This window comes from Dermacentor andersoni, chromosome 2 (genome assembly GCF_023375885.2).
Source record: "Dermacentor andersoni chromosome 2, qqDerAnde1_hic_scaffold, whole genome shotgun sequence".
NCBI classification, from domain to species: domain Eukaryota; kingdom Metazoa; phylum Arthropoda; class Arachnida; order Ixodida; family Ixodidae; genus Dermacentor; species Dermacentor andersoni.
In genome coordinates this window covers 204666995-204739083 of record NC_092815.1, presented here as the reverse complement: position 1 = coordinate 204739083, position 72089 = coordinate 204666995, and the positions used below count along the sequence as shown (strand labels likewise).

The window sequence follows — 72089 nt, the reverse complement described above, 5'->3', positions numbered from 1 at the left end:
TAAAGATGGGTTTAGTTCACTGAAGACTGACAATGCTGCATTCGAATGGAACCAAACTGTTCTCGGAAAGTTCTTGAAACCTGTCAAGCAGGTTTTTAAGAAGTTTTAATCTGGCAAAATGACAAAATGAAAGTTATTTGAAATAAGTGATGCAATGCTGATGAGGTTTGGGCCTGCATTTTAAGGTGCTTGGCCTTCATTATCTCTAATAATAGTGAACCTGCTAAATTGGCAAAGATATTGAATGAATTCATCACTAGGCCCAACTATTTTGTTGCTGCCCTATATTGTCTCTATAGGAAGAGTGCACAACAAAAATCTTGTGGCTTCCTTTAAAGATGTGTCCCTCATGCTTACATGTAAAGGAGCACTGACATTAAAGTTTTGGACTGAATTTTTTTTATAATAATCTGGTTCAAAATGGCAGCTTTTATGACCACACCATGCCACTGAAAGCTGCATGTGCTTTGAGCGATTCTTAAGGTGTGCCAAGACTTGCTTCACTAAATAAATTTTCTTATGACTCTTCTCAAACATCTAAATTAAAATTAATTTAATTCTAGTGTTCTATAAGTCACAACCACGATACGATTACGAGGCATGCCATAGTTGCGGACTCCGGCTTAACTTAAATCGCCTGAGGTTTTTAACATGTACCCACTCCACAGTGTGCACCAAGACAGAAAGACCAATGTTGTGCTGCATAGTGGTCCTAACATGCTCAGTTTTCAATGACCTAATAATGGCGTGGCTTACTCATGAACAACTGCAGCATGCATCATTTGTTTGTGACCTACCATGCAATGTTGTCACCAGATTATGGGGCCACACTGCCTTTGGCACATGTTTAAATGTTTGCGTTAAGGATATATTTGTTGCGCATAGAAGGAATTTGAAGTTTTGTAGTGTAGTTAACTGAATGACAGCTACACACGCATAAGAAAAAAATTGTGCCAGGACTACTTAAACTCTGCAGTGTTTGAGTTTGACCAATTCTTGCGATTTTACACATTTCGCATGACTGCAGGTCATTCATTACAGTTATACCAGCTTTCGTACTTTTTAGACACGCTGTTTGCCCCAGTTTTATACAGTGATCATAGATAGCCACACGACACCATGTTGGTAGAAGAATTCAGAATTTTAGTAAAATGGGGTTGCTCCATGTTGAGGTGCACCAGCATGTCATAGTATATGGAAGCCAGAAGCAGCAGCATTTTAAGGTATTGTGCCGCACCATGTAAAGTCAAATTATTGTGCCCCCCTCCACTCTCGCTGGCAAAACCTGCTGGTGAAGCATTGTGAGGAAGCTTTCGAGGTACGCTGTGCTCTTTCCAAAACAGCGTCCGAGGCAGCCATCTATTTTGCCTACAGGACGAAAAGTCCCTGGCCAGGAGTGTATCGAACATACGGAAATAGCTGTCAATTGTGCTGCTGAACTTCTAGAGATTTATAGTTTTGACCTCAGGTTGCAGAACACAGCGATGCTATAGCAAGCAGTGTGGTGAAAGCTGTTTCAGGGCTCTACCACGGCATAGCCAGCACTGCATGCACATACTATACACAAGCATGAGGTTTTAGCAGCAATACCTAACAGTAAATTGTATTTGTACAACTTCACTCTGTCTTTAACACTACCAGGCTTTAAAACACATGAGAAGAGGTCACTGTATTTCATTTGATGTGTTTATACAAAAAAAGTGTGCATGGAAGGGGTTAAGGCTCCTTTGTCAAGCCAAAATGCTTCCTGGCATGATAAAGTGAAGCCTTGTGCATTTCAGTCTGCAGTTGCTCACTGCACTTTCAAAAGTGCAATCAGCACAGAGAGCACAGGAAAACACACAAGCAATAGTTCAGCAATTTATTTGAAAGAAATCCAACTTTATTTTACAGAAAGACCACATTCCAAAAAAGCAACCACATGCTATGCAGACAATACAGCCAACTTATGTTAATTGTACAGATGTTAACATGCCCTGCCTTTATATGTGGAAATGTTTCAAGTCTCAAAGTGTGTCCCTACTTTGTAGCTTGTCCTTGGAACAATGGATGATTCAAACAAATGCTAAATTTAGCACCATTGCCACACTGATAGAAGAAAACTACATATTAAAAAGGCAACTTCTTGGAGAACAGAAAAGGGTGTATAGTAAACTTCCAATATTCTGACTCCGGTTAGTTTAATTTTTTCAGTTAATTCGATCCTGGCCGACACCCATGCATTTCTATGGGATTAAGCATTCATTATTTCGATCCTAAAACTGGCATTCGCCGGATAATGCGAACTTGACCAGACCCCAATAATGACCCCTTTTAGTGGCAGCGTATGTCTCAGTAGAGCTTAGGGGACAGTGAATGCGTTAAACAAATGCCATCTCCTCTCTGAAATGCCTATTTTTGACCCACCCGAGAAAGATTTTCAAGCAGTAACGGTAGCTGACAATGTCCGATTGTGGTACTTATCTGATTCTAACGAACACTTTTTGTTTTCGAAGGACATTGAGACAAAAATTGCCTAGCTGTGCAATCGATTGCAAAACTAAAACCGTGGTTGTAGCATTCATACGCTTTACCGCATATCATGGCTGTAAAACGGCGAAGCTGGCTTTAGAAAATCAGCTGCCATTCTAAAAAATCAGCTACGCGTAGGTTTCTACTTTGGTTTGGAGTTAAGTCATTTCTACTTTAGTTTTATACTGTGGACAAATAGAAATATGATGCACGTTCGTTTCAGAGGCGTGTTACTCAAGCACATATTGCCAAATGAATCAACGGTGCTTCAGCAGGTTTTTGCGTCTTAATTCGACCCATCAGTCTCGTGAGGGTAGAATTAATGGAAGTTGACTGTAGAAATCGCGTGATGAAGCACCAAGAAAGTTACCTTGCTCAGGTAGTGAAAAAGCATGGAAAAAGTGCTTCACACAACATCCACCGATGTTCTGTTGCAGATGCAAAAGCTGGCTCCCTTATCTGGAACAGAATAAATTCCTTTCGAAGGCAAAATCAAAAACAGAAAGAGAAGTCATCAAGGTATCCCACATCCATCTTATTCAGTCTTTACAGTGTTGCTACATCTCCATTTGCTAAGCCTCCTATGCCAAAAAAGGTTGACAAAAATAAAATGACCTGATTCCCATGTTTTTCACCACCCAAGCAGTGTTTACTGTCAATTATTAGTACTTTCTGTAACCTCACCTGTAAATACTGTATGTTAACCTGTATGTTTACACTGAGCTATATGATAAGCTTAGTTAAAGTTAAAAAAGAATACTGGATGTTCATTTATGTTTCTTTTTAAACATAAGAAGGGGTGCTTAAAAGCGAGCCGCATTTGCAAAATGCTTGAATAAACAGCAACTACCCCGGTCATGCGCTAACTGTGGCCATGCTGTCCCTGCAAACTTCTTAATCTCATCCACCCACCTAACTTTCTGCCGCCCCCTGCTACGCTTCCCCTCTCTTGGAATCCAGTCCATAACCCTTAATGACCATCGGTTATCTTCCCTCCTCATTACATGCCCTGCCCATGCCCATTTTTCTTGATTTCAAGTAAGATATCATTAACTCGCGTTTGTTCCCTCACCCAATCTGCTCTCATCTTATCCCCTTAACGTTACACCCATCATTCTTCTTTCCATAGCTCGATGTGTCGTCCTCAGTTTAAGTAGAACCCTTTTTGTAAGCCTCCAGGTTTCTGCCCCGTAGGTGAGTACTGGTAAGACACACCAGTTATACGCTTTTCTCTTCAGGGATAATGGCAACCTGGTGTTGATCTGCGAATGCCTGCCAAACGCACCCCAGCTCATTCTTATTCTTCTGATTATTTCGGTCTCATGATCTGGATCCGCAGTCACTGCCTGCCCTAAGTAGATGTATTCCCTTACCACTTCCAGTGCCTCGTTACCTATCGTAAACTGCTGTTCTATTCTGAGACTGTTAAGAATTACTTCAGTTTTCTGCAGATTAATTTTCAGACCTACCATTCTGCTTTGCCTCTGCGGGTCAGTGAGCATGCATTGCAATTGGTCCCCTGAGTTACTAAGCAAGGCAATATCATCAGCGAATCTCAAGTTACTAAGGTATTCTCCATTAACTCTTATCCCCAATTCTTCCCAATCCAGGTCTCTGAATACCTCCCGTAAACATGCTGTGAATAGCATTGGAGAGTTCGTATCTTCCTGCCTGACGCCCTTCTTCATTGGGATTTCGTTGCTTTCTTTATGGAGGACTGCGGTGGCTGTGGAGCCGCTATAGATATCTTTCAGTATTTTTACATACGGCTCGTCTACACCCTGATTCCATAATGCCAATTCCATAATGAAAGCTATGTATAAGGGTTGGTTTATTAATTAGATCTTTCGTCTCCTGCGATAGCTTACTGGTATCTTGTCTAACGAAGTTACAACCGACTTCTATTGCACACTCCTTAATGATGCCCATAAGATTTTCGTTCTTTGCTTCAACACTAAGGTTCTCTTCCCGAGTTAAAGACGCATACCTCTTCTGTAGCTTGATCCGAAATTCCTCTATTTTCCCTCTTACTGCTAACTCATTGATCGGCTTCTAATGTACCAGTTTTTCGATTCCCTCCTCAAGTCTAGGCTAATTCGAGATCTTGCCATCCTATGGTCACTGCAGCGCACCTTGCCGAGTACGTCCATATCTTGTATGATGCCAGGGTTAGCGCAGGGTATGAGGTGTATTTCATTTCTAGTCTCGCCATTCGGGCTCCTCCATGTCCTCTTTCGGTTATCCCGCTTGCGGAAGAAGGTATTCATTGTCCGCAAATTATTCCATTCTGCAAACTCTACTAATAACTCTCCCCTACTATTCCTACAACCTTTGCCATATTCCCCCACTGACTTTTCTCCAACCTGCTTCTTGCCTACCCTGGCATTGAAGTCGTCCATCAGTATAGTGTATGTTGTTTTGACTTTACCTATCACCAATTCCACATCTTCATAGAAGCTTTCGACTTCCTGGTTATCATGACTAGATGTAGGGGCGTAGACCTGTACGACCTTCAATTTGTACCTCTTATTAAGTTTCACAACAAGACCTGCCACCCTCTCTTTAATGATATACAATTCCTGTATGTTACCAGTTATATCCTTATTAAACAGGAATCCGACTGGTAGTTCTCGTCTCTCCGCTAAGCCCTGGTGGCACAGGATATGCCCGCTTTTTAGCACTGTATATGCTTCATTTGTCCTCCCAACCTCACTGAGCTCTATTATATCCCATTTAATGCCCACTAATTCCTCCAATAGCACTGTTAGACTCTCCTCACTAGAAAACGTTTTAGCGTTAAACATTGCCAGGTTCAGATTCCAATGGCGGCCTGTCTGGATCCAGAGATTCTTAGCACCCTCTGCTGCGTCACAGGTCTGACCGCCGCAATGGTCAGTTGCTTTGTAGCTGCTGGGGACTGAGGGCCGGGGTTTGATTGCTCTATTCATATAGAAGGTTGTGGCCAAGTACTGCACCAAGGTGGCCAATCCTGCTCTGGTGAGGGAGTGAATTACCGGTTCTGGTCACCGGGGTCAGGCCACCAGGTCTGTTTATACAGCTGTATCAGCATGTGGATTTTTTTATCCAGTGGAAAATTGCGTGGCACCGGGATTTGAACCACAGTCCTTTTGCAGGTGAGGCAGATGCTCTACCTCTACGCTATTGCTGCATCGGGGCGCAGGTAGTAATTAATTATACAGAAAGCGTTTTATTTAGTGTAATTGGAGGATTGGAGTAGATTAGTTCGACCACTCAAGGAGTGGGAATGGTTCAACTGTCAGAACTCCGACGAATTAAAAGGACTGGAATCACATAAATCACAACTCTGAAGGAATGAAGTGGGAATAGAATGGAGCGCCCCCACTCTGCAATTCTGCACCATGCTGATATATCCTGTTCTTGGGCAATGCCAGCGCAGCTCTAGAACCACAAAGACGACCGCACTACCAGGGCGAAACACATCGAAGGCCCGTCAGCTGCTGCATGAGCACGTGCTGCCAACGAGCAATCCTGCACAACATATATATATATATATATATATATATAAATATATACACGCAGTGCACAGACTGGTACCCTAGGACTCGCAAAAACTATAGCGTTCTCCACAAATGTGACGAGTACCAGGCCACCGAACTCTTTGCCCTGTGCACGTTGCTGTCTATCTTCATGAGCCTAGATCCTGATGCAACCACTGGTGCCACGCTGCTATTTTCAAAGGCCACCACTAGGTGAAGCGCCAGGAACCGCCCAGGCCAGGGGACATCGGCTGGGTCCGATACACAAACGACAGTAAACTTCAAATTGACAGGACTACGAATTGGATTAGTAAGTTCTTAACTAACCGGTACCAATTTGTAACTACTAATTAACTTTCTTCGCGATCGCTAGTAAGATCTAATGTGCCACAAAGCTCTGTATTCGGCTCAATTTTATTCCACCACAAACATGGCTTCACACAATAGTTTTGTTTGAAACCATATGTGAGTGCATATGCTTGTATCGGACAGCGAGAATAATTAAGAGTCAGTAAGCAATGTCAAATACATGCAATCTGGCTTACAAAACAAAAGAAACTGGTCACTATTTAGTAATAGTTTTCCTTTGTGTGAAACAACTTCCCCCTTGAAAAGTTCATTATTCTACAAAGGTTTATATAGTGAAATATAGAAATATTTGGATGTATTTGAGTTATCACCTGGCGCAAGGAACTTCTAGTGGCAGCCTGTCTCGATATCGCAATTCCTGGCACTCCCCAATATACAGCATGCCTGACTGCTGCAGTGGTCAAGTGCTCTGCAGCTGTAGGAAACCGAGGGACAAGGGTTGATTGCACAATTTATGACATTTCCAAATTTTTAACTTGGTACCATCTCTGTACTATGTCGACACTATGCCACTAGACCATTGCTGTGCTGCAGTCATCATAATATTAATTACTCATCGTATACACAAGCTATACAACTGTTTATGCAAAATTTTAAACTGCGCGAGGAAGACAGGACATGAACTGAAACATAGACGCACACAAAGCACAGGCTTCCAACTGGTTTTGTTTCGTGAAAGCAAAGAATATATAAGGTACTTGAATATAGCAAAACAAGGAGCACTTGCAAATTATTTGTGCACGAGGCATTGACGAAAAATATCAAGGCCATGTATGCATTAAGAGTGCAGAAGAGTCTTAATGTGCCTCATCTAAGACTTTAATTCTTTCCTTGAGAATTTCCTCTTGCAGTGCAGGAGCTGCGACAGCAAAAGCTGCCTGCCTTATGAGGAACAGAATAAATTCCTTTCAAAGGCAAACTCAAGAACAGAAAGAGAAGTCATCAAGGCATTCCACATCGCTAAAAGGTGTGACAACTAAGTTAGCTCACCTTCTTGATCCCTATCAAGGAAAGAAATAGAATTCTTAGATGGGCACATTGGGACTCTACTGCGCTCTTAATGCACAGGTGGCCTTGCTATTTTTTGTCACTGCCTCGTGCACAATTTCTTTGTGAATGTTCTTTATTTTGCCATTTTGAAGAACCTTATAAACTCTCTGCCTTCACCAAACAAAGCCAGTCGGAAGTCTACATTTTGTGCATGCATCTATGTTTTTGTTCATGTCCTGTCTTCCTCGCAGAGTTTAAAATTTTGCTGAAGCTACGAGCTGACTAGACCAAAACATGCCTTACTTCAGTGTACGGCTGGGCTTGTTGGTAAAGCTACAGAATGCCAGCTCAAGTGACCACCGTGTGTGTCTGCTCTTCCGTGTTCTCATGATGTGGCTCAGCCTTGAGTCCATGTGTAGTTTCAATACTGGCTACTATATTTTAACGACTAATATAATTTCTATCATCAACTTCCAGCCAGACAGAGTACCCCATATTACATTCTGAACATTGCTGCAGTCTAGCAGGATTTCTGTCTAATGCACTGGCTTCTACCACCAAATGCCTGAGAAATTAAAAAAAATTATGTAGATTCCAAGCACAGTGGGGATTTATGTTACAGGAGGCATACTGCAGGTAAATGGCTTCATAGTGTTGGTTCGGGTTCTTCCAAACATTGCAGTGTTGACCAATGTGTTTGTGTATGGTGAGTGATTGCATATATGACACAAGCTTTGTGAGGAGAGTACGAATGCAAAGGCATGGTTTCTTTGCCCCTTTCCTAACACTTTGTGGCAGCTGCTGTTTTGACGAGTGGAAAACTTGGCTTATGCAGTATGCGCAAATGGGTTTGAGACTTTCAAGACCAATTTCCTTGAGGCAAAGTTTAGCATGGAGCCAGTTTTGTCACAAGGAAGTTATTCCTACTCACACATGCCTGTTTTGTTTTTTGTTTCTTTTTTCATTTAGTTTCAGGTCCACCTAAATTATTGCCGTCATGACAGCCGTCACATATAATATGGTAGCATCAATCTTTGTATTAATCATTCGAGTATCGAAATATAAAAGTTTGCAGAGGACAAGGGAAGAGAGGAGAAGTATCACGTTTTAACATTAGTGGGTTGCAGTGTAATAGAAATAGGCAAGCACTAATTGAGCGACAAGACCACTGGACACAGGAAAAGCAGATTTAGCTGAAACACAGCAGCCTGTAAGGAAGAGACGGGACATTAATTCTTTGTGAAACTTAGTCTGCATCACTGTTTTATATACCATCGGAGATCATGAACATGCCAGAGGCAAAGCATACTGTTACGGGGATGTTGGGAGTATAGAAAGACTGTAATTACAATATATATACAAGATGAGGCAGAGTAGTTAGGATGGCTGACCACCAACAGCACGCAGCAGCCAGCGTCCTGCGGTCTTCTTCCTCTCTTTTTTCATCCTTCCGTAACAGGACCCCCGGGTGGTGAAGCGCCGTCTCGGCTCATGGTAGGCAAAGAATCGCGAGCGAAGTATGGCTTCAGCCGCGAAACATGCACGACGTCAACAGGCGTCAGACTTGAGGATGCATCAAACTGAAGTGGCGAAATCTCGTAATTTACGTCGTTAACTTGACTTAGGACTTCATAAGGCCCTGTGTAGCGAGAGAGAAGCTTCTGGGACAGGCCAACCCGACGACATGGTGACCAAAGGAGCATCCAAGCACTTGGTGCAAACTTAACATCGCGATGGCATCAGTCATAACTCTTTTGGTATATGCTGCGGGGCTAATAAACGAGATCGGGCGACTTGACATCCCCTGTGAGCGCGATCGATGACTTCATGAGTATGGTTAGTTGCAACATGTGGCACAGAAGGGATGATGATGTCAAAGGGCAAAGTGGGGTTGCAACCATACAAAAGATAAAATGGTGAATATCCTGCAGTGTCACGTCGGGACAAGTTATACACAAACGGCACGTAGGCCAGCGTGGTGTCCCAGTCGCGGTGATCGCTGGAGACCTACATCGACAGCATCTGTGTGATTGTTCGGTTGAGACATTCCATAAGACCGTTTGTTTGTGGGTGGTAGGCGGTGGACAGCTTGTGCTCAGTGGCACAAGAGCGGACGAGGTCGTCGACAACTAGAAACAAGAATGAGCAGCTGCGGTCTGTAATAACTGTCGAGGTGCACCATGGTGGAGAATGACGTCGTGGAGGAGAAAATCGACGACGTCTGTTGCACAACTAGTCGGCAACGCCTTTGTTATCGCATAGCGTGTCATGTAATCAGTAGCGACGGCAATCGACTTGTTAGCTCTAGTCGTCGTCGGAAAAGTGCCAGGTAAGTCAAGGCCTAAGCGAGAGAACAGTTCACAGGGAACTTCAACTGGATGAGTCATCCGACAGGTGGTTGGGGAGGTTTCTTCCGGCACTGACACAATTCGCAAGTTGCGACATAACAGTGCACAAAGCAGTAGAGACCTGGCCAGAAGAACCAGCGTTGTACGTGATCGTATGTACGCAAAACTCCAAGGTGTCCCACCGTCGGTGCATCATGAAGTTGTTCAAGAGCAACGGATTGCAGATGACGAGGAAGGCCAAGGAGCAACTCAGGGCCATCAGTGTTCATATTGCGGTGGTAGAGGATGCCGTTGTGCGGCAAGAACATGCGGCATGTGCCGTCAGTGCTGCCGGAGTGATTGCACTCCGGCAATGATAGACTGTAAAGACTCGTCGCGTTGTTGTTCGGTGCGCATGTCAGTCATGTCAGTGAAAGCCATCACGCAGGTCACCGGATCATGCACTGAAGGATCAAGTGGATCCACGGGGTGACGAGAGGCAGTTAGTGTCCTTGTGGAGGCATCCAGTCTTGTAACTGACAATAAATGAAAATTCCTGGAGCCACAAAGCCCAGCGACCAAGCCGTCCTGTCGGGTCCTGGAGGGAAGACAGCCGGCAGAGTGCGTGGTGATCTGTAACGACCGAAAATGTACGGCCGTACAAATATGGCCGGAACTTGACGACAGCCCAAACTAAAGCGAAGCACTCCCACTCGGTGATAGGGTAATTTCTCTCGGCAGGTGACAGCAGGCGGCTGGCGTAAGCTATCATGCACTCCGTACCATTCTGTTGTTGATCGAGAACAGCGCTGATGCCATGGCCGCTTGCGCCAGTGTGGACTTCGGTTGATGCAGATGGATCAAAGTGGGCAAGTATGGGAGGGCTGGTCAGAAACCTGATGAGAGCGGCGAACGCATGAGCCTGCCCCGGGCCCCATGAGAATGGCGTGTTCTTCTTTTTGATCTGTCAAAGGCCGAGCAATGTTGGCAAGGTTTTTGATGAAACAATGAAAGTAAGAGCACAGGCCGACCAAGCAGCGCACGTCAGAAGCAGAATGTGGCACAGGGAAACTGCGTATGGCACGAACTTTTTCCGAATCTGGTTGGACACCGGATGCGTCAATGAGGTGCCCCAACACGGTAATCTGACGGCGTCCAAATTGACACGTCGTGGAGTTGGAGGCCGGCTTTTCAGAAGACCGCAATAATGGCAGTGAGTCGGGTAAGGTGGCTGCCGAACATGGGAGAAAAAACAGCTTCGTCAAGGTAACAAAGACAGGTGGTCCATTTGTAGCATCGCAGAAGGGAGTCCATCACAAGTTCAAATGTCGCAGGAGCATTGCATAGGCAAAAGGGCATGACTTTGAATTGATATAAGCCATCCGGTGTGATGAAGGCTGTCTTCTCCAACCATTTCATCAACCGAAATCTGCCAGTAGCTGGATCGAAGGTCGATGGACGATAAGTATTTAGCTCTGTGCAAGCAGTCCAAGGCGTCATCGATGCATGGTAGTGGGTAGACGTCCTTGCGCGTGATCTTGTTTAAGTGGCGATAATGGACGCAAAAATGCCAGGTACCACCTTTGTTTTTCACAAGGACGACAGGCGAAGCCCAAGGGCTGGCTGATGGCTCGATGACCCCTTTGCGGAAAGTTTTGCCCACCTCTGATTGGATGACTCGACAAATAGGATTTGTGTCTCCTGTGTTTATAAGGTAGTGAACAACAGATGTTCAGCCTAAAGGCCGGTTGCCGAAATCAAAGATTCCACTGTACGATTCAAGCAGGAGACGTATGTCTCTGGCGTGTGCAAAGGCGAGGTTAAGTGCAGTCATTTTCGCAAGGTCGTCCGTTAAGGAACCAGAATTGGGAGCTGCGATTGGCACTAATAAACCACTCTCAGAATTCAGACTCTCAATATCAAATCCAGAACCACTAGAAACGCTGTCGAAGAACATGCTGGCCGGAATCACTTGAGGGCACAGGCTGAAATTCAGAAGCGGTAAAATGATGTCATTATTAGTAACCGTGACCGGTTCAAAGCGCATCGATGATGGGACGAAGCACATATTCACCATCAGGAACCTGTGGCTGGGCGGTCAAAGTGACGTAAGTAACTGCTGCGAGTGACAGACGCACATCACGAAGCGAGCACAAGTGCGGTGGGGCGGTGCTCAGAGCATCGGCGAGTTGAGGCAGTTATAACTGAAGAACGCCGGCCGTGCAGTCGAGGAGAGCAAAGGCAGTGGATAAAAAGTCAAACCATAGGATAACGTTGTGAGGGAAGATGTTGCTCACAGCAAAGAGAACAGAAGTAGGGCGGCCAGCTATACTTGCAGTACACATTCCAAAAACCAGCATTCCACCGTCAGCCATATGAAGCACTCGGGCAGCTGCTGGGGTGAGGACCTTCTTTAAACGACTACGCAGGCTAGCACTCATCACAGGTATGTGGGCTCCACTGTCGATGAGTGCTTGGACAGCTATCATCATCATCATCAGCCTGGTTACGCCCACTGCAGGGCAAAGGCCTCTCCCATACTTCTCCAACGGCCCCGGTCATGTACTAATTGTGGCCATGTTGACCCTCCAAACTTCCTAATCTCATCTGCCCACCTAACTTTCGTCGCCCCCTGCTACGCTTCCCTTCCCTCGGAATCCAGTCCGTAACCCTTAATGACCATCGGTTATCTTCCCTCCTCATTACATGTCCTGCCCATGCCCATTTCTTTTTCTTGATTTCAACTAAGATGTCATTAACGCGCATTTGTTCCCTCACCCATTCTGCTCTTTTCTTATCCCTTAATGTTACACCTATCATTCTTCTTTCCATAGCTCGTTGCGTCGTCCTCAATATAAGTAGAACCCTTTTCGTAAGCCTCCAGGTTTCTGCCCCGTACGTGAGTACTGGTAAGACACAGCTGTTATAAACTTTTCTCTTGAGGGATAATGGCAACCTGCTGTTCATGATCTCAGAATGCCTGCCAAACGCACCCCAGCCCATTCTTATTCTTCTGATTATTTCACTCTCATGATCCGGATCAGCACTCACTACCTGTTCTAAGTAGATGTATTCCCTTACCACTTCCAGTGCCTCGCTACCTATCGTAAACTGCTGTTCCCTTCCGAGACTGTTAAACATTACTTTAGTTTTTTGTAGATTAATTTTTAGTCCCACCCTTCTGCTCTGCCTCTCCAGGTCAGTGAGCATGCATTGCAGTTGGTCCCCTGAGTTACTAAGCAAGGCAATATCATCAGCGAATCGCAAGTTACTAAGCTATTCTCCATTTACTCTTATCCCCAATTCTTCCCAATCCAGGTCTCTGAATACCTGCTGTAAACATGCTGTGAATAGCATTGGAGAGATCGTATCTCCGTGCCTGACGCCTTTCTTTATAGGGATTTTGTTGCTTTCTTTATGGAGGACTACAGTGGCTGTGGAGCCGCTATAGATATCTTTCAGTATTTTTACGTACGGCTCGTCTACACCCTGATTCCGCAGTGCCTCCATGACTGCTGAGGTTTCGACTGAATCAAACGCTTTCTCATAATCAATGAAAGCTATATATAATGGTTGGTTATATTCCGCACATTTCTCTATCACCTGATTGATAGTGTGAATATGATCTATTGTTGAGTAGCCTTTACGGAATCCTGCCTGGTCCTTTGGTTGACGGAAGTCTAAGGTGTTCCTGATTCTATTTGCAATTACCTTAGTAAATACTTTGTAGGAAACGGACAGTAAGCTGATCGGTCTATAATTTTTCAAGTCTTTGGCGTCCCCTTTCTTATGGATTAGGATTATGTTAGCGTTCTTCCAAGATTCCGGTACGCTCGAGGTCATGAGGCATTGTGTATACAGGGTGGCCAGTTTTTCTAGAACAATCTGCCCACCGTCCTTCAACAAATCTGCTGTTACCTGATCCTCCCCAGCTGCCTTCCCCCTTTGCATAGCTCCCAAGGCTTTCCTTACTTCTTCCGGCGTTACTTGTGGGATTTCGAATTCCTCTAGACTATTCTCTCTTCCATTATCATTGTGGGTTCCACTCGTACTGTATAAATCTCTATAGAACTCCTCAGCCACTTGAACTATCTCATCCATATTAGTAATGATATTGCTGGCTTTGTCTCTTAACGCATACATCTGATTCTTGCCAATTCCTAGTTTCTTCTTCTCTGCTTTTAGGCTTCCTCCGTTCCTGAGAGCTTGTTCAATTCTATCCAATTATCCATATAAGTATAATATGGAAGAAGGAAGAAGAAGTATAATATGGACAGCTATGCTGTCTATTTTAACACCAATTACACTTCTGCTTGTGTGCATAGACAGAGGATTTGCTGCAGCATCAGGCAATGCAGCACCACCTCCGAGGGCTGCATTTCTTAGTTTTACGAACGGGTGCGGCCAAACGCCACAGGGGACGAAAGGCGACGTGGCTGTGCCGAACGCGAAGATGGGCGACGTGTTTGCGGTGAACGAGACTGGTGTCTGTGCGGCGATGGTGAGCGACTGTACCACATGTTCCTAGCAGAGTTGGCGTGTTTAGATTCGGCGGTGGGCGAAACATTGTGGGCATTTTCATCAAAACGGCTCAGGTTGGTAGGCATGCAAAGTGTTAAGGGCCACGAGTTGTGACAGTATCAGGCGACATGACCAATGCGGCGGCAGGTGAAACATCTCGGCTGGTCGTCCGCAGTTCTCTACTCAGTCGGGTTGCGATAAAGTGGAGAGAAGCATCGGGATGGAGCAAAAATAGTAGAAGGGCGTTTGTTAGCTCTGGGATTGGCAACAGCACAGACAGAACGTAAGCCAATGTTTTCAAGTTCCTGTTGAATGATGGCTTGTAAGAAGGGGACTGAAAATGTTGTAGCATCAGGGATAGGCGAACAGAAATGCAGGCGCCATCGCACCCAGTTCACGTCAACGATTCGCACCACATCCTCCGATGGCAACGCATGCTGCTGTGTGGGTTGATCTTCACACGTCAGCGTTGCAGCAGTAGTGGGAAGTCTGGCGAATGGTTGCAAGGCGCATCGGCTTTTGGCGTGCTCCAATTGTCGGCACTCTTTAAAGATAACATCAACTGTAGAGCAGCTTTTGCACATGAGCAGATTAAAGGCGTCGTCAGCAATGCCCTTAAGCACATGCCCGACCTTCTCAGCTTCTGTCATGTCGGGATCGGGTTTGCTTTACGACAAAGTGCCAGCATGTCCTGGATGTACAAGAGATAGGACTCCGTGGGGGATTGGGCACAGAAGGCCTGTTCCTGTCTTGCGTCAATTTTACGGCCGGCTGGTTTGCCAAACAACTCTGTCAACTTCTCTTTGCATTGGTCTCAGCTGGTTAGCTCCTCTTCGTGGTTTTCATACCAAACCTTTGCAGTGCCTCTTAGGTAGAACAACAGGTTAACTAGCACACGCGTGGGGTCCCATCTGTTGATTCCACTCACACGTTCGTACATAGCGACCCACTTTTCAACATCGGTGCCATTGGTCCCACAGAAAGTTCCAGGATCCTTGGGTTGCACAACCACAACCTTGGCTATGCCCGATGACAAGGTACAGCAAGATGCTACTTTACCCCCAGATGTCACCTCTTATGACATTTCAAGGCAGCGAGACTGAGACTGCACTGTATTCAGCGGCACTGACAACCATGATGTAGAGGATTGAGTTTCCCCCTATGTACAACACATCAGAAGAATAAGAACAAGGAAATGCCCCACACAGGTGCATGGCACTAAACTGGACGCACTACCTGCTGTATGCAAGAGAGAATGAGGAAGAATGAGCTTCCCGTTACTCCTGAGCACCTACTACACCCACCTACTGGCAGCAGCGGCGGTGGCCAGAGCGCATCGTAAATCTGCTTGCTGCTTTACGCAGGGAAAAAAGAAGAAAGGTCGCTGTTATCTCGCCACGGAACGCCGACCACGAGGACCATATCTACAAGCTGAACTACTGCATCGTACTTCGGCGCAACGTCACGGCACTGCAGCGACATCTGGACACTGCTTGGCCGGATATATACCCAGCGATGTCTGCATGGCCTTCCACTGGCAGCAGCGGCAGTGACCAGAGCGCATCGTAAATCTGCTTACTGCTTTACGCAGGTCAGTTAACCATAGCTTTGTACTATTGGTGCCCTTAATCTGTCTCGCCTGCCGCTCCTGCCATTGAACCCTTGCGGTTATGTCTAGTACAGAGTGCTCTGTCTGTGAAAAGCCTACCACACGCGATGAATTGACTCTTGCTTGTATTGGGTGCAACAACATTTTCCATGCTGGAAGCTGTTGCGATGTAACACAAAAGGTACTCCGCTCGAAAAGTGATACCTATCGGAAAACATGGAAGTGCGAATCTTGTCGGGAAGCAAAATCCGCTGGCATATCGGCAAAACGTTCCAGTTCAGCATACGAAGCAACCGATGTTGCCTTACAGCTAGCGATGATAGGAGAAAAGCTAGAGAACCTATTACTGCTAAGGAAATCTGTTCTCGGAATAGAAGACTCGATTCACCATATGTCACAAACGTTTGACGACATCATGAAACGTCTAGTTAAACAGGACAAGGATATACAGTCGCTCAAGAAAAGAGTGGACAAGATTGACGAATCGCGATTGAGCGAAACACAGATGCAGTTACAGGAGGCCATCAATGAACTCGAATGGCGCAGCAGGCGCCTAAATTTAGAGTTCCATTGTATTCCTGTGACACCTGGTGAAGATTTGCTCGGTAAAGTAAATGAAGTAAATGCTCGGTAAAGTAAATAAAGTACCTTGCCTGAAAGATAATGATATTACTGCCATACACCGACTTCCCGCAACGCCAGACAAAACCCCCGGTATAATTGTTCGTTTCATTCGTCAAAGAGAGAGAGAACTGTGGTACGCTAAACATAAGAGGCTAAGAGACATCGGGAACCGCGCTTCAATCCTAGCAAATATAACGAAACAGAACCAAGAACTTCTACGCTCAACAAAAGACTGGGCAGCGGCGAACAACTTCCGTTTTGTCTGGCATGCGAACGGCAAAATTCTTATGCGGAAGGCCACTGGGGATCGAGCGACTGTTGTCAAGACACGCGGTTGCAATCGTTGACTTAGTAGCATTGCTTGTGTGATTATCCGATATGGTTGTCTTACCCCACCAGTTCTCTGAAAAAGTAAAACCACGAAATTCTTCTTTGTCTTTTCTTACTCTCAATTGTCGGTCTGCAAAATAAAAAATAGATGACCTCGAACTTTTTTTTCATCGCGTAAGCTTCCCCTTCTCTGTGATTATATTAACAGAAACCTGGTACGAGAATGACTCGGAAATGTATGCGTCACCACCGTATGCTCATTTCTTCATGACGCGAAACAACAAAAGAGGGGGCGGTGTATCTATCCTTACGCAAAAATGCATCGATTGCCACCTTGAAAGAGAGTGCACACGTGTAACTGATGACTATGAAGCTGTAGCGGTCCGTGCAAATGAAAACATGTTTGTTGGCTTGTATAGGCCGCCCGCTGGGCGCTCTGACAATTTCTTTGGTTTTTTGGAACGTTTATTATGTTTTTCAACTGAGAAGAATCTGAAACTTGTTGTAGGAGGTGATTTTAATATTAATTTACTTCAACGTGATTCCAAGCAAATGACTGTTATCGACTGTTAGTATGTATGTCTATGATATTGTTCCGACAAGCGCAACGAGAATAACAGACACATCAGACACTTTGTTAGATTTATTCATAACGAATACCATGCTTGAAAAAACTACCGCTGGCACCATAGCTTGTGATATCAGTGATCATTTACTCGTTTTTCTTCTTTTAGACACAGTTTGCGTTTGTCAAGATATTTCAGAATTCCTGCAGAATTCCTGCAGGATGTTACATGGGAGTGCATATATGAAATCAAAGATGCAGATAAGGCATATGACGAATTTCTTAATGTAGTGAAAAATGCTTATCACGCAAGTTTTCCCACAAAAACTGCTAAACGGACACACAAAATAAGAAAACCTTGGGTAAGCAAGGATATATACGATAAAATTAAAACCAAAGAACAACTCTACGCTACCTTCCTTAAAACCAAGGACCTAAATGTATTTGCTGAATTTAAGTGGCTTAGAAACAACATTGTGAAGTTGCTCCGGAAAGCGAGGTCGGCGTATTACTCTAATCTATTTTCACATGACACTAAGCGTACCGACCTGACCTGGAATAAAATAAACACTGTTCTCGGGCGTAACCAAGAATCCAATGAAATTGACTCAATATGTTACGGTAACGATTATGTTTCTGGTTCTGCTTTAGCCAATCTGTTCAACAATTTTTTCGTTAACCAATTCACAAGTAATGCAGTACAACAACACAAAAGTATACACAGACCTTGCACAAGCCCAAACACCATATTTTTTTACCCAACAGACGCTCAAGATGTAGCTTCCGCAATTATAAACCTTAAAAACAGTAGCGTTTGCGACGTAGACAACCTGCAACTAGGACCACTAAAGTATGTAGTGCATGAGATAGCGCTTCCATTAACGCACATTTTTAATCTTATCCTCTCCACTGGTATATTTACAAAAAACATGCAGATTGCAAAAGTAACTTTAATTTTTAAGAGCGGTGACAGAAATGTATTGAAGAACTATAGACCCATATCGATTTTACCCGTTTTTTCCAAAGCGATAGAAAAGCTCTTGTATATCAGATTGTCTAACTATTCTTCTAAGCAATCATTACTACACAATTTTCAGCATGGATTTCGTCAGCATTGTTCGACAGAAACTGCACTGCTAAAGCAAAAAGAAATAATCTTAAAAAATTTTTCAATTTAACACTGGCAGTATACGTAGATTTATCGAAAGCCTTTGATTCACTACAGCATGAAATACTACTTGATAAAATGCAGTCATACGGTGTACACGGCATTGCGTATGACCTCCTAGCTTCTTACTTAAGGCATCGTAAGCAGTACGTATCAATAGGAACATCCTCTTCAGATATTAAATGCATAAAGATGGGAGTACCCCAGGGCAGTATATTGGGGCCACTTTTATTTTGTGTTTACGTTAACGACCTACACTCCTTTACCTTAAATCCACATGTAACATCAATTTGCTATGCTGATGACACTACATTATTAATCACCGGTAAAACAACTGACGATATACAAAAGATATCTGATGAAACAGTGCCGCTGTTACTGGAATGGACAAAGTGGAAGTCCTTACTTATTAGTACCGCAAAAACAAAAGCAATACTCTTCAGACCAAAAAATAAGGTTATAAGCTTGCCGCTGATTACACTTGGTCACAATGTAATTGAAATAGTAGAATGCATGAAAGTGCTGGGCGTATATTTTTCAAGTACTTTAACTTGGGATGACCATATCCGAGAAACTCATAAAAAATTGTGCAAAACTGCGGGTATGGTAAACAAATGTAGACATATCATTTCTCAACGTATAAAACTACTACTATATAACTCGTTAGCCCTTTCTCAGTTATCCTACGCCCACCTAGTATGGGGCACAACAACAAAAACGAATCTAAACCGACTGTTCCTACTTCAAAAGAAGTTTATGCGAATAATTGCAAACGTCCCATATGGTTTTCACACGCAGCTACTCTTTAAACAATTTAATGTTATGAATGTCCATGATTTTTATAATTATCGTTTACTCCAGACATACTGCTCGGCCACAAAAAAGAACAACTCTTTTTACAGCGAAATTTCAGAGTTAAGATAAAATATTGCCGTATACACTACGCGTCACCACAATATTTGGCACATACCTACTCCTCAAAACAACTATGCGATACAATCAATCGCTTTTACTCTTCCAGCTCTGCTCAATAATCTTGCCAACAAATCTGTAGATGTGTCACAGTTGTCTAAAAAAGCAATGCGAGATCAGTTCCTGTGAATTATGATGTATTTATTTATCTATTTTCATATATATTGCTCATAAATGTGAAGCTCACTTTTGTATTTTGCAAAATGCTTATGTTCCGTTGTGCAATCATTGTCCGTGCATCTGTATGAAAGCAGTCATTTGTATGAAAATTGTTTAATAACTGCTGCTGCTGTGTAAAGGGGCAGCCACCTCGTCAAGCTACTAATCTCAGTAGCTTTTTGTGGCTACTCCTTCCTTGTGTATTTGTTCAAGGAGAATAAAAATTCAATTCAATTCAACTGTTCTTATGGGCACAGCATTGAAGCTGCAATTGAGGTAATGCCTAACATCACATGAAATACAAAGCACAATAAACACAGAGAAACCAAAACAACTGCACACACTTCTCAGCGAAATAGACACGACACCTGCTTTGTTGCATCTGAGCTGAAACGGGTGAATCCCAAACTCTGTGTCACATAACATCTGAAAGAATTAGCTGCTACGAGAGAACCAATGAGATTAATCTGGCGCGCTATGCATGCATGTTTAGCCTAATGGGTAAAGAATTGGGCTGCTGCACTAAGGACCCAGATTAACGACCCACCATCAGGCACATTACTAACTATTATTGAGCCTATCTGACTGGTTGTACGAAGAAGCCAGGAGACAGCTCATGATAATGCTTTGCATAAGAGACAACGAAGCTGAATCCACGTTTTCTGCCTTGTGCTTGCAATGCTCTACCAAGTGAGCTTCAACGGCAGTTGTCCCAATGTCAATTTTCTTGGATAGCTGCGCATATGTACTAAGCATAGCCCTGGGAGTGCTAGGCAGCAGCACTCACAGTTATGATGGCAAATGTGTAGTATCCTTTAAAACACCCACATTACAAAGCACATGATCTTAGAAGCTGGCAACTGGCTAATAAACACTCGTTTTCTACCATGAGGCCCCAAGGCAGCCGAAATCAAAACATTTGTATCTTATGAGCGAGAAAAATCAGGGGAACCATGCAGCTCAATTTTTTGTTTATAACAAGCATGTGATGCAACAGACAATGAAGCAACAGTGACTATATAGAAAAATGGGTTAGAGCTGACGACAATCATTGGCAGCTCACACTATAATGTTTTCTCTACAATTTATTGTCTCAAGGCATCTGGCAGCAAATCCTCTGGATTCTTCTTCTACTATGGCTTTTGCAACTGAAATTTTAAATGTGTGTAATACGCCATGGCAACTTAGAACACTTAAATGGTTAAGCATCTCCATACCTTAAATTTGTGGGCCAGCTTTGTCACCTTTCTAGAACAATAACTCTCTAGTGTCATACATCACTCAAACCAACTAATTCTCACTCAAACCACTACTAATTAAACCTACCTTTAGATGAGCAGTACCTGCATTAGACACAGCAGCATACCCTTTTAGCGAAGGGATATACATACCACGCTCAGACTGAGCAAACCAACAGCAACCAGTACTTGTGTCCATTTGTCTTCAACGAGGCAGAGACAGGCCAGGTCTCAATAAACACAACAAATATAAGGTGCAGGCAGAGGAAATAAGCAGAAGCTGTAAAGACAGCAGCAAAGTGAAACAAATTAGACAAGGTTGCACACATTCAGCGATCTGGGCCGAGGACAATTCACAACGTTACTGCCACAATTAGAAGCAAATGCTCCTCATGCAACAAGAAAAAACACGTTCTAGCTGTAAACAGCACGACTGCGCGGAGTTGGTTGATATTCTAAAAACAGCACAGACAACAATTAAAGCAGACACATTACTTGTGTCATCTGTCTTCTTGCTGTTTTTACAATATCGGTCACGGTTGCAGAGCTACGCACATGATCTATGAACGAAAGCAACGGACGTGCATATAAAGCTTGGTGAGCCGATTCATACTAATATATGTTTAATTTTGGAAGTTCTCGTAAAAGCGATAGTAGCAGCAGCAGTAAAGTAGGTTCGTTTACCAGCTCGCTCACAACGTACGCATTGTATGATTTAACTCCACGGCTCGCAAAGGAGCTACTAAGAAGCTTTAAGTGAAGGAAATACGCTTTAATTATCTCACTGCAACGAATGAAAGCCTCTGACGCCCATACCGCGGTCAGCTGTGAGAAAGGTAATTAAATGCAGCCATGCGCTGCATGGGTAAATAAGAAGGGCATAGCGTAGTCATCCTATAGAGATGGAGAAAAATAGACTTAAGAACGCGATATAAACATCACAGGACGACATCCACGCTAGTTGAGTGCATGCATTTCTGGCGCGTGGAAGATGTCGCTGTTTTTTTGTTCTTTTTTTACATCGGTGCAACGCGTAGGAACTGCAGTGTTGAACGCACGAACGAATAAATTATTCTGCGATCACTGCGGGACCTGCGACAACCGTTTCGTGTTCCTTCGGATTTCGAGATCACATCGACCACAGCTCGAATGCGCAACAGGTTTTTTACATCGCACGACACTCACCGTTGCTCCAAGTACGTCGCGGTAGCACCAGCAGCTGGGCAACAAATGTCATCAAGCCCTTGCCCACCGCAGTGTCCACAACTTGAAGCTTCTAAGCATTCGCCAAAAACAAAAGGCGGACCACATCCATACGTACGCGCGCGAACGAGACGCGAGTCTGAGTTCGAGAGTAGTTATTTCATAAAAACAAAAACAAACAACAATGTGACGTCACATCCGGTAAAGCCAACTTTTCCTCCTTTCTCACCTTCTCTCAGCTAACGCATGCGCAGCGACCACGGAGCCCTCGGGGGCGATGTTCAGGTCCCCTGTCAGCGTTAGGGTGCCTCGATGCCAGCGCCGCCTTTCAGGGTGGTGCCATCCTTTGACCACCCCCACGCCGCCTCTTTCCCGCTGTGACACCATTTTTAATCATGGCGGGCGGTCAGAGTGGTCGCAGTTGATCGACGCTAACAGCTGAGCTTGCGTTGTTCGAGGCACTCGCTGGTGGTTCAACTTGATTGACAGTGTTCGACTGCATGACTGACAAGCTTGTCAAATCCACTGAGCCATCATGACGGGCTGTTGTGTGCTGTGAGCGGAGGAAGCGGGCGGAAAGGGTGGAAAACGTTTAACTGGGCAGATTTACAAAGCACGATCACATTGTACAAGGCTGAAAAACCCCGGCTCCCCGCTCTTCTTCAGAAAAATGTCCAATGGCTCTCAGGGTTGCTTGACCTGCTTCCCGAATACAGCTATGTTTAGAGCTGAAGCTCACATCCCAACCCACCTAGAAGTCCAAGTCCACTTGGAAAAGAAAAAACATTCGAGTCCATTTGAAAGTACCCTGGTGCGTGATGAATGTGGTTTTCTCTTGGTCTTCCTCTTTCACTCTGATTTGCCAGTATGCACAACACAAATACAAGACCGCAAGCAGGGAGTTTCTAGCAAGGTCATCAAAAATGTCATCAGCCCGGGGAAGTGGCTGCAAGACATTCACTGTCATTTGGTTCAGAGGTATATAATTCACACACAGCCTCTTTTTGTCGTTTTGCGTCACTACCACGGCTGGGAAGCCCCATGGGCCATGGTATGGTCACATGATGTCACTCTCAAGTAGAGTCGCTGTCTGACGCTCGAGAAATTGTCTATCACTGGCTGTGTTACGGTACGGCTGTCGACCGTAGGGTTTATGGTCAGGCAGCAGCTTGACCTCGTGTTCGATGCCTTCATAGAGACCGATGTCTTCAGGGCTGGTGCTGAAAATACCAGCATGTCGTTGTGCAATGTGCTTCACGGCTGCTTGTTCTTCGGGATTGAGCTGAGCTCCGAGGCAGATGTCAGTCAGGGGATTGTCAGGGACGTTACCTGGTGGGTCTGAAGGCAACGGGCTGGAGGAGCTTGTCTGGAGTGGGCTTGTAGGGCATGTGGTTTCCAGCTGAACTAGGGCTGCCTTGTTGAGCTGGCTCCACAAGGGTTCATTCTCGTCCGGCTCATGCTCGAATTGAAGCGGCTCTGCCGTGGGCTGCGAGGGATCAAAACGTGACAATGCAGATGTTGTCAAAATTACTGCATTCGACATTCTTGGCAATAGTTCCTCTTTGCACTGTACGACAACGTTGGTAGATGGTTGGCAGACCACAAGCAGCTTTGGAGGTTTGAAGTGGAGTTCAGCTTGAGCTGCGTAAAACCAATCATCTCCTAGAATGAGGGGAAGGGCGTTACGTTCAAGGACGGCTGCTTCGACAACTGCAGATAGAGGTCCAATGGTGATCTTCAAAAAGACAGCAAAGGTGGCTTGGTCCATGGTTTGATGTTGAGGTTTGATGCTAAGCTTGCTGCAAGAATGATGACATTTGAGCCGCTGTCTGGGAAAGCACTGATCTCTCCCAGTCCAATGCGTTGGCGGGCTAGTTGGTGCGAATCCATGAATACTTTGTTTAGCGCAAAACAACAGACACAAGAAAGACGACCAGGACAAGGCGCTACCCTCAACTTGTTGATGGTAGCGCCTTGTCGCAACAACAAATTGTAGCGCAACAACAAACTGTAGTTTTCGCTAAACAAAGTATTCATGGACTCTCCCAATCCCTTGACTTGAGCGGTAGCGACGGCACATCTGAACTTGGATCCATACAGGGTGTCATCGACACGGCCAACACAGGCTGTTGGTGCTTTGGGGACTGTCGGCTTGTTGTCGCCAGAAGGTTGCTTTGGTGAAGTACATTTACTTGCAAGGTGACCCTTCTCTTGACAGTTGTAGCACACCGCATCTGTCAAGTCTTGTCCTCTTCTGTATGCTGGGGAACCATACTTAGCTGAAATGGCTTCGTACCTCGACTCTTGGTCCGCAGGTGGTAGGCTGTTAATACGAGGAGGCTGCGTCATGCGTGTGGTGTACTGGAACGTAGATGGTCGAGCAGTCTATGAGTTCACAGTACTGTCAGTTATGGCAGTAGCACTCTGGAGCTGGGGGCGTCCCGGCTGTCTTGCGAATTGCTCTGCTGGCTGCGGAGATCGGATCAGGCGGGCGTGGTCCAATGCTCTGTCCGATTCAGACACAATGCTGAGGAAGTCGTCCACGGTACGAGGTCGCTGAACAGCGATAGATGTGGCTACCTGTTCGTCACGAATGCCTTGAACGAGGTATTCGATGCGTTCCTTGTCAGTAATGGGAGCTGGACAGCGTGACAAGGTCTTCAGCTTTGCAAAGGTGTACTGCTGCAGGCTCTCTCCGGCTTTTTGTGGGAGGGCTGTGACCTTTTATTGCCACTGTATGATCAAAAGTTGCTCGCCGAATTGTTCTTGGAGTCCGGCCTTCCAGATGGACCATGTGGTAAGCTGTCGCCCTGTTGAGGCATGCCAGTCTGCTGCGACTCCACGTAGCTTTCCTTGCGCTATGGCGAGGAGAGTTGGGTCTTCCCATCGTGCAAGTCGTTGGAGCGCTCGAGCTCTTTTATCCAGTGCTTGAAAGTAGGGGTACCACTTCCATTGAAGGTAGGCAGCGAAGCTGAGAGGTCTGGTAGCGTTGTCACGTGCACTGGCTTCGCGTGAGTTGCTATCGTGGTCATGATAATGGCCATGTTTTGGTGAAGAAAAGCTGCCATGCGCTGCATGTTCTCTACAGGGTCTGACGTGAAGGTTGGCATGGCTGGGAATGGCGTCGTAGGCGCTGGCATGGTCGGGAACGACGCTGAATTTGCGGGCACGCATGGCGCGGGTTCGTGGTTTGGCGGTGGGTCTTGCGCGGTATCAACCAGAAGTCGGTCGATTAGTTCCTCCTTGTTGCCGGTTGTGGAGAGGTTTCGGCGCTGCAGCTCAGTTTTAATCAACTGTACATTCAAGGTGGCGAGGTCTTCTGCGGTGGCAACACGCCAGTTGATGAAAGACATCGTTGTTGACACGCCAGGCTGGGTAGGCTTAGGCTTAAGGTAGGCTAGGTAGGCTTAGGTTTGGCGTTCAGCAGCGCTCAGTCGAGGGCACGACGACCTACTTGCCGGCGAAGTGGCTGTGGCAGGTTGCGGATATCGACTGCGCCATGTGTGAGCGGAGGAAGCGGGCGGAAAGGGTGGAAAACGTTTAATTGGGCAGATTTTAAAAGCACGGTCACATTGTACAAGGCTGAAAAACCCCGGCTCCCCGCTCTTCTTCGGAAAAACGTCCAATGGCTCTCAGGGTTGCTTGACCTGGTTCCCGAATACAGCTATGTTTAGAGCTGAAGCTCACAGTGCCAATGTGCTCCGGGTCAACACGTAAAGGCCTGCGTTGTTTTCGCTTCCCCCGGGACTCGGAGCGAAGAAAGAAACGGGAAGCTCAAGTAAAGCGCGATCGGTGGAACGCAACTGACAGCTCATATATATCTGCGAGGTGAGTTGCAAAACAGTTAAGTCTTATCGATCCGTATTTTGCAATTAAAGCAAACTCGTGTACGCCGCTGCTGCATAGGCAGCGTATAGGTACGCGCATACGTACGGGCGCGAGCGTGTTTTTCGTTTTGAACTTAGCTTTTCCACGCGAGTAGTGCCCTGATTATAGAGTCGGACGAGGGTGATTTTTATCCGCGGAATATTTAACACTAGAAAAAAATCGTAACGTCGCACACTTGTTTTATATTTCCACAGGAAGCACTGACGTCTCTCTTGCAAAGTTCGCGTCGTTGTTGTTTAGACAGCAGAGTTACTTTTACGTTGAGCGAAAATAGACGAACCAAAGTTAAGTGCTCGTTATTTGCTACTGAAGGCACACACTGCTTCGTCTGGAGAGTGCGGCTGTTGTGCTGGTGCCACTCGAAGCCCTGCGGTTTTCTTTGAGATCTCAGTAGATAATTGCGGCTCTCATGTCAAAGTGCATAGAGGATTTTTTATTGGTATATAATTGCATCGTGCTATTCGAAAGCGACGTAGCCGATGTTATGATCGCGGGCATATTTGCACTACGCTGTTCGTAAGCAGACCTTATCGCTGCATGTTCATTCCCGATCGTAGTTACTATTCCGTGACGGAGCTAAATACCTAAGCAGGATGTACTCATGTAAACGTGCAGCTAACGCACATTATGAGTCAAATTTTTCCTGAGCTTTCTGGTTCGGCGTCCGTCGTAGCCTGCGCGTTGTTTGGAAACGTGCGAGGTGAAGTAATACAGCAACATTCTTTATGAACATTTTCTGTTAAGCAACTTAAATAACTGGTTATTTCTTACAAGTATTTTTGTATCAGTCCAAACAAACGTGAATAATCACATTTGGTGTTTTATTTATTGTTTTAGCTCCGCTTAGAAGAGGACCAGTTTGAGAGAAATCGACAGGATGGACGCCGCCTGTTAAAGTCTACAGCTCTGCCCAGGCTGTTCGACTTTAGACGTGAGTAATAATTGTAGTGGAGCGTATTATTTCCGCGATTTGTAGTTATTTCAATAAGCATTGAGACATGTTTTTTTTATTGTTATTAATAATTCAGCTGAGCCTAAGCGAAGGAAACTCCCTATGAGACGGACTGCCGAATGTGGACCTGCTGGCGAGGAAGGCACCAACTCCTCCTCAACAGTTGCTACAGACGCTGACCAAGAAGACTCCGCAGAACTGAGTCGAGATAGTACCTCTTCTTTCGAAGAAAATGCAGTCGAGCATGAGAGCAATGAAGATATTTCCTCGCTCTCTGTATGTGAGCTACGAAAGGCTTGCAAGATGCGAAAAAGAAAAACACTGATTTTCATGAAAACTTGTCGACATCAAAAAGGAAGTTGAAGACTGCTGCCAGGAAAACAAAGCGGTTAGAAAAAGATCTCTCAGTGCTGACCAAAAATCTGGATTTCTTGAACGAGGACCAGAAGGCTGCCTTGAAGAGAAAGAGCCGGAAAGGTAGTGCATGGAGTGCAGAAACCATAAAGAAAGCGCTGCAACTCAAATTTGCTTGTGGCTCTGCAGGCTACGACTTACTTTTAGAACAGGGCAATCCTCTTCCCTCACGAAGAACACTTTGCAGACGACTGCAGCACCTGTCATTTAAGCCCGGCGTTTTGATTGATATAGTAAATATGATGAAAGTGAAAGCGGCCGCAATGTCAAAGACTGAAAAAGACTGCGTCATATTTCTCGATGAAATGGAAATTCGCAAGGGTGTCGAGCTAGACCGCAGTGGTGACGGCTTCCTTGGCAAGGTGACGCTCCCTGAAACCGACCGAGCAGCAAACCATGTACTCGTCTTTATGGTTGGGGGAATAAACACCCGCTCGAAGCAGGTGATTGCTTATCACTACACAGGCGCTTTTGTCAATGGAGAGAAGCTGAGAGACTTCGTCTTCCATTTAATCAAACTTTGTGGAGACATTCCTTTGCGTGTGCTGTGCGTGACATGCGACATGGGGAGCTCCAACCGTGTGGTGTGGCGGAGCTTAAACCTGTCAAGCTCCCGCTACTCTGTCACTAGATGCACTGTTCCCCACCCATGTGACAATTCTATGTCATTGTTTTTTTATGCCGGATCCTTCACATGTACTAAAAATATTAGCGGGCACCTCATGCGAAAAGATCCCATGAAACTTAGTGAAGAAATAGTGGCAAAGTACAATTTACGCAGCAGTGATGTGTCGATTGAGTACATAGAAGCACTCCTAAAGATGGACTCAGAACAACTGAAGGTGGCACCTAACCTGAGTACCGTGCACATTTCCAACGGCCACTTCACAAAGATGAAGGTAGGGGTAGCTGTTCAGTTATTCCGAAAAGCACCTGCAGCTATAAAGTAATTTGTAGAGCGCATGAAGCTGCCGCCCGAGGCTGAACCAACAGCCTGGTTTTGTGAAGTAATTTTCAAGTGGTAAACAATCATGACTGCACGGCACCCTGTTGTTGCTCTGAGCTTATCAAATGAAAGCAAATATGAAGAGGCTATTGCAACGCTGAAACTCGCTCTTGAAGTCATCGAGAGATTAGGCATTGACATCAAAAAGGTCTGGAAGCCATGCCAGGCAGGGGTGCTAATGTCCACTGCTGTAGTGCTTCAACTGCATGAATTTCTGCTAAAGAAATGTGGCTACGCATTCTTCTTGACAGGACGATTGGCCCAAGATTGCCTAGAGAACTTGTTTTCGGTCATCCGGATGATTCCTCCCGTGCCCAGTGCATATGATGTCAAAACTGCACTCAGAATTGTGTCAGTTAGCCAGTTCCTCAAGGTACCTAAGAACTCTGGTTATGAAGCTGACGACAGCAACTACTTAGTGGATTTCTTCTCTGCATAGATTCAAGAAGTGGAGCCATTGTCTCTTGTAGAAAATGACATCATTGCTCACTTGGCAGGGTATTTGGTGAAGTCTTTTATATCTACTAACAAGCCATGCTCCACCTGTACTGAGACCCTGATTGCTGATGAGGCTTCCGATGAGCATGCTCTTGTGCAGCTCAAGGAGTACAATCAAGGTTCCAGAAATTTGGTGTATGTAAGCCATACGGTACTGCGCTTTGTTTCTTCCTGTGAATGTGTCTTTAAGAAATTTTCACAGGAAAATGATATTTGTCATTTGGATCACCCAATCAATACATTGACGAGCCTTATTGAGCGATCAGTTTCTCTGCAATCTAGTGAATGCGCTGACCACCCAAGCGTTATGACAAAACTGATGTGCCGTTTCGTTGTCATGCGACTGCGTATCTACCTCCGCTGGCTGAACGAGCTTGATGATTCAGACGACGGTTATGGCAGCAAGACTGTGGCTGGCTTGAACTTGCCGTAGAGTACCTTGCGTTAAATCTTACACCACTCCGTAAATAGCTGCTTTATTACCGCTGACTTGCTGGCTTATTTTGTAGTTTGTATCTTTCTTCATGTTTTGTTTTCATGTTTGTTGCAAAGGTAACACACGTAGCAACTTATTGCCCCTTTGTCTTGCTCGCTTATTTGGAGATTTGCATCTTTTTTCATGCTTTGCTTTTATGCTTTCCTTTTAAGGTTAAACCCCACTGTACATACCCCACTTATCTGTCCCTCTGTCTTGCTTACTTGTATTGTAGTTTGCGTTTTTTCATGGTCGACTGCACTTGACATTAACTAAATAATTTGCACTCTTTTTTTTTGTTGCTTTTGCTGTCTGTAAGGGGTGAGGCTGAAAAGCTAGGTTACATATTTTTCTGCAGCACTAATGAAGCTCAACCTTTAGGGAGCAGTTATCTTCAACAGCCTAGCCCATCACCACCCCCAATTTTGCAGGCAAAATAGGAATTGCATGCACAGGCATCGTCAAAACTGCAGCTTTTTACTAAACCTTTTCTGGTCGAGTCTTTTTCCCAAAGCATAAACTTTCAAAGTCTGTTACTCTTATTTCGGATTTAAAACTGTTAGAAAAGAATTACTGCAGTTATTTAATGACCTAAAATTCACCCTTTTTTGTGTAGGTGTTCAAGCATGGTTTATAAATGAGCACAGATGGGCATGAATAAAATAAATACAATGAAAAATATATGCAGAAATGCGCTTCACAAAGGGAGGAATCGCAGCAGAACAGCCGGTGTGCATGTCCAGAGCGCAAGCGAAGCCTGCATATGAGCGCACGCAAGAACGCTCGGTGGTTGTGCGCCTGTCAGAAAAATGAAACGAGTGGAAAACTTGCAGTAGTGGTTTATCCTACCGCCAATGAGGTGCAATCAGTTTTCGTGGGCCTCGTGAATGAAAACGCAGGCGCAGTGGCAACGTTGGTGTACGCGGCATCGTTTGTATGTACCAGCGCCAGCCTGTAAACAGATGTAATTGCACCCCTGTGGGCAGTGAACAGGCGAGGAACTCGCAGTTAAACTTTGAAAGATTGAAAAGCAGACAGGTTGTCTTTGCGAGCCAAACAAACGGAAACAGCTCGCGCGACAGAAGCGAAACCAACCGCCGCGCGCGAGCGGCTGATGACGCGCGGCTGTTATCAAAGCGCAGGAATTGAAAAACCAAAAACCACGTAGTATTATGCCTAAGGGCATGCTTTCGAATTAAAAAAAAACCACGTAGAAAAAGAAAAAAAAAACAATTTCTTCCACTTGCACGGAGCGGTAGCACCTGCTGGACAACGGATCTTTAAAATGATAGCCTGTCTAAAATGATAGCCAACTGACGGCACACTAATTGTTCAACCTCGAACACTCGGAGCCCTAAGATTAATTCGTACAATTACGTCTTCGACCCTCGGATGTTAAAATGGCTATTATGAGTAAAAAGATGCGCAGTGCAGTATTTACAAAAAGATTGTACAAATCAAAGCACTCGAAGCGCGCCGAGAGCATGAACGGCGCCGTTACGAACGCTAGCGCAGCCGATCCCGTGTGCTTCAATATGGCGGCGCCGTTGAGATTGTCTCCAACATGGAGGAAGGAAACTGAGGAGAAGCTCTACCCCATGGAGGAAGGAAACTGAGGAGAGGCCCTACCCCCTCCGCGCGCTAGGAGAAAAGTGTGGAGAAAGTGACGTAGTGGGTTCTCCGCTTTCTTGCAGATTTTTTTATTTCTTTGCTGTAGCAGCCACGCCTTTTGGGCCACAATGGCGGCTCTGTTTTGATTCTGTGCGCTCACACGTGTTACTCCGTAGGTTTCGTACCGTGGCAAAGGCGCCGTGCGGGCAGGTTTGCGTTGGTCTCCGTGTTTTGTTGCGCTGCGTTATCTGGACCGTGCTCTCCCGGATGTTGGTGTGGCCAGGTGGGACAGCAGGAATTAAAGTTCGTGAAATGAACGCGCATGCAACGCTGTACGCAATGTACCGCGCCACGGCAATGGCAACGGACGAAGGAATATGCGCGGAAATTTTGCCCTCTTTGGCGGAATCATGCTAACGTGCTAACGATTGTTTAGTATTGCTGCGGAGCGAGCGGGTCCGAGCAGCACGGTTGCGCGCAGCGCGGCGTGGTTTCGCGAGAAATGTAAACAAGAGAGGAGAGCTGGCCCGATAGGCGGAGGAACGCCATCAGCAACGCCAACTTCCGGCTTCACTTTAGCTTCACAAAGAGTGACGTCAGGGCCTCTCCTTAGTTTCCTTCCTCCGTACCCTTCCCCCTTCGCGCGCTAGGAGAAAAGTGCGAAGGAAGTGACGTAGTACGTTCTCCTCTTTTTTGCAGATTTTTTATTTTTTTTGCCGTAGCGGCCACGCCTTTCGGGCCACAATGGCGGCTTTATTTTGGTTCTGTGCGCTCACACGTGTTGCTTCGTAGGTTTCGTACCGTGGCAAAAGCGCCGTGCGGGCAGGTTTGCGTTGGTCTTCGTGTTTTGTTTCGCTGCGTTATCTGGACCGTGCTCTCCCGGATGTTGGTGTGGCCAGGTGGGACAAGAGGAACTAAAATTCGTGAAATGAACGCGCATGCAACGCTGTACGCAATGTACCGCGCCACGGCAATGGCTACGGACGAAGGAATATCCGCGGGGAATTTTGCTCTTTTTCGCGGAATCATGCTAACGTGCTAACGATTGCTTAGTATTGCTGCGCAGCGCGCGGGTCGGAGCAGCACGGTTGCGCGCAGCGCGGTGTGGTTTCGCGAGAAATGTAAACAAGAGAGGAGAGCTGGCCCGATAGGCGGAGCAACGCCATGAGCAACGCCAACTTCCGGTTTCACTTTAGCTTCACAAAAAGTGACGTCAGGGCCTCTCCTTAGTTTCCTTCCTCCGTGGTCTCCACCCTGAACGGCGGCGCTGGCATCGAGGCATCCTAGTCAGTTTGTCAGCGCCACCGCCACAGTCGGGAAATAGCCGCAACGACGGCATATGGCCTCTGAGATCCAAAGATATCGCCGGCCAACTAAAATTGTAGAAACCGTGCCCCGCTTAGCTTACGCTATAAGTTGCGTACGCTAAATTAAAACTGACTAATACTTTCAAGCAGCGCCGAACCGGATCGCTCAAGCCAGAGAGAAGGAAAGGCTCACCGCGCACCCGATCCTCGTCGCCCATGGAGGAAGGAAACTGAGGAGAGGCACTGCCCCCTCCACGCGCTAGGAGAAAAGTGTGGAAGAAATGACGTAGTAGGTTCTCCTTTGTTTTGCTGCATTTTGCTGTTTTTTTTTATTTCTTTGTTGCAGTGGCCCCGCCTTTCGGGCCACAATGGCGGCTTTGTTATTGTTCTGTCCGCTCACACGTGTTGCTCCGTAGGTTTCGTACCGTGGCAAAGGCGCCGTGCGAGCAGATTTGCGTTGGTCTCCGTGTTTTGCTGCGCTGCGTTATCTGGGCCGTACTCTACCGGATGTTGCTGTGGCCAGGTGGGACAGGAGGAACTAAAGTTCGTGAAATGAACGCGCATGCAACGCTGTAAGCAATGTACCATGGTCGCTGTTCCATGGTCGCACGTCGGCCGGTTCTACGCGTGTACTGTTTTCCACCTTGCTCCGGCGATCGCAAAACTTTGGTTACGTGATGCTTCACTTACCGTGGTAAGAAAGGCACCTCAGGCCGCAGTCGATGAATTTAAACGGGAAGTCAGAAATGACATTTTGCCTCCTCGCCGGCGCGCTGTCGTAGTGATGCGCGGCCACCCGAACTTTGTTCAATAAAGAACGACCATTCCTCGAGCGAGAATGTGTTTGTGCTCATAAACTCCAAACGGATCGCAAATGGGTCGGTGTGTCGTACGTACGTGTCTCCAGTGCGTTCTTGCAGTGCAGTGAGAATGCGTACATTTTTTTCGTGTCGCAAGACGTCTAGCTCGCAATATCGTCTGAGCGCCCCAGGAAGTACAAGCAGAGAAAAGCAAGTAGAAGCCAGCGATAAAGGTGACCTTTTTTAATATCACCAAGATATGGGCAGCGGCCGGTGCCCGCGGTTGATGAGAGTAGCTGATTTGGCTGGCCTGATAAAGCATGTTTATTTTCATAAAAGCCGGTTAAAGCAGCCGATTCGACCTCACATCCCAATTTGCAAATTTCATTATGAACTTCTTTCAACATGACTTCGGCAACGGTAATGCATTGAGACATCGCGATTACATGATTTTGTTTAGTATTGCTGCGGAGCGCGCGCATCCGCGCAGCTCGGTTGCGCGCAGCGCGGCGTGGTTTCGCGGGAAAGGTAAACACGAGAGGAGAGCTGGCCCGAGAGGCGGAGCAACGCAATGAGCAACGCCAACTTCCGGCTTTACTTTAGCTTCACAAAGAGTGACGTCAGGGCCTCTCCTTAGTTTCCTTCCTCCGTGTCCTCGCCCAATGAAAAGGATTCCGGCGCGCGCAATCTCGGAGGCCACGGTAGAGTCTCTGCTACTTCCTATATTTTGCTGCAGATGGTGCTAGTTGGCTCCTCGGTTGACTAGGTAGCTAAGGCGAAAGGCACGGACATAGACCGTCGTTTCCTGCGCGAGAGGCATCGTGCCAGCGAAGTCAGATATGTTATACCGGTGACGCTAAGATGCTGCAAATTTTAGAGCGCAGCTCTTTGGCGTCCGTTCCTGGGTTTCGCGTCGTCGTCGGCGTTGTCGTCGGCCTCGTAACCAGCTCCGCCCCCCTTTCATCCCCCCAGCGCTAGCAGCGACCGACTGATACCGCTGGATGCCGCTGACGCCGCTAGAGAGTCAAGATAACGTGACTGCATAGAACACCGTCGCCGCCATGCAGAAAGAGGAGGAAAGGGTCGCCCCCTCCTGTTCTTGTGTGGCGGATAGGGTGCTCTTCAGTTGCCGACGCGCCGGTTATTTCACGTAGGCCCCGGCACGTCGACGAATACGTGACCACCTTCCCACGGCTAGACCTGGTTCTTAGCGCTGCGGAAGCGAGGGTATCATATTGTTTGTGTCGGCATCGGCGGCGTTGTCCCTGAAACCAACTCCGCAGCTGGGGTTGACTCACTATCGGCGTCAGCGGCATCAGTCAGTCGCTGCTATCTCTTCCCTCCTCCCTTTATCGTGTTGTCCGCTTGCTGCGCGCGCTTCTGCCGCCATCGTTTGCCGCTGGGTGTACACGCCGCCCCCCTCCCCCCTCTTCCTGCGAGTCTCCGGTTGTCAAAGCGCCGGCTCGAACTTAATTCCTTTCTTCGCTCCTCCTCCAATGCAACCCCTGTGCGGTGGCAATCAGAGAGCCAGATCGGTGGCGGCGGATCTGTATATGTGCACCGCCCGAGCCGAAATTGCCGCTGCCGTTCGCCCTGTGCGGTGGCAATCAGAGAGCCAGATCGGTGGCGGCTTGACATAAAGACAAACAGCAATTTCCTAACACTTATGCGGGAGAACATCCCGTTCCTCTCGCTCGTAACGCGTCCCACGGCTGTGACAACCTCGCGAGGCACTTGTATAGATCTCGTCTTTGAGAATCAAGCATTGGTGTACCAAGTCGAACATATATCAGTCTATTTCTCCGACCACAAAGCTTCCTTCATGACTGTCAAGAACTGTTAGTGGAGTCTTTGTTGAAGGAATACGTGTGAAAAATAAAAAAAAAATTCTGTGATAGCGCATACATGTGTTGCTCGATTTCTTTGCCTCAATCTATCGAAAAGGTGAAACAGCTTATTTGCTGCGCTCAAATTTCGCATTAGGAAGTAACGTAATCGTCGGTAATTTTTTTTCCACTGTATAGTTCAGCGCGGGGTTTAATGTAGTCTTCCTGGAGTAGAGGGGCGCTGGGCAATACAGCGCGCACCCTACCACCTATATATATATATATATATATATATATATATATATATATATATATATATATATATATATATATATATAAACTTTTCTATTCCCCTTATTGGTGTTGTAAAGGCCAACTTCAAGTAGCGTAGTGAAGACAACTTTTTCTAGAATTAAGCTTTTATGGGTGTTCCTCAAATATATTATTCTGAGTTTACTTCGGCCACTTCATTGATGGGCCGATTCAATCAAGCACCTAAAGAAATTGGCACCTTGGAAACATTCTTTTTTTTTTCAAGAACAACTCGGCAGGTATAGGATTTAAGACATGTCCAGTCGAATCAAACAGGTCTAGATGCAACAAAGAGCATTAGTTGCCTTGCTTCACTGCAAACCCTAGGCACAACAATATAGTTATGCTTTCTCGCCTACTTATCGACAAAAGTGTAGAAAATGCATGCGGCTACTAGCCGTGGAATTCCATGCAAAATACATGTAAAATGCACGTATAATACTAGCCGTGGAATTCACAAGGCCGATCCACTTAGAGCGAATTCTCAGGATGACACCAGTTTCGAAATAAACATTCCAGCACTTTGAGGAGAAGTGCATTCGCGTTCCAGCTGCTTTGTGCTTAACTGCATAAAATGACGTTCTGTAAGAATGTAAGTGGAACGAGAGTGCATTTTTTTCTGCAGGTTTCACAGCACATATCTCGCAAATGGTGTTATCCACGCAATTCCTTTCAAGTTTAGTAAAGCAATGAAGGGGGCTAGTTGGTGAATGTTCATGGTTATACTTCGCCCAGTTTTACTCAGACGATATTAAGTGAAGGACAGGACGTGGACGGACGTAGCGCAAACTACCAACTGTTCAATACTGTTAAAGAACGCGCTTATATACAAGGAGATATGGCGCGAGGGGGGAGATATAAAAAGATATGACAAGGTGACAAGGTTCAAGTGGATGTATACCTTGCAGTCCCACCCGCCAGATTTTGTAAATTAGAACGTGTGCCGCTAGCAATTAGTTAAGAGCCTAATTAGTTTAATTTTGTTCATTAGTCAAATAGGCATCTAAAATACTTGTTCGATAAATGACCGCGTTTTGGAATAGACCTCCTCACGGACAAGAATTAATTGGGCTACGGACAATATAAAATTTTTTTAAAGTGTTCTGCAACAACCTGTATTTTGCCATTTCTTGCTTGTGTGTAAACCCTGTCGCGAGGTGCGCCGTCATTAGACGCCAGTAGATCAACGTGACTTGTCTGTTGCAGTTTCGGCGTTACTTTATTTCTGAGCGTGATTACCACGTTCGCCCTTGTAAGACGGCTATTCGGTTGTAATTTACTAGGCCCCATTTGAAGCGACAGTGCTGTTATTTTATATATTAAACTTAACCAATCAATCGTTAACTTTATTATTTACCGTCTAATGTTCTTTTTGTGTGCGTCATTTCCGCAGCGGGGACTCCATCAAAAAATGGATCTCTAAATAAATAAACGTCCGATTTATAGTAGACTTCTCCTTAGGACATTACACTCGTATGAGCGCGTGCCATGTCTAGAAAGGTCAAGAAGAAGAAGAAGAAGAAGAAGCTAGGCGATCGGTCAGGGCGCACACGTCTCGTCTTAGGTTACAGAACTCATGAAAGGCAGGTCGTCGGACGAGAGCCCGTTGAAGAACAAACCCGAGACACTGGGCAGAGTGGCCAAACCACCTGAATCACGGCCTGGGGTGATCCCTGGCGTCGCTTTGGTGCCCAATGTGACCAAGTCCAGAAGGTCAACCAAGAAACCCAAGAAGCGGAAGGAAGCCGACCTTCCTACCTCGAAGACCTCACGCAAGCGAGCCCACCGCCCTCACGTCGTAGACGCAACCGCTACTACTGTGTCGACGGTGCAGCCTAACGAAGCACATGCTGAGCAGGCCAACTGCGCGTCTAGTTCGGGTGTTCCCATCGCGTCCACGGAGCTCTGCGCTGCCAGCGTGGCGTTAATACCTAGTACAGCGCTGATTGAGGCGTCTGAAAGCTCGAAGGGCTCCACCTTGCCAACCCCGGCAGACGCAATGCCTCCACCGGTGGGCAACGCCCTCGACGACCGAGGACCTGCCGGTGTCGACTCCTGCAGCGCCAAGAACGACGATGCGACCGGTGTCCAGGCGATAGGCTCCAGCGGGAGCTTACGACCCTCTCACGTCTTCGCTGCTGGTCCGAAGAATCCTGAACCAAGCGGTCCCAGAACCGTGAGTACTGTCGTGCTCAACTGCGACACCGCCGTTCCCCTCGTCTCCAGGAAGGATAACGCCGGCGCTGCATCAGTGGTAGAAGACAAGGTAATTTGACGGGAAGCAGGTGAAAGTACTATTCACTCAACAGCTTGCAGCAGGCCTCGAACGGATACGGTACCGTGATATTCCGGCCCCAATTAATGCCGCGCAGTGAAGTATGGCAGGACGTGAAATAGTTTACAAGGAATAACACGTGCTCAAAGATTTACAGTTCGTGTAGTGGAGACTAATTCCTGTCTAAGTAGGCAGCCTCCGGTCAGCCGGCGAAAAAGCTTTGCTCCCCTCAAGGTAATCAGGGACGGAAAAAATTGGCCCATCCTACGCAGTATAGGATTTGATGTAACCGAAGCTTTACATCCTGTTTTATTTGATTGACGATAATCAGCGGTGATGTTGGCGGAGAATGTGCAATTTCGTCAGCGTTTAGTTCACTACGAAAGGGGTGAGTTGATGTTACATGTTACCTTGCGCGCACCACTTCTGTTTGTCTGCGTAGTCCACAGAACACACACGGAGACGTGTTTGCTTGAGGCATTGTTGTGCGTCAATGTTCATGCCTCAAAGGGTAGAGCAGTATCATTACCTAACATGGCACATCGCATCGTGGCAAAAGTCTTAAACTTTAATTGAATTATGGGGCTGTAAGTAATCCAATTAATATAATTGTATGTATATTTATGTATACATACATTAGCGGTCGGCACCACGTTTCACTGCATAGCGAATACGCTCATGTTCCGTGCAACGCTTCGTTCGGACCTGGGTGTCCGCGACGCTGAGTGCACGCTTTGGAGCCGTTCTTCTGGCTCGTGTTTAGGAAGTCCTTCTGCATACGCGACCAGGACGCTGTTGAGACGCCCGCTCCGAGCGCTCTCCTCAGGCCATGGACGGTTGTAATGTTTGCACTATCACAGTCCAGCACGCGACCTCCACAGCCCAGCACCTTCATTTTTGTCGCATGGGAAAGCAAGCACATCATGTGCCATACGCGCAAACTGTGCAACGCTACCGCGGCGGCGCCAGCCGGGATGCGTGGAGGCGAGCGCCATCTGGCAGTGTTGCAAGAAGCCCAGTGCACGTCTGGTACGACGTGTCGCTGGGCAGCGCCTGGAAAGGCGGGAAAAAGAGGCAAAGAAAGGTTTGATTTAATAATTAATTCCCTTTCATGATACTTCTTGCACTGGCGGGGATCCGCAGCAAATATTTGTCAGATCAGGGCACTTTTGATAATTATGGTTCTTGATGTCTTGCTAAATACAGGGTTAGCTGTAGACGACTCTCCTTTGCCCCTATTGCACACAACGTTTGCGTACACTAAGACACTCAAGCTTGCGCATTGCAACGTACAATGCACAACATTTGTCAAAAGTATGCAGACCTCCATTCATTTGGCATAGAAATAGCGAAGTTCACTGCAGAGAATGAATGCTAAATTTTTGTTCGGACTTTACGCCATAAGCTCGGCACCGGTACGCCAGTTCGCGCTAGTGATTTGAAAGCATTTGGTCTTACGGGAGCCTTTCCGCGCCGGAAGAAGTAATTGAAGCCTGCTAAGGTTCAACATTTGGCGCTTTCTAAATGCAGCATGACATTTCAATTTTTGCGTGCGAAATTTATATCCTACCAATACTTAATGAGTCACGACGAGCTAGTACAAGGAGGGCAGCGTCGACAGCCGCCTTTCGATTTCGCCAACTGTATGCCGTACCAAACCGCCTGCCCTGGTTAAAGTGGCTCTCTTAGTATTTCGAAAGTGCATGTTCCTGATGCGGCTTCATTTGTACTTCCTCACTTCTTTGCATGTTGTTAGACGGGGCTGCCTTACGCGCAGTAAGGCACAGCACTTTGTGGCTTTCTGTTTCAAAATTTGGTTCATCGCCGAATAAACAGCGCGTTCTATTGTAGTGCCGCTCAAGATCATGGAGAGTAGCGAACATAATGAGTTGATCCGGATGTTCTCAGTAAGCTTGAAATATGCGTGGCATTGTTGAATACAACGGTTTCCCATCTCACCCCAGCATTCTACGGCTCCTGGCGGAGGCGGCTCCCAAAAGTTCCCCCTCGGTTCGTCGCCGAAAGCCGTCGGCTCCTCCATGCGAGACAACGAGCCTGCTCCCGTGTCGAGTGGCGGCCCGTCTGCAGCAATCAGCCCGTGGTCACCCAGCGGTGGGTATAGTCCTATAGGCTGAGAGAATGCTCTGCAGAAATGAAACACGGTAGCTTACAAGTAAAAAAAAAAAGCATGGCAACAGACGTGTGCGACCTTGCGAAACCAATTTCCACGCGAAGCTGTTTTTTTTTTTTTTTTTTTTCAAGCAGTAGCAATAAGGATTTTCGTTTCGAGTAATTAGATCACATACTTTAAAACGTTTGCCGTAGATGAGTGGTCCGTGCGAAATATTACCCGTTTGTAGGGCTTTCAAAAATTGGTTGGGGACGTTTATAAACACTGTAATTTATCCATACACATTTCATTTCGCGATATCGTTCACTAGAACCCCCCAACACTCCGATCTGTGATTTTGGTGGCGGTTATAGTTCTCCCAGCTCGGACAACCGGTAAAATTCAGCAATGTTCATAAAACACGTAATATGGCCTGGACAGCTTGCATACGTAATTTTCACCAAAAGCCGTAATTTGTCCGCACACCTTTGAAGTTTCGCTCCACATTACCCATAAACACCTCCTTATGTATAACAAATATAGGTAAGATGTGTTTTTTAGATCATCGAGCACACGAGGGAAGCCTACTACGAACCTCGCATATAACGCAAAACAAAACTAACGTTTAATAAATATTTGCGAAGGTTCTAATCAGACGAGGAATTTCGTCAACATTTTCTCAGACATCGCACGCAACAGGGCCCCCCTTTTCGCCAAACATAAGCCTGGTTATCAATTGACTGTGGGAAGCATAGCTGATAGCGGCCTTATTGCAGAGGCAATATTTATTCCACACATATTTCACTTCTCACACACATTTTCCATAACCTCTCCCTTTGCAGCCCCCCTCCTTGCCTTTAACTAAATTTGATCTTGGTGGCAGTGAAGTTACAAGGCCACGGGGTAAATCTTGCTCCGTTCGTAAAACAGTCATAACGCCCTGAAGCACTTGCATATAGCACAGGGCGCTATTGACCTACCCACTTTGAAGTTTGCCTGCAGATCACCCCGCACGTGGTCCTTGCTTTCCCCAACCGTGAACAAGGCGCTTCGTGCAGTTCAACTAGGACCCCGGGCGAACCTATTATAACGCATGGCAATGCCGAAAACACGAGGATTTTATAGGTTTTTGTAACGTGCGTTGTTAAGCCAGAAATGTTAAAATTCCGGGACGTACTTCATGCGCTTAATATTTCGTTAGCTTCTACTATATAAAACGTTTTTATAACGTTGAGTTCTCTCGGGACGTTGGAAAACGTAGATGATAACGGCAGCGCTATACTTTCGAACTATTGTTTAAAATTTTTTAATGCTGTATTTGATACACACGCATTTAGCCTCGCACGCAACTTTGTCATAGTGGTGGTCCTATTTTTGGTAAACTTGATCTTGATGGCATTTGTAGTTTGCCAGGGCTGCGTTTTAAATTTGGCGCCTTGTTAAATGCTATCATGCACACTCTGGAACGCTTGAATGCGTACCTTATTGCATAATCAGTGATTAACACACAAATACTTTGAAGGTTGCCTACACATAATTCATGACGTGCCATTATTACGCCAAATATAAACCTTCTGTAATGTTGAGTGCACTCGAGACGCTGGAGTGAGTGAGTGAGTGAGTGAGTGAGTGAGTGAGTGAGTGAGTGAGTGACAACTTTATTAATCGAAGAGGTGAGGGGTGAGGGAGGCTAAGTTACGTAGGCTGCCGGGCTGTGCTTCTCGATGACGTCTTCAGCTCGTGCCAGGAACCGTGTCTGAATGTCTCGGTCGGCGCTGGAGAGAAGGTCCTCCCATTGTTCCTCGGTGGCGGGTGGCGAGACGAGGTCGGCGGGCGGGGAATCTTCGAGCAGTCCCAGAGAACTTGTGGTTCAGCGAGGAAATGTCCCCGCACAGGCAGCAGCGTGGATGACGACACCTCGGAGGAGGTGCGAATAGCTGAGGGGGCACGGAAAGGTGCGGGTCTGGAGGCGACGCCGGGCGATCTCGGGCCGCCTGGGAAGACTGCCGTGAGGGGGTGGGTAGGTGCATCGTTCGAGGCGACAGCGTCGGGCAATATCGTAGTAAATGACGAGGGGCTCCGGCACCGGGACGTCTGACGCGGAGGGGCCCACGGCTCGGTCGATTGAATCCTCGAGCGTGTTGGTGAGCCGACTCGTCGCCGGGTAGCCAGAGTGGGCGGGGACCGAGACCTGTTTGACGGGATGCGGTTCGTCTTGCAGCAGGAGTGGGCGAAGGAGCGTCGTACTCTGCGACTCCAAGCACGCCATCTGCAATTTCACCCGATGTCTCGTCTCGCCAACCACCCTTCGAGGCACTGGAAAACAACGCGCAATTTGGCTTTCGAGTGCTTCCTGAAGGAATTTTTTTACAAAGCCTCTGTTAGACCAACGAGCATTTATCTGCGCACACAAAGCTTCCAGAGCCTTCTCCCCATATTAGCAAACGTTGATCTTAGTGTAATATATAATTGCGCCATGGCAACGGTCTAAGTTTTCCGCCGCATGTGAAAAGCACCGCGAACGCTCCGGGGCGCTTGAATGCGGAATTTATTCCATATGCCACAATGACCCACACACGTTAATACTTTTGTATATATAACACATAATGTGCCGCCTTTTTGCGTTAAATATAAACAAGGTGCCTTGTTTAGTTCAACGATGACATCGCAAGAAACTACAATCCTCGTCTGACGCAATGAAAATATGAAATTTGGAAGGTTCAGTATTTTATTTCGACATTGCTAATTAAGGATAAATGTTCGTATTTGACGACACATTTTATATGCCCACCATGTCTACTAAATACAAACTTTGTGTAACGCAGAGTCGTCCCACCACATTGAGAAACGTAGCTGATAGCGTCAACGTGATACCTTCGTACACATATTTAAAGGGGTGGAGACATGAAAATTTTCGTTCATGCATTCTTCGATTCAAGCGTTGCGTACTGATTCGGGAAGCACGATACACACCGCGGGATTCATATACACCCGATGCATAATTTAAAAATAGCATTATTATACCGAGCGATTTCGGTTTCGGTTTCTGGGCTCACGGTGATGCTATGACGTCGTAGGAGAGGAAACGCAACACGGCTTGGTCACGTGGGTCACAAAAATAGTGACGTAAAACTATGCGGCGTCGTCTGCTCGCGCATACGCGTGCTCTGCCAGCAGAGGTAAACAACTGGCGACTCGAAGTGCATGTCGGTATTATTATAATTATTGCGAAGAGCGCCAACAACGGTAAGAAAATATTGCGGCTTGTGAGAGTCGGTGATTCATTCCGAAGAGCCGTAAGCTTTAGCTTTGTAGTGAACCGGAAAATGCCTAGCGACGATATCGGTGCCGCCGAACAATCAGCGGCGGTGAGGCTGCCGTCGGTGCCAGAGTGACCACTCCTCGGTCGCTGATTGGCCGCTTCGCCGTACGGCTGCCGCGCAAATGGGTCCCGGGCCTGTCCTCTCTACGGCAAGGAAATCTCGCCGTTCGCGAGCAAAACCGCCGTCGCACGGGGGCCCGCGAACGGCAAACCGCATGCGGCGAGTTTCCGTGCCGGTAACGTGGACGGGCCTTTACACGTTGAGAAACGCCAAGCGAACGAGAGACCGCTCCAAGCTGCCGAACTATGCGACTGGCAGAAGGTACGTCAACTGCTCTCCGCAACAGCGCTGTGCATGTCTCGGTTAGCCAGAGGTTAAGTGCCAGGGTTAGCTCGGTTACAGTGTTCTAGAAGCCTGTAGCATAGAGAAAGGATTTTTAGAATGACAGGAAGCTGAGCTAGTTGGTAAGGATGATTACTAGGTGATACGAACATAGATATGATAGCTGAAAATACAATAACACGAGAATATAATCACCTGCTTTACTCTTACGCATGCTCGAATATTATAACCTTGCCAACACGAGTTACAGCACACAGCCAAACCTTATTAGATGTCTGTATCACTAATGTACATGATTCCACTGTGACTGCTGGTGTCATGTCCACTGATATAAGCGATCATCTTCCAATTTTTTGTTTTCTGCCTTGTTCGCAGAAATACAAGCATAATGCGCCTGTATATTCCTACCGTCTCATAGATACAACGACGCTAGCCTATTTTCACTCTCTTATTCGGGAAAAAAACTGGGAATCTGAACTAACTGAAAGTGACCCAAATAAGGCATACAATTCATTTTTCGATTAACTAATCACTTGCTACGACATAGCCTTCCCACAACGTAGTGCTACAGAACGACCCAAGAAAATTAGAAAGCCGTGGATAGATGAGGTGCTTTTTACAAAAACCAAAACCAAAAATAAAATGTACCATACATTCCTTAGAACTAGAGACATGAATGAATTAGCCAAATTTAAGGAGTACCGGATAATGCGGATAATGAATACCTTCTTCCGCAAGCGGGATAGCCGAAAGTGGACGTGGAGGAGCCCGAACGTCGAGACTAGAAATGAAATAGAGTTCATACTCTGCGCTAACCCTGGCATCATACAATATGTGGACGTGCTCGCCAAGGTGCGCTGCAGTGACCACAGGATGGTGAGAACTCGAATTAGCCTAGACCTGAGGAGGGAACGGGAGAAACTGGTACATAAGAAGCCGATCATTGAGTTAGTGGTAAAAGGGAAAATAGAGGAATTCCGGATCAATCTACAAAACTGGTATTCGGCTTTAACTCAGGAAGAGGACCTAAGTGTTGAAGCAATGAACGACAATCTTGTGGGCATCATTAAGGAGTGTGCAATGGAAGTCGGTGGTAACTCCGTTAGGCAGGATACCAGTAAACTATCGCTGGAGACGAAAGATCTGATCAAGAAACGCCAATGTATGAAAGCCTCTAACCCTACAGCTAGAATAGAACTGGCAGAACTTTCGAAGTTAATCAACAAGCGTAAGACAGCTGACATAAGGAAGTATAATATGGATAGAATTGAACATGCTCTCAGGAACGGAGGAAGCCTAAAAGCAGTGAAGAAGAAACTAGGGATTGGCAAGAATCAGATGTATGCGTTAAGAGACAAAGCCGGCTATATCATTACTAATATGGATGAGATAGGTAAAGTGGCTGAGGAGTTCTATAGAGATTTATACAGTACCAGTGGCACCCACGACGATAATGGAAGAGAAAATAGTCTAGAGGGATTTGAAATCCCAGAGGTAACGCCGGAAGAAGTAAAGAAAGCCTTGGGAGATCTGCAAAGGGGGAAGGCAGCTGGGGAGGATCAGGTAACAGCAGATTTGTTGAAGGATGGTGGGCAGATTGTTCTAGAAAAACTGGCCACCCTGTATACGCAATGCCACATGACCTCGAGCGTACCGGAATCTTGGAAGAACGCTACCATAATCCTAATCCATAAGAAAGGGGACGCCAAGGACCTGAAAAATTATAGACCGATCAGCTTACTGTCAGTTGCCTACAAACTATTTACTAAGGTAATCGCAAATAGAATCAGGAACACCTTAGACTTCTGTCAACCAAAGGACCAGGCAGGATTCCGTAAAGGCTACTCAACAATAGACCATATTCACACTATCAATCAGGTGATAGAGAAATGGGCAGAATATAACCAACCCTTATATATAGCCTTCATTGATTACGAAAAAGCGTTTGATTCACTCGAAACCTCAGCAGTCATGGAGGCATTACGGAATCAGGGTGTAGATGAGCCATATGTAAAAATACTGGAAGATATCTATAGCGGCTCCATAGCCACAGTAGTCCTCCATAAAGAAAGCAACAAAATCCCAATAAGGAAAGGCGTCAGACAGGGAGATACGATCTCTCCAATACTATTCACAGCGTGTTTACAGGAGGTATTCAGACACCTGGAGTGGGAAGAATTGGGGAAAAAAGTTAACGGAGAATACCTTAGTAACTTGCGATTCGCTGATGACATTGCCTTGCTTAGTAACTCAGGGGACCAATTGCAAGGCATGCTCACTGACCTGGAGAGGCAAAGCAGAAGAGTGGGTCTAAAAATTAATCTGCAGAAAACTAAAGTAATGTTTAACAGTCTCGGAAGAGAACAACAATTTATAATAGGCAGCGAGGCACTGGAAGTCGTAAGGGAATACATCTACTTAGGGCAGGTAGTGACGGCGGATCCGGATCATGAGACGGAAATAATCAGAATAATAATAATGGGATGGGGTGCGTTTGGCAGGCATTCTATGATCATGAACAGCAGGCTGCCATTATTCCTCAAGAGAAAAGTGTATAATAGCTGTGTCTTACCAGTACTCACCTACGGGGCAGAAACCTGGAGGCTTACGAAAAGGGTTCTACTCAAATTGAGGACGACGCAACGAGCTATGGAAAGAAGAAGCATGGGTGTAACGTTAAGGGATAAGAAAAGAGCAGATTGGGTGAGGGAACAAACGCGAGTTAATGACATCTTAGTTGAAATCAAGAAAAAGAAATGGGCATGGGAAGGACATGTAATGAGGAGGGAATATAGCCGATGGTCATTAAGGGTTACGGACTGGATTCCAAGGGAAGGGAAGCGTAGCAGGGCGCGGCAGAAAGTTAGGTGGGCGGATGAGATTAAGAAGTTTGCAGGGACGACATGGCCACAATTAGTACATGACCGGGGTTGTTGAAGTATGGGAGAGGCCTTTGCCCTGCAGTGGGCGTAACCAGGCTGATGATGATGATGATGATGAAGGAGTACCGTAACCAAGTAAATTCAGAATTAAAAAAGGCAAAAGAAAAATATTATGAGAAGGTGTTCTCGTGCATATATACGGATCCAAGAAATGTTTGGCTGGAAATTAAGAAAATATCTGGAGGAAAGGCTAGCCCTCAAGACCTACAAATAGCTTCGGTTAACGGCACTCTTTCAGGTGAAGAAGCCGTCTCTATCCTAAACACTCACTTTGTTCAATGCTGCAGCAACATTTCTGCAGCAGATCCAGAAGAGATAGGGCATACTGTGGAACCGTCTCTGCAAAATTCTTTAGTGCTATTTCCGGTGACACGAACCGAAGTAGAAAGCGTGATCAAAAACTTTAAGTCAAACAGTGCTGCAGGTTTCGACCGTATCATGGCATCTCCCATAAAATATGTGTCTGACATCATCTCTAATGTATTAGCTCATATTATTAATAAAATGTTTGAGTCCGGAATTTTTCCTAGCAAACTTAAAATAGCCAGATTCTGCCCGGTTCATAAAGGCGGTGCTGATCATAGTGTAAACAACTTCCGACCCATATCTATACTTCCTCTTCTTTCAAAACTTTTTGAAACTGTTCTAAACACTCGACTACAAGGTTTCTTAAGGAAATATTCTATTAGTACGGCGCAATACGGATTCGAAAAAATTAAATCATGTGAGGATGCGCTCCTAAATATAAAACATCAAATACTGCAAAATATGGAAAACCGTTTGTACACGGTAGGCTTATTTCTGGGCCTGCGTAAGGCTTTTGACAGCGTAAATCATGGTATACTTCTGTGCAAACGTTATGACTACGGTATACGTGGTACAGCATTAGAGTTAATGAGAAGTTGCTTAACGGATCGTTACCAGTTTGTTTCATACAATCAGGCCACTTCCTCACTTCTCAAAATACAGACTGGCGTGCCACAGGGATCCATACTTGGTCCTATATTATTTAATCTTTATATCAATGACCTTCCTAACATCTCTTCCTCACCTAATATCATCATGTACGCAGACGGTACTAATCTTTTCTTTGCAAATTCTTCCTTGAATTGCATACAAAAAGAAATAAATGATTATTTAACTTTATTATCTGAATGGCTGTACATCAACAAACTACAATTGAATGTCAACAAAACCAGCTATATAATATCTAGACCGTTAAACAAGCCATTGCCTGTTAATATAACTGTTCTATTTCAAGCAAAGAGGCTAAAACAAGTAACAACGCAAAAGTTTTTGGGGGTATGGTTCCAAGAAAACCTCTCCTGGGACAATCATGTCAATAAGCTTTGCAATGATCTTAGCAAAGTAGTAGGCTGTATGTATAAAATAGGTGATCTAATACCTTTATGGCTAAAGAAAGCAATATGCTACGCCCTTTTTTACTCGAAGCTAACTTATTGTGTCTTGATCTGGAGAACAACTACAACAAAAAACTATGGTAAGTTATTAAGCTTGCAAAAACGAGTAGTCCGAATTTTTGAAAACTACCATGGCAGGCCGCGTGACTTACCCACACACAATCTCTTCGGCAAACATTTATTGATCCGAGCAAATCAAGTATTTTATTATAGATTACTCTTACATATAAAAAAAAAACACAGGCTCCATGTTGTCAGCATACCCACTTCTCTTCGATACCAATTACGTTATCAAATCAAGAAAATACCATTCACGCGTACTAACTACGGACGTCAGGATATAAACTATCAAATACCAAGGCTACTAAACATTGCTGAGCAAAAAATTGATTTCTGTGCGCCTAATTTTAAGCAATGTATAAAAAACCTACTCATACACTATAAAACTATTTACACATAAATTGCTCTCGCACTAAATTTTTTTTATGCGCTATATATGTATTCCTTAATCTGCGCGGTAATGTGATTGCACAAACAAAAATTGAAGCATAAATGTCTTTTTCACATAGTCATTGTATAATGTACACATTATCTTGTTTATTTGTATTTTCTACATCGTACTTGCTTGTTTCTTGTTATATTTGCTTTTTTCGTACATTGGATCATCATGTAAGCCGAACGCACTTAGGAGCAAGAGCCCCTGTCAGGCCAAATGGCCTTTAGCTCTTGTTTCCTCTTTCTGTAATGAAGAAAGGAAATAAACTTCAAACTTCAAACTTTAATGCAAAGAAGGGGCAAGGCGTTCAGACACGGATACAAGAGTAGAGAAGTGGACAACACGAACGCCGCATATCCTGGTCCCTTTCGGAGCCGGTCGGCTAGTGTTACGTGTAAAGGCCCGTCCACGTTAGCGGCGCGGCAACTCGCCGCGCGCTTTGCCGTTCGTGGGTCGCCGTGCGGCGTTCGTGTTGTCCACTTCTCTCCTCTTGTGTCCGTGTCTGCAAGCCTTACCCCTTCTTTGCATTAAGAAAGGATTTCTATATGCCTGTAGCTCGGTCATAGTGGAGGCTATGGTCAGTCGCTCAGCTCAGCAGGATCCGTCATCGGCATTTCATCGCTACACATCATACGTCACGTTTTTGTGCTAGTGTGCTATGACGTCAATATTTTCGTTCCTCCGCTGTGACGTCATAACTGCCACCCTAGCGATGTGTCTCGACCACGAGAAGGAGCTTTTAATGACTTTTTGGAGCTGAATTAAAATTATTTTGAAACGTTTGCAGCGTCCAATAGCTCGTTGTGGGTGTCCTCGCAACGGAAGCAGCCTACAACGACTTTTTATAGCCTCAAAATTTGGTGTCTCAACCCCTTTAAAATTTTTTTTGCGAAATCTGTACTTGAGGCACACGCATTTACCTTCTCACACAAATTTGCCGTACTAGTTCGCATATTTTCCTCAAGTGTGACCATTGTTGCATTTGTAGTTGTGCCAGAGCTGCGTAGCAAATTTCCGCTAATGGGCAAACTGAATAATATGTGCTCTGGACCACTATAGCGTAAAGGTATTCCAAACAGTTTCTATTTCACTTGTGCACTCATCTCTCCACGATTGGTCAAAACCTCTTCAAGCCACTCCCCTCTCACGTGTGTGTCATGTGACGTCACGAAAACCACGAAAGCTTTCCATCTGATGTGACGTGTACAGACTGATTATGCGTAGTTAGAGCTTACAAAAGAAAAATAATTCTCATTCGAAACCTTTGCACCGTTAGCTCTCTGCCATTGGTCATATGTTTTTGGGCTGCGCCCACTTCCTGTATCTGTCACGCGACGTCGCAAAACTGCGAAAACTCACGCATCGAAGTGACGTGTACGCGGTTAAGATGCCTTAATATGCCGAAGAAAACTGACTTTTTTTCTGGATAGCTGGTGACTGCCCTATTCCGAAAAGAACAGAAGATGGCTGCCCACCGATCACTTAGGCAGTGGCTACTCGGTACTGCCGGGAAGCATAGATTTATTTGCGCGTAATAAATTGCTTTGCTTGGCGGTATAACGTTATCGTGCCCTTTCGGCACCTATATGCAATCGCTCTGCTAACCATTCTTCGCTGAGAATCTGTTTTAGTGCAATTTTTATTCTTCCGTTGCACGCCGCCGCGAGTTTCGATCAGCAAACGCAAGCTAAGTAAGGGGAAGCGGACCAATCACAGACGCTGGTGCCACCCTCCTGATCCGGTTATGTACATTCACTGCGATGGCTCTGCCTCACCAAACTACTTCCACTTCTGCATGTTCCTGGCCTCTGGTCAGGCAATTACATGATAAAAAAAATGCTCAATGTAGGCAATGCTATTACCTTTGAAAGCAAACAAGCGTGACATCCTACAAACAAGGAGAGCGTTTCGTTGGGCTCTTCAAACAACGCGGCGGGTTTCCACCCGACGCTTGCGTCAGTGGTTGCGTAAGTTCGACATCAAAAGATTGCAGTAGACACAGATGGGGGATATTTTTACGAAATAGGGTTTCTGTACCCGCAAGTATACGTAGCTAATTTCACCAGGCCGTGAATACTTAAGATATTTTGTATGTTTGCCGACGCATAGCCAATTGCGTGTCCCATTGTCTCGCAAAATATAAACTTTGTTTAACGTAGAGTTCCCTCAAGACAATCGAAAAGACGCCGTAAAGTGGCCATATAATGGTGGCATGTGCTTTAAAAAGATTTTTTTTTTTGCGATGGCTGTGCTTAATGCAGATGTATTTCACTTTGAAGACCATTTCATCATAGCGCTCCTCCCAAGTTTGCTCTATTTGACTTTGCTGGTATCCGGTTTACGCCCCTGCAGCGGGGTAAACGTGGCGCCGCCCTTTATACATGCATATAACTCTCCAAAGACCTCCACTGCGTAAGTTACGATTCCACTTTGAACTTTGCTTATACAGGGTGACCAGTTCCAAGTTTTATCGAACTTTTAAACATTGCCTGTAGCAGATAGCATAATTCTAGTTCTTGACTGGATTATTCAAAGAGAAATCTTGCACATGAATGGGAAAATCGAAACACGCAATCAACTAATGACACAAATTCAAAAATTAACTTTTTGATCAATTACTTTATGGCAGATACTGCAGGGGCCGCATTCGGAAACGTCGCCTTTCGCGATAGTTTCGCCGCCGCGATTGTCACGTTCAATAAATCAAGCGACTGCTGACCCGTGACGTCAGTGTGCCCTACCAACACGCGCTGTCGAACGCTTCACATCGCATGGGAGTGCGATTGCAGAGCCGCTTGGGTGTGTGATTTTCGAGTGTAGTGGCTGCCGCACAGATTCTGCGCACTGACTACGGTTGGTTACGGCTGCCTTAGGCAAAATAAATTGAATAAAGACGTGGGAAATGTTTTATCTTTAATGAATAAACAAATATCGCCGCGAAACAACGCGCGTGAGACGCCACCAAGAAGGTTACTATAAACTGCCACCTATCTTATCTCTATTAGACTCCACCACCATTCGAATGCCAAAAGACGTGTTTGTTTATTCAATTTATGGCGAGGGCACCCATCGACACCATTACGTTAAAATGACGTAGGCCGGAACTACTAGATGGCGCTGTTTATCTTTCGGTTTTGCTGAAACCGCCAATAAGCGCGCGCCGCTGACGGAGGCGTGGCCAAGGCGATAGTTTCGCGGAAGGCGAACGTTTCAGAATACGAGCCCAGTTTACTAAATGTAGGCGGTGAGCCTGCAAGACATATCAATTTGGAACGAATTTTGAGAATGGCACGAGTTCCTAGGTGTGCGACAACAAATTACCTGCGAAAACGCATGGTTGTTCCGCATACTTTTTTAACAAAGCGCTATTTTGTGCATTGAAACAAGAAAGTAACGCGAACGACCATGTATTTCATCGCACACCTATTGAATATTTCGAAACTGGTGTTATACTGCAAATTCGTTCTAAGTACATATGCCTTGAAAACTCACCGGCGAAGCAATACGTAAATGACAATATGTGCCGTAGAGTAACTAATTAGGAAGTTAAATAGTAAGATCTTGTTAATGAATTTAATGTGTTTCTTTTTAATTTCTCGTGCAAGTAATGTCCGCCTCTAGAAATATTCCAGCTCAAGGAACCAGGATTATGCTATCTGCCTCAGGCCACTTTTAAAGGTTCAGTAAAACATAAGAAAAATGATTACTTGGTATATTAGCTATATATATTGTCCCTAATTTGCACCAAATACAAATAGGTTATCTTGTTTAGTGCACCGAAGACGCTAGAGAACAAACTACAGGCGTCGCATGGCTCATCAAACTAGGGAAGGAAGGAGGTGTGAGTGATTGCTTGCAGCACTTCTAATTAATCTACAAACGAGAAAGCTTCGCCACGCATTAAGCCTAGCATTGCCCATATTTTCATTAAGCCAGATGTTGGTGTCTTCTACAGTCTCTTTCCGATTCTGGGAAACGTTGCATCTAAGGGCAGTACGACACAGTGGAACGTTTGAATAAGTAACTTTCTGCAAAGGCAGCGAATAATCTATGCAGAATAAACATTTACCGTTCGTCCCTCGCTGCATTCTTCCCAGTTAAACATACTATAAACAATGCGCCTCACATAATTGACTAAAGATACCGGGAAAAAGCAACCGCATGCCTCGTACAACACACAATAATTAGGAGGCAATTGAATAATTATTTTTAGGCACATACATAAACTACATACTTCAAATTTTCTGTAGAGTGACCCATATTTCCTTTAGTATGGAGTATCGCTATTTTTTCTCCTATCAAGATGTGCCTTCATACTGCCCTTATATTTTCCCAGATTTCCCCTTTGGGAGGCGTCAAGTCTTTTTCAGAAAACCGTGAGATTACATATAACCAGGACCGCTTCATGTGCTTTCCTCATCGCAGCCCTCCTAATTCTTAGCTGAGTTCAAACGTGGATACGGTGTGACGGACGTGAGGAATAAAAAAAATCTGATTACTGGTTAAAAAAACGCATATAAGTTCTCATCTACTGGAATGGTAATATATGCAAGGTAACCCTTTATAATCATCGACCATTACGTTTCAAAGCAAGTTCGGGCCACCTACAAACGTAGCATGGCATCTACATTTGACATCGTCCATACCATCGCAGACCAAAACCGTTGCAGAACGGCCAGTAACGGCTTTGCTTTAAGAAACTTAAATGCTGGGGCTTTAGGTTCCAAAAGCAAGATCTCATTGTCAGGCAAGCCGTAGTAGGAGACACCGGATTAACTTTTACCACACGGGATTCCTGAACGTGCACTCCGTGCAGCGTACACGAGCGCTTTTGCATTCCATCCCCCTCACAATGCGTCCTCCGCTGCTGGGAACGAACCCGCGACCGCATGGTCAGCCGCGCAACCGCATAACCACTGAGCTACGGCGGCAGGTTTCCTGTAAGCAAATGCGCATGTCAAACTGTAACGAGAAGTAACCACTCTGTTTTAAGGTGTTCATTTTAGGCTGACTTGTTGGAGTGGATACATCAAAGCAGCGAATTTGCGAGGAGATGTGGGACTGTCTTAATTTTATTCCAGATTAAAGGTTTCACGTGGTGTGGCGCCGGCTGTATGATGAGGTTAAAAGAATGCCCGCAAGACATTTTCGAATTCTAAGTTTTACGCGCAAGCTTACGCAACCTGCCAGCGAAATGGGCGAACGAATGTTTGAAGCCCCGAGGGAAACAAGCTCCGGAGGAGGAAGGCGCCTGGTGGTGTACAAGGGAATCACGTGCCGCGTAAAGTACGAAGGAGCACCAGTATTTTAAGTCACTCGAAGCGTGCTGAGCGCGCTACACTCTAAGAAGAAAAGGAGGAAATGGGGTATTGAGGTTACTCCTTTAGGGGAGCAACTGATCTGCCACAACCATTCCTCCCTTTAGGGGGTAAGTGCGGGGGGATGAACTGTTACTCCCCATGCCGTTACTCCTCCGAGGACTAACAGTTGCTCTTTTCCGATGCTCCTCAAAGGAGTAACGGTCATTATTTCCGATGCTCCGCAAAGCTGGAATTAATGAAATTAGGCATTTATACGCTAATAAAAAAGATTACTGAGCTGAAAAAAAAAAAAAAAAGTGCCCGAAAGGAGGATTCGAACTCACGTCCTCGCGCTCCCATGTTAGCTACTCTAACCACTGCACCATGGCAGATTGCTTGACGGGGTAGGAAATTGAGACAGGTTAAACAATGGAACGCAGGTGCGGCAACTAAAAGCGACTCGGCATTTTGTGTATGCTGTGCGGGGAGAGTGTAACGTTGAGTGTACTTGCAACCATAAGCGAGTGCGAAAAGAAATATGCCCGAGTATCCTTAGGGTGCTTTAAACTGAGGCACCACACAATGTAAACGTGTAGCAAACTCAAACGGGGCACCTAAGACGACAGAGACGGACAATTGCTCTGTCGCTTAGTGTGTCCCGTTTGAGCTACACATCGCTTCAGTTAAGTTCGTAATCTCCTTGAAACGGAAGGAACTTAGGTACTATTGACCAGCAAAATCTGGCAGTCAATCAATGACTTGCGCGTTTAATGTATATCGCTCACTTATGGGGTGCGCACGAAGGGCATGGCTCTTCACATTCCAACTTTAAATTTCATGCAATTTTCTCACGAAGAGGCAAAGTGCTGCTTTGCATGTAGTTCAATGGACAGTGCACGAACTTCGAACTATTCACGATTTATAGACAATACAGTTATTGCCGCATCACTGCACGACACGGACGAAAAAAGCGGAGCGCATGGGGAGTAACTGTTGCCGTTCGTCCTCCCGTTGCTCTCTTTCCGACCAGGGACTAAACACTTACTCTCCAAGATTTGCACACGGCACGCACATCCATGCAGTTACTCCCTTGAGGGACGAAAGCGCCCTTTTTGGGACGAACTGCGCAGTTACTCCCGTTTTCCCCGGAATTCTTCTTAGAGTGTACAGAGCAACACCACCTAGAGGAAAATCTAGGTGGCGCCTCTGGGTTGACCGCCTCTGACAGCTGCTACAGGTTCTGCGTGCGGTATGGATGAAACGGCTTCGTCTCGAGGTAACATCGTACCTGCGACGTATGCTGTATGTGCGAGTGAAAGCGTGCGACGGTGAACCGACAATGGCGGCTCAATCTCGCGCGCGCAAGGGACGAAAGCGGTGAGGAGGCGCGCCTAAAGCCCCTTAAACTTTGTAAAGTAGCGACACTCTTCTCCTCCGCCTTCACTCCTCCTCTTTCACGCTCCCTCCTCGACCGTGGCGGTGCCTTCAGTACTCGAGCGTAGCAACGGCGCCAATATGCGCTCCTCGCCACTCCGTATACGCTTCTCGAGCAAAAATGGCGCTGATGCACGGCGCGAGGGCCCACGTGATGCTATTAGGCCAATAGCGACGCGGTCTCGGCCAGAGCGCGCGAGGAGGAGGCGGCGTTCTTCAAAGCGTGGCACTAATTTATCAAGTTTAAGGGGCTTTAGGCGCGCTGTCTTCCGCGCACGCAAGGTAGCGGGGGGTGGGGTGGGGATTATACACCGGCGGCTACTGCGTATGACGCGCGCGCTAGTCCTACCTTGAAAGGGGTTTGCGATGTGGACAGAGCGTATGCATCTAGGCGCACTGACGGCTTACAGCTTCGGGTTAGAGTGTACTAGAATATGTATACTATATATATAATATGTGTGTACAGAATATAAATAATAGAAGACATTCTAGTTCACTCTACTTCGTGTGCTCTATTCGCTGTGATATCGCACTATAGGCGGCAGCACCGGCGCCGCGTTAGTGTGGATAGGCGGTCGACGGCGCGCATTGAAATGTACGCGTCGGCGTTGCGTTGCGAAAAATTTGCCCCGATTTTCTGGAAAAAACACCCCGCTTACTGCAGCGAGCTGGTCTTATATTGCCCTTCAATGCCACATCTTCACACAGTATGCGCACAGCGTATAAATATTTAATTATGGGGTTTTACGTGCCAAAACGACTTTCTGATTATGAGGCCCGCCGTAGTGGAGGACTCCGGAAATTTCAATCACATGGGGTTTTCTTTAACGTGCACCTAAGTCGAAGTACACGGGCGTTTTCGCATTTCGCCCCCAATGAAATGCGGCCGCCATGGCCGTGATTCGATCCCGCGACCTCGTGCACAAGAGCCGAACACCATAGCCACTGAGCAAGCCCGGCGGCTGCGCACAGCGTGTCCATTTACCTGAAAGAAGCGCAAACTGTCTTTCAATGCGGGACTGGCACTCACCCACACAGCCTCTGTTTCGGCACTTTATCGGGGCTTCTTGTGCCTGTTTCACCGGCGTTCCACCTGCTCTGTTAATATTGTTGCGCTAATCACTAATGCCGCATTCTGTGCGAACCTTGCACTGGTTTGAGAAAGTCTGTATTCCTGTACAACGAAGGTAAAGTAGCAAGTTATTGCACGCTCTAAAGCTTCTTTTATTTCTCTTTTTTATTCGCAGTGAAATGCAAATAGTTAATGAGTTCAATTAGGCAAGCTGGGGCACTGTGACAGTACGTTAGTATAGGATTATCAGGTTGCTTCAGCCGAGAATATCTTTATCGCTATTGCGCGTTTACGCGCACGAAAGCGATTTGAAAAAAGTTGAAATTATTATAGGAGCTAAAATCATTAGGTAGTTTTATCTCAGCTAATAGTGACCACTGCCTTGTATCGAGCTGGAAACACCACAAAGAAAAGCGAGAGAAAATTATAATAGCTGCCTTTGAACTCAGTGTTATGACGTCCTCTGTCTAGAAACTGCCGTGTCACACATGATTGCGCATGATGCCATGTCTTAGCTTTCGTTTTGTATCAGCCAATCAAAGTACAAAAGCGCACGGCTTAATTACGAGGCATAATTAATTCACCGTTGTGGCATATCAGAACCACCACATATTAAAAGAAATTTCTGGTCACCTAACCACTATGCGAGAGTCATGCTATTATCGCAATATAATGCACTTATTGTAATATTGAGAGCTTGACGCGATATGATAGGAATGCCCGTAACGATCCTTTTTTCTACTGCTGAGCGATGTTCACACCATCCCGTCCATGCTTCGCAGCCTCACAGAGTTTTCTAAGTGATCAGCGCACCGTGACGAGTCACTGAAGCGCGGCATTGACGCATCGCTGTTACCATTTCATTTATTTGAAACGAGGTAAAATGCTTTTTTGTGATGTTCTCGAAACACGAAGCGATAATAAGATTGCTGTGACTGTGGCGACCGGACGGTGCGACAATGACACATCGCGCGCTCGACACGGGCGCTTTACTACAGGGGAAAGTTAAGACATTACATGCTTTACGTACACCGCAACAAAATGCAGACCAGCGTTTACGGCTGTGCTGCAGCCACGGAAGAACCAGCTTTTCGAGCTATTCACGCAGTACACGCGCAGGTAAACACGCAGTGCCTAGGAGATGACGCGCAGTGCAATCCACACGATCTGTGGTTCAGCCAGTGCCCGACAGGTGGCTACACTCTGCTCGACCTCGCGGCTGATAGCCTCGGTACGCTTGCTCGTCACTTGTGTTCGCGAAGTGGATCGTCAATAACCTGTTGTTTTTTGAAATTATTTGGGCCTTGAAACAGCGGAAAAATACTCAAGTGGCCTCATGGCGCCCTGTGTAAGATAGTAGCTTTATCGCGATGAGGTTGCGGTTTCGCTTTGATCGCAATGGCAACTATATGGACACTCCAAAGGAAAAATCACCGCCGTCGTCACCGCGAGGTTCCGCAGAAATTTAGGTATGTGCTCGTCCATGCCGTATATGCGAGTTATATCCCTATACTGTGCATTCACTGACGCTGATCACACCAGGAGTTACGTTCTTGCCTAAAGTGTTCCTCACAGTCTTGAGAATGGCAGCCCACAAAGAAAAGCCACGAACCAAACTTTCAGAGCACATGCCTTTCACCTTAAATCTTCTCAGTCTAATATATCAAATGTGCAAAAGAATAATATTGTGCCCATCCCTTGAAGGGATTTAATTTTGCTGGCGAGACTATTTACTGGCAGCGTGTCGTGGTGCCTGTTCCATGTCATTACATGCCCTACAAGGGCTGAGAAAGCTTTTAAGGGTGGAAAGAAGTTCGCCGCAACCGCGTATGTTGCGTACGCATTAGTAGTACCCGCGCATATTTTGAACCAATGTTTACAGATACATTTTAAACAATTATCTGTAAATGTTGGTTCGAACACCATCCGAGTTCAAGCGAAGAGAAACTGCGACCGGGTTATGGATGGTGCCTTTGTGGTGGTCTCTGGATTATTTCCTACCCCGAGGGACCTTGCAGCTAAGTCGATGTACACTGACGCATTTACACGCCGTCCCCATCAGATTGCGGCCACAGCAGCTGGGATTCGAACCCACGGCCTCGTACTCGACAGCAGAGCGCCATAGCAAAAGCGACCGCAGTGAGTGTTGATTATGGAAAAATATAGAATAAGAAATTTGCTGTCGTATATTTTTTTCTGCTTGAAAGGTTGCTCGAACTCACATTTTTATTATAGATGCAAGCGCACTTCGTTGCCGATCACCTGCATTTAGATGCAGCACACAAGCACAATCAAACTTGTAACAGCAAACTAACAAGCGACACATTTTATATCAGTGATTTTTTCAATGAATTTGAAGTTAACAATGTCGCCTGATTCAGGAACTTGTCTTTCTAAACTTGCTCGAAGCAAGTACCACCGGCGTCCTTTCACGATCAGAATACTTCCAGCGCAAAGTTCGGAGACTGCAATGGGTTAAACTTTTTCTCGAACGGAACTTATTCTTCGCAAAACTTGATGGGGCATTCCTAAAATCGTAAAGGAAGACTAAATTCATACAACTTACGAAAAATACGGCAGGGTTAACATGTATGTTTATTTACTGGGACCAGCATTCTACACTACATACTGCGTGCTTCCACATGGCAGGAATGCAGTAATAAAGGGACAAACGCGGTCATTGAATGCGTTCGTCTCGAACAATATTAATGAATATTTTAAGCCCAGAAATAAGCTATCGCGGATGCAGAAGAGTTTGGCATGTGGAGCAGCGCTAACAACGTGTGCCTTAGAATTAGACCCTTCTTTTTGTAACGCTCAGGATCCAGTTCCAACGTACCAATAGTTCCAATAAACGATGTCTCCTCGCACACATACACACTCGGACTTCTCTGGTACGCCTAGGTTCCTCAACTTCCCTGAAGTCGGCCTATAGCCCCCTGCTGTTCGTGGCTGGGTGTTGTACCGATGAACATGCACAGAGTCAAGGGACAGAATGCTAACCTGAGCAGCTACGTTTCACTGGGAGCGGTCTGCAAAAAAATGTTCGTGGTTCTGTGGAAACCTCCGCGTTTAAGCACCGCACATGGTCAAAATCAGTCCCCTGCACTGTCTACAGCATCACTTATACATCCACTGTGCTGCTTTCGCGCTCTAAACCCAGTGTGTTGGCTGCCTACCAACCTGACTGTAATCTTCCTCCCTGCCTTCCCCCTTTCCTCTCTCTCTCTCTCTCTCTCCACAGCATTGATAGTCACGTCCACATTCACAAAGAGGTCTTACACTGAAGTCTTTAGTAAGACAAATGTTCAGCCAATCTTAACGGAGTACTGACACAAAATTTCGAAGTCGAGTTAACGTGTGAGATCGATTGATGTGGGCACACACACATCGTCTGCGAAATATTAACGGCGAATACAGCTCTGAACATATTTAAAAGCAATGTTAAAGTGTGCAGCCAACCGCAAAACGCAGCCCCTCGCGACATCGACGTCAAGAAAGGAATGTAAACAACCGAGAAAACGCTACGTCACAAGTTTGCGCTGCCGTCGGGGCGGGCCCTAGCTGCGAGCAAGTTCCTCGCCGCTCCGATCGTCTCCCTGTAGTCGTGACACTGACCTCTTTCGCCGCTGACGGCGGCACAAAAATCGGCTAAACTTTGTTTCTGACACGAAATAACTCGTAAAGTGACCTCGAAAGTGCGCACGTTATAAAACGTTGCGCGATATAGTAAATTGTTGGCGTGATTTTCAATCGTAAACGGTCAGCGCAGCCACCGCTGCAATCGTGTCTGCGAAGCAGCTCGCCTGGCTAAATTGTTTTCTCACCGCTACCAGCGGCGTCGGGAAGTCTAATTGTATTGCTACCTATAAGCGACATAAATGTGCAGACGTTGACTGTGTTGAAGAATATAGATGCTTTAATACCAGCTGCGGACGGGTCGCAAGGTCCGTCGGCCTCGGATCCGACGGCTAGCGAGCTATAGGCCTATATATGCCGTTTCCCAGCGATCGCCAGCTCGCTTGGCTTGCTCGGCGTCGATAAGCGGCACAAGTGGTCCGAGTGCGTCCGAGCTGCTGGACGCTTAGAATGGACCCCGCTGAAGAGCAGCCAGATGTGCTCGTTTCATTTCGAGCCTGCCTGGTATAAAGAAAACCGGCCGAGCTTAGGAGAGTCCGATGGTCTTCCACCAAGGCTACGCACCCCCAAGCCTGATGCTGTGCCGGCTTTTACCACGCCTTGTGTCCTGCGCCACAATATGCTTCATTCCTAAAACGCTCTCGACGAATGACTCGTATTAATTGTAACGCTGCGTACGCATATTGATAGCTGTCGGTAGCCGCACTTTCTGAGTCGCTGCTTTGTAGTGGATCCAACCAAATGTGGTTGGCCACGTCTAATTCGGCGGTGACTACCGCAAGCAGGAAATAGTCGCCGCTGGAGGACCAAACCAAGGACAACGATGATGGCGAGGACGTCGCAAAGCAGGACACCTAATGAAGTTTGTCCAATGCAATCGCAAAGCGCGTGCAGGCGTAGCGGACGAATTAGCAAGACGGAGGGCGTGCGCACGTCACAGTTGTGTTTACATTCCTTCTTTGGCCCATCTCGTTGCTCTTCAAATCGTAACTTAAACTGGTCCCCACAAACAACTCCAAATAATTACCTTGTCGCACTCTGAAGCCAATGCTGTTTCGTGCGGTCATCAGCTACTTATAGCAGCAGAAAAAACAATATTGAAAATGTTTGTGTCAGTATTCCTTTAATGCATCACATATTATCGGAGCAAGCTTACCAATACCGTGTGTATAAAAGTTCATATTCATGGGCCAGTGACGGCTCTCTCTGGATAACAGAAACAGATCTCGAAGGCTATGCCCATGCTGCCTAGATGCGCAGGAAGCGACTCCGGAGCCTGAAACACGTCATTTTGCACATAACCTATGGCAACGCACATCTTAAGACGGAAAATGACGTGAATTCGGCTCCGTGGTTGGGAAAATGCACTGGTGTTCGTTTCACATCAAGCGGACCTAAAAATCTCGCTTCGCTTCCGCGCCTGCAGTTTGGTCGACCGCGAAGGAGGAAGCGGACCCCGTTGTGATCCGAGTGCGCAGCCCAAGTGGCGGCCTCAGGAAGGACAGCGTGAGGAGGGCGACCACGCTGTCGCGCAAGTCCATCGAGGAAACGGAAGCCTTCAATAAACTGCGGGAGCTGGTGCGTCAAGCCCTCGCAGCCATGCTTTATCCGGCATGCTCGAAGCGCAGTGATTTGACGTTGCTCTGTTTAAGAGGAAGCAACACTTTAGCTCGGGACCAAGTTCATGTAAAACGTAGCACTCAAGTTTATTTATTTATTTATTTATTTATTTACAATATGCTGCAGGCCCAAGCTAGGGCCCATGCAGGAGGGGCATCAAAAATGTTTACACAAGCACTAGTAAAAACATCAAACAAATTATCACAGATCATGAAGAGAGGGAAAAATAATATAAACATGACACATCAATGAGCTCCTTATGGCCGTGAAAACAAATATAAACATTGGAACTTTAGGAAAAGCAGTCCTTGGATTAGAAAAAAAGGCAAGAAGAAAACAAGAGAAAAGCGCTTCACATTATGACGTTAATGCGTTGAATGAGCCACTGTTCTGAAGCATACATAGCGGCAAAGCGTTCCAGTCTGTAATCGTTCGTGGCAAAAATGAAAACTTGTATGTGTTAGCGCGTGTTCTAACTGGTGTTATCAATTCAGCATGAAGATTTCGAGTCAGTCGGGACATAAAGTTTCGATGTACGAAGCAGGGACTAATGCGAGATGGTCGTTTTTCAAGTGAAAAAGAAACATTAATCTCGGAATTTTGCGACGTAGCTTAAGTTCCTGGATATTATTTTGTTGGATCATAAGGTTGGGGAGTCTGTCATGCGGTATCGAGAAAAGATAAACTGAATGCATTTACGTTGAATTATTTCTAGAGCATCGATATTTTTCTTAGTGTGTGGGGCCCAAATAACACATGCGTATTCAAGGGCAGGTCTAATGATGGAATTATAGGCCAAGAGCTTGACGGATGGAGGGGCTTGTCGAAGGTTACATCTGAGGAAGCATAACTTACGGAAGGCGGATGCGCATATGTTAGATACGTGGTTATTCCAACTGAGATTCGTTGTTATTGTCACGCCAAGGTACTTATATTCGCCGACTTCATTGAGTAGGTGAGATGATAGCGTATATGGAAACGAAAAGTAATTTTTCGTTCTGGTTACATTCATGTACACTGTCTTTTCTGAGTTTAGCTTCACACCCCATTGGTCGCACCATTGATAAACAATATTCATGCAATTATTTAGAAGCCCCTGATCGTCTTCGCTATCAATTTCCTTAAACACAACAGAATTGTCAGCGAATAGCCTTATTTCGACAGGTTCAGGGATAACATTAACAATGTCATTAATACATGTTAAAAAGAGCAAGGGTACTAAAACACTTCCCTGAGGAACATCTGATGTAACCGGAAGTTTGGATGAGCAGTAATCGTTTATATTAACGAACTGTGTGCGATTAAATAAGTAAGAGGAAACTCAATCCACAATAAAATTTGGAAGGCCAATGTTTTTAAGTTTGAAAATGCGTTTAGCATGAAAAACTAAATCAAAGGCTTCCTTGAAGTCCAAAAGATTACAAGAAAACTGGCTACTATCTCGGCATATCGATGCAAAAACGCATTTTGGAGATTATCAGGGCCTGCTGAAGTTTTAGTCTTTAAATTGAAAAGCATAAACATCACACCTGAAATTCATGCGTAACATAGCAGTGCTCTTATGAAACAAAAGGAGGACTGATCATGGGAAGTTTGTTGCATTTGAAAGAGAAAGCTAAGTTCTCGCGACTGTATATATGATGCAAAATTTTGATTTGGGGTGTGTAATTTTTTAATGAAAATTCCCAGACATTCGTAAGTGTCCCCAAAATAGAAGCGCGAGTTTTGCAAATCTGTGAGCCTACACCAAAACCATATATCGCAGTTCCGTAAACCCGGTAAAGTTCGGCATTTATTACAGCGTGTGAAGCGGACAAATGTCCTATTAATTTGCAGCGTAAGCGAAGTTGTTATAATGTTAACGAAGATTCTGCCCTCTCATACATTAGCCGCATATGTCATAGCTGCGTATATTACACCAATTTTGTCCGCTTTAGATGTCTTATGGGGTGCAGTTTTCGCAATATTAATATCCTCTTTCATTGCTGAGTTAAAGAATTAAAAATTTCATACTTGCGTGTCTTAAGATATTGCCATTTTAATGAACGACTTCTAAAGATATTTATGGGAGAAATTAGAAATCAACTGCCTAGAGTTGGCGTATTCCAACTTCTTTCAAATGCAAAAAACTTCATCAGAACGTGTGGTGTGCTTGGCAGAAGAAAAACGATTTCTCCGCTGCGACGTTTCGATAATAAACTATCCCATAAAGTATCCTGCTGAGCAGGATTCTCAATGCTTTATACGAGTCAGAGTGCACTTGGATAACCGGCTGTCATGTAGTAATTTTGCATCACCACAGCATTTGACCACTACTGATCCTATTACAAACCAATGGTACGTGGTGGTGAAAATGTTCGCGCGTCTCTGAAAAGTTTTCTGGCTCCGCTTGACTTAGGACGCATGCAATGAAGCAGCATAAAAAACAAACCAATATTGCAGCCGGATCACTGCTGATGCACGTGTATCAGCGCATTGAGTCGCTGAATGCTCAGCGCATTGATGATGCTGCGTTAAAGAATTGCGCCATCCCTGCAGACGCGCCTTCCTCGAAAGAAGCGTAATGATAACATGCCTCAAAACAACAAAAAACAGTGCAAGAAATACAGCCAACCTGATCAAACATACGCTCCCATCACCTTTCTCTTATCGCTCAGCCTCGAGATTATGCCCGTTCCAGAATATATCTCAATCCGTGTCCTTTTCAAGAACTTTGTAGTCTTACCTTCATGCATCTGCGCTATTCGATTGACCACTGCCACAAAGTCGGTATCACATTTTGTTAGAGTAGATATTACCTTTCCACTTTTTGATTCATAGAACGTCGTCTGAAACAAAACGCCTTTCCTTACATACAGCAGGAATTATCCTTTCTCGATATTGTCCTACTTTAGCAAACGCTATTGATTAAAGTAATTCGTTTGTCGCTTTTATTCACATCGTTGTATATTGTCGTTCAGTTGTTTCTGTGTGCTAGGATTCATCTTTTTTCTAACCAAATAAATAAACTTGATTATAAGCCAAGGTATTCGAACATTCGCTCGAGTTATTTTCGCACAGGCTGTCGAAGATGATGAACCGAATCGTTTCCGATGCCTTCTTGGTAGGTCACTTACGGTTTTTCATCTTGTACAATTGCTTCAGACAGAGTCACATAAAATTGTTCAAAGTATAATTTCGCCTTTTTCTTGTTTCGTATATTTCCAAATATTGGAGCTGGGTCAAATGCCCCAAAACGTCGAAGGAAAGCGAATGATTAGAACCGCACAACGGGCATTCGTAGCTCATGCGACCATGCGGGGAACAGTACATGGGTAAAATGCTTCGTGCCAAGCCTGCTGCGCTATCGCTTTGTGCGGTGATGCGTGCGCCTAGCATGACCGCAAGTTTATGGCAGGCACAAGAGTCGCAAGGAAGAGCGACAGCGCATGGAGGCACTAGCGCATGCGCAGTCGTCCACCTTTGAACATCATCCCGACGTACAGTCAATATCAAAAGTATATGTACCCCTGGACCTCAAGAAACGATGAATTTCAGTGCAGTTTGTCAGGAATACGGTGGGACACTATGTTAGTCCCCTACTCCACTCTACAGGCTGAAAACTCGAGTGCCACGCTCTGTGCCCAAGCTGAGGAAATGCTCAGTTCTTTCTCAGATCCCGCTGTCCGTTAACTTAGGCGCTGACTGTATACTCACGTATGCAGAATAGACGGGCCCACGAAAGCGCGCGCGAAACTTAATCGCTGTTATGCCGGGGATTTATGCCGAACTGCATCATCGCGACGCCTATCGCCGCAGCACGTCTATGCGCCTGGCATGGAGATACGCGAAATTCGCTTGGTCGTCATAAATAACTCGCCCACATCCCCGCTCACTTTCTCAGATGCTTCTCGTCCTATGTTTTGAGAGGTCGGCGCGGGCCGCAGAGGTCTGCTAAGTGTGGCCCAACCATAAGCCAGAGCGGCGGCTCTCTTACGAGAGCGTGGGTTTCCAGTGGTTACTAACATCTCCTAGTGAACCCAAAAGGCGACAGCGTAAGGCTGTAGAGAAATCATTTCGACAAGAGCGGACACTCCCATAGAGCCCAGCGGCCGAATTGACTTGAATTACTTAAAACCCAATTGCCGTTTCGGTTTCGGGCGCGTGCAGTTTGAACGCTAGCTATGCGTGTTACGCCGTCTTCGCGGATTGACACGGAATTCGTTTCGGCTTCTACTACTCAACCGCGGGTTGTCTAGGTGCGGAATTCCCTTTTATTTAGTAAAATACATATAATTGCAAGCGCTCTTTACACGCCATCATTGAAGCTTTCCCTTGCGCAACTTGAAATTGCATAAGATAAGCTCAATACGCCCAAGGAAATGTTTATTTTGCTCTATAAAATATCCGTTCCGGGCATTTTTTTTTGACATTCGTCCATTGTCTTCGCACCACGGTATGCAGCATTAGTTCCTGTACGAAACTCCACCGGACGACGTCAGCATAAAACCGCAAAATACAAGCTTGTGCCAGTCTCCTATTTAAAGCTTGCAGGAAAATTGCGTGTAGAGGCGAAACGTGCGAAAGTGGTGAATGGTCGAGATTACAAAGAAAGACAATTTGCTTCTATAAACACGTCGTATACATTTAAAAAAGTTTGCACCGTTTGGGGCTTATCTTGCCCCAGAATATATGCCTTGCTTGCATTTCCTTTCTCGAAAACTCTACGGTCGCTACTTTCCTCTCGAGAATGCTATGTCTCGCTGAGAATGAGCGTGCCGTTCGCGACCTGGAAGTACCGGCAGCGCTGCGTTAAGCAAGGAAAATGCGGGCGAGATAGATGATTTTTGTTGTTGGACGTCATAACCTCCAAAGGTTGCAAACTTTTTTAAGAGAGTGCAGAACATCGGACGCGCCACGGACAATATAAAATGCGACGAAAACAACTTCCAAGCATTGCCCCAATCCCGAGCCTTATTTTTTATAAAAACAGAAGCACACGGGTGAGTGCGCACTTTCGACCCAATTTGGTCTCAGCCGACGCGATGGGCCGCCACGTACACAGAGGCGGCTACAACACAAGACGCTAGCCAAACACTCGCGGCATGCATTTATGCGTACTCAAAAGAAATGTGAGGGTGAAAAATGAATTTTCAATTGTTCCAGAGAGAGAACTTTTGAGATGCAGCCGAAGATCCTGGTTTTCGAGCTCCCACGCTTGTCTTTTGCCGGCGTTCTGCCGGCGCGAGCACCAGGTGTTATCACTTCTTAGTATCACTCGTCTCGTTTTCGACAAGCGTGAGTACTGAAGCAAATGAAATGTTTGGGGGCCATAGCAAGTGTTACAAACTTGGCCCCGTAAGATTAGGTTAACGCAAAAATAACTGCGCCACAACGGTCGATTTGTCTTATGCTTAGCTGCGTCACAGTGACGGGTGCGGCCTGCGTGCCCTAAATGTCCTGAAATAAGCTACATATTATTGGGGTCCATAAAAAGCGTCATAAACGTGTCCCAGCAATGGTTCAGTACACTCCAAGTTAACTGCATCACAGCGGCCCACCTGCATTTCACTACATGCGTCACTGAGCCTAAAATGCTTCAAATACAGCGCACTCTGTCAAACAAGATGTCCCACCTTGGTGTTGTCAAACACCACAGGAGCGCCACGTCGAAGAGCAGCAGCAGGGACGCAAAAGACAAGTCTGTAGATAGAGTTTGCGCCAGCCTTCCTCGCTTCAGTGGCGTGGCCCGTCTTGCGTTACCTCGCAGTGCTAGGTGACGCAAGAAGTATAAGTCACTGAGCATGACTTCTATTATGCGCAAAACTTCATCGTTTTAGCGGAGAGAAATACAAAAATAAAACATTGTTAAGATAATTTCACTTTTTGTTTTCGATGCTCGCGTCAGCTAACGGATGGCATGAGCACTAGGCCATGACGTTTTTCCGGTTGCCAGTTTTCCCCGAGTGTCCCCTCTTGTTGAATTTGCAAGGTAGGAATTTGTTTCGCAATGGCAAAAATCTTCGAGCAGCCACCGTGGTTGCTTGGTGGATTTTGTGCTGTGCTGCTAAGCACGAGGTCGCGGGATGAGATCCCGGCCATGGCGGCCGCATATCGACGGAGGCGAAATGTAAAAACACCCGTGTACTTAGATTCAGGTGCGCGTAAAGGAACCCCAGGTGGTCAAAATTAATCTGCAGTCCTCCAATGCGGCGTGCCTCAAATCAGATCGTGCTTTTGGCACGTGTTTCAAGGGTGTTTACGAGGATGAAAAGATAAATAAACCCGCATTACACCCAAAAGGGAGTGTACATTTCAAGAGTGTCGGCAATGCCTGACAATTCCTCAAAGAGCCTTGTTAAGCTAGCCTCACTCGAGAGCGTTGGTGTTTTGAACGTTGCCAGGTTAAGTTTCCAGTGGCGGCCTGTCCAGATCTAGAATTTCTTAGCGCTATCCGCCACGTCGCTGGTCTCACCGCCGCCTTTTTAAGGTGCTCCCTATCTGCTGAGGACTGAGGGCCATGCGTTAATTGAAAGTGTCAGGAGGGAGGTAGCGGCCGAGCATTTTACCAAGGAGGGCAATTCCTGTTCTGGTGAACGAGTGCCTTTGCTGAAGCTTAGTGGATCTTCGTAATTTGGTTGCACCTAGACTAGCATAGTCCCATCGGACTCTCCGCAATTTTTTGGCCGGTGTCATGCACCACTCCTACCTGAAAATGTAGTGGCCTGGAGGAGCAGTTCACTTACGACCTTCAGATTAGAAGCCCGCTTTTCTACCTTTGCCAACCTGAGTCTTACTTTGGCTTGAATAATTTAATGGGACTTAATACTCTTGATATTTTTTAACCTTAATTGCTTTAATGCCTCTTCATTAGTCGCTATGCATAATGTTATATATAAATTTAAGTAGACACGTAGTCATAACATAAGGCATTCTCAATAGACCCCATAGGACCCCGTGTATACGTATGGAGCACATCGTCCCACACGGTGCAGAGAGAGAGACGGAGGGACGGACAGATTTTCAAAGGATGTAGCCCTAGAATGCTTACGAATGAAAAATGTAAGGACATGTCCCGTGTTCTTTCAATACTTAAAAAAATCTTTCACCATGATAACTAACTCACCAAAATTTCAACCTTCAATGACCATCATGCCCATTCAATACGCCAATACCTTGCAAGCTCAGTTCACTGACAAGTGAGTCGACAGTATCCCATTGTTATAACAAATAAGAAACTACGTTGTTATGTGTAGAACTCAATCTCCATTCAATGAAATTAGTATTAGAGAATTGAGGAAGCTTAAATTTTGTTTTTCAGTCCCTTCAACCACCTGAGCGTGTTGTCGCGGCGCATTCAACACTCGCCTACCGGGTCACAGCCGTGTTTCTTGGCATTCTGTTCCTGGCTCTCGTCGCTGCGGGCTTCATTGGCTACCTTGCAACTAGTGGGCATGGAACGAAAGCGACGGCGAGTGAGGACCGCTTCTGCTCAATCAGCGGTTGCCTCGATCACGCCGACAGCATCGGTCTAAGCGATATCAACGACGGCCTGCACAAGAGCAGCCCCTGCGAAGACTTTGGCCGCTTCATATGCTCGGCGTGGGAGGCGCGACACGAAACAAAGAATGTCAGAAAGCGCATCACGCAGAGCGTGCTCACAGACGCTGCCGTGGACTACATCGCCAGCCTGGAAAAGTTCGTCGGCCAGCACCACGCGTTCGCTATCTCGAAGCGGCCGGAGCGCATGATGGACGTCTGCTTGATGAACCGCCCCTCTGATGACACAATAGTTCTGAATCAGCTATTAGGCTTTATGCAGCACAGTGGTTTGGGCTTTCCCGCCGAAAACGTGAGCGCAAGTGACTACTCTCGTCCGCTAAACGCGCTGACTGAGCTAGCGTACAACTGGGCGCTTCCCTTATGGTTCTACGTGGACCTAGTTCTTATCGACACGGCACCGGGCAGGACCATATCGTTAAGAACTGCGGCCCTCGGTGACCTTTATGCCATCATTCACGAAGCACTCATGGAGTACGAAGATGTGTATGACTGGTACGTGAGCACCATCGTAGAAATTGTATACAGGGGCAGCATAGGGGTGCCGTTCCTTGAGTTCACACGACGAAGCAAGATTTTACAGACGGACGTCTTTAAAAACCTCAGTTGGATGACAAGAAGCCGTGAACACGTCCCTATATTGCTACAGGTCAAACGTCTGCCGTACTTCGTAGTGAACACCACAGTTGAACATTGGCTGGGAGCATTGGGTCCTCTGTGGAGAGTCAACACAGCCATCAGTCAGGAGGATCTGGTGTACTTTCCTAGCAGGAATCTGCTCGTGGTCATGAATGTACTCTTCAAAAGTTACACGGCACGAGACATATACCTACACGTTCACTGGTGGTTTGTACAAATCATCGGAGCAATAGCGAGCAACCTTATGTTTGGCGCTCTTCTAAAAGACCCAGAGCGTGGCCAGTTTGCTCAGAAGGTTATCTGCTCTGTTCAGGTGCACCTAAACTACAACGCCATATTGTCCGCTGAAAACCGGGCCCAGTTTGATCCTTCGGGACACTCCGACATCATGACGCGCCTAGAGAATGTCCGCGCTGTCGCAATTACTAAAGTCAATTCAACGCTTGGCACACGGTTTAGGCTGCTGCTAGAGCAGATGAAGCCGGTTGTTTGGCTTCCTGATCTGTATGCCAGTGAAGAACGGCTCCTACGACTGTATGGCCCCGAGGCAGACAACAACGCTACTACGGACGAAGACAACTTTGTGGATCGATGGCTGTCCAGAGCGGCCAGCTACCAACAGTCGTCGACTTTCCTGAGCGAACGCTCTGCCGACGCTTCCTTGTTCCGAACTGACAGCTCCGTAGTGTCTTCACACCATGTCATGTCGAAGACGATCTCATTGTCCCTCGGCCTGCTGGAACCGCCGTTCTACTATCCGAACGCTACTAGTGCCATCTTCTACGGTGGCCTCGGCTTCGTGTACGCCGTTGAAATGTCTCGCCTACTCAACAGCCTATCTGTGCTACTGGACGGCCGCGATTCTATCGTGCCATCCGAGACGGCTTTCTCCCAGTCCTACGTCTGGCTACCGTATTCGTGCAGCGGACTGGACGTTGGAAATATCCCAAAGTTCCTTGCGCTGGAGCTCGCGTACGCTGCTTACCGCGAGTTCCGCATGGATGCCGAAGACGTCCGACTTTCAAATGCCAAAGCATACAGCCCCGAGCAGGTTTTCTTCGCCACCGTCTGCTACCTCATGTGCGACAGGTACACGGGAGCAGGAAGTTGTAGCGACACCATGAAGCGCTTTCCGCAATTCGCGACTGCTTTCTCCTGCCCACCTTCTTCGCAAATAAGGCCATGTAACATCCTGAACTAGAACAGCGTCGCCCTTATTGTTTTTGGTTTCCATTCATCCTCTAAGTTTATCCTCAAGTAGAGGTATTGCACTTCTTGGACTCTAGGTACCAAATTTTGGGTGCCGTGAAGACATAGAAGTGCCAGGCCTAGGGTTTTCTTTTCCTACATCGATCACGCGTATGCGTACCGTTTACACAATATGGATCAATTTGTGGCATGCTAAACTCGAAACTCAACTGCGCAAACGCGATATCAGTCTTTAACATGCATATGCGTCTTTTTTTGTGCGTGCTTATGCGGCAGTGCCATCCAAGGCAAATGGAATCAATGATTCTCAGAGTCTGATTAGAGAAGAGTGAGCTATCTATGTAAGCACGATGACTCTGAGAAAGTCGTAAGTGTATTGTACGAGAAGGCAAAAGTAGCGAAGGCTCTCGCACCTCCTGGCGACTTGGGAACTTGCGTCTATACGGTGCCGAGGATGGACCTTTTAACCTCTCTAGTGAACCATGCCGTTCATGATCTTTTCTCGGTAAGATTTAATACAAACTATTATTTGCTTCATTCCACACTCTTTGCATAGGTAGTTAAGTACTTGTCTCGCATCCTTTTGAGCCGCTTCAATAAAAAATTGGTGGTGGCATCCACACCCAACGTCCCTCCCCACGGAGCCGATGCTTGAACAATTACGTCAAACATATTTTCCTGCACTGTATTTTTTAGGCCATATTCGTATGCAAATATCTCTTTTGCAAATGCCAACTACCGCTTTGCAACTATTGCAGTGTCTGCCACGTGTATAGACCGAGCGAGAGCACGTGCGTGAGAGATCACGTGCGCGTTCATGTTTCCTTTAGGCGACCAATATAAGAATAGAACGCGCGAGCAACCTTTACATTAGCCCTGTCTTTTGCGTGCACCACGTTGCATAGCACGAGCGAGAGCACGTGCGCGGGGATTGGGTGCGTGTCCCAGTTTCTTTTAGGCGATAAGCAAAGGAATGGAACGCGCGTGTAACAGTAAACGATAGCCCTGTCTTTCGCGTGCGCCACGTTGCATAGTACGAGCCAGAGCACGTGTGCGCGGAGTTACTTGTGTGGTCCAGCTTCTTTTCGGCGATAAACAGAGGAATGAAACGCGCGAGTAACGTTAAATACTAGCACTCTTTTGCGTGGGCCACGCTGCATAGCAGGAGCGAAAGCACGTGAGCGCAGAATTACGCGCATTGTCCAGTTTAAGCGACAAATAGAGGTATGGAAAGCGCGAGCAACAGTAAACGTTAGCCCTTTCTTTCGTGTGCACCACGTTGCATAGCACGAGCGAGAGCACGTGCGCGAAGCATCACATGCATGTTCCCGCTCCTTTCCGTTGACAAAAAGAGGAATGGAACGCGCGAGTAACAGTAAACATTAGAAAGTTTTCGATTAGAGGCACGAAAGGCGTTGATGCCCCCTAGCGCTTGGAGCCACAAGGCCTTGCGTCACCCTAATCTAAAACTCGATTAGCACTGCCTTTCACGTGCGCTACAACACTTTGCACAAGCGAAAGGTATAGCTTATGGT

The 72089-nt window shown here is 46.1% G+C and overlaps 1 protein-coding gene across 1 annotated transcript; it reads left to right on the top strand.

Annotated features, from left to right (window-relative positions):
* The first annotated feature begins 36729 nt into the window (after positions 1–36729).
* On the top strand, positions 36730–61476 carry LOC129387362 (uncharacterized). The gene is made up of 3 exons (XM_055076291.2): positions 36730–37369; positions 39433–39580; positions 60974–61476. The coding sequence occupies exons 1-3, from the start codon at positions 36770–36772 to the stop codon at positions 61417–61419; spliced, it is 1194 nt and encodes a 397-aa protein (XP_054932266.1). The 5' UTR covers positions 36730–36769; the 3' UTR covers positions 61420–61476.
* The last annotated feature ends 10613 nt before the right edge of the window (positions 61477–72089 follow it).

Bases quoted from the DNA above. Each gene is read 5' to 3' on its own strand.
- LOC129387362 (XM_055076291.2), top strand. From the start codon at position 36,770: ATGAAAGGCAGGTCGTCGGACGAGAGCCCGTTGAAGAACAAACCCGAG. The intron at 37,370-39,432 runs GTGAGTACTGTC...ATCTCACCCCAG, and splicing joins AACCAAGCGGTCCCAGAACC to CATTCTACGGCTCCTGGCGG. The intron at 39,581-60,973 runs GTGGGTATAGTC...CCGCGCCTGCAG, and splicing joins CAGCCCGTGGTCACCCAGCG to TTTGGTCGACCGCGAAGGAG.